This window comes from Miniopterus natalensis, chromosome 7 (assembly GCF_054644295.1).
Source record: "Miniopterus natalensis isolate mMinNat1 chromosome 7, mMinNat1.hap1, whole genome shotgun sequence".
In the NCBI taxonomy this organism is placed as follows: Eukaryota; Metazoa; Chordata; class Mammalia; order Chiroptera; family Miniopteridae; genus Miniopterus; species Miniopterus natalensis.
Window position 1 is genome coordinate 19,280,190 of NC_142087.1, and position 72,089 is coordinate 19,352,278.

Consider the following 72,089-nt stretch of genomic DNA (forward strand, 5'->3'; position numbering starts at 1 on the left):
CTTTCACAAACAAACCAAGAGTCCTTGCGTGGTTTATTGGTTTGGTTTTGGTAGAAATGAGGAAGCTTCTGAAATCCATGGGTTTTAGAAATGCCTGAACTCATCTTTTTCCCCCTGCTTAATCATTTATATTTATTTAATAAATCTGTACTGAACATCTCTAGTTTGCTAGGAACACTGGGGATACAAAGACAAAACCTTTCCTTATGGAATTTACAGGCCAGGGGGTAAGTTGGGTAAGAATCTGATTATTCTACGACCCAGATACGGTAAAAGTAGCAGAGGTAGGAAAGTTTGGTCAGGAGGATGGTAAGTCTTGATGCAGAAGTCAAAAACCAAGATTTAGGGATGAGGGAGGGCTAAAATACTGTGTCTACAGCCACAGGGGGGAGGTCCTTAAGACCCTGGAGAGCTAAAAGCAGAGCTGTGTGTGTGTGTGTGTGTGTGTGTGTGTGTTGGCGAGGTTGCTGGTAGATGACATTGGAGGTGCAGACAGAGACCATATCAGGACACACCTTGCATGTCTTCCTAAAATTTTGGATTTTGCACTGACGCAATGAGAATCCCATAATGGACTTGAGCTTGAGATGGATACAGATGGATATGTGAAGCAATGCTCTCTCATCATTGAGGGGGTTTAGCTGACCTGAAATTTGCCAAACTGGAGGCTTCAAGCCCAGGGAAAAAATAATAAAGACCTGAGGAAGTCACCCAGGGGGCTTCAAAGAGAGGGGACAGAGGGAAAAAATGAAGTGGTAGAAAAAATTGATAAACCTCAGTGATACACCGGTGTGTTTGCATGTGGCAGGGGCGGCAGAAACAAGGAAGGGAGGCATTCAATCGATTCTGTTTTTAAACCTTGACCACCTGGAGGATGGGAGTGTGACTCGTGGAAGCAACTGTTTGGCTGATGTTGACACTTTCTCCTGTGGTATCCAGGAAAACGCCCACAGCATCACAGTGCGAGGACCCCACTCCAAGCGCTTGAGCAAGTGGCTTTTTTTTTGTGTGAGTTCTTATCAAGGCCGAAAAATCTTCTAAGCGCACATGAAAGAAACAGCAGGGCCACAACTACTTTGAACTTACTGCACATGATTCCTTTCATATAAGACGTGCTTGACAAACACTAATTAAGTCTTCCAGCACCTCTTTGAAGTAATGCAGGAAATATGTACAGGTGGGTAAACTGAGGCCCCGGGAACTAGAAGGAGAGCCTAAGGACATACTAGGGCAGGTGCAGCATCTGAAAAGACCCCCATAGGAGGCCCCCCGTTTCTCTGATGAGGCCAGATGTGGGCAACTGTGTTTAGGCAAAGGTCTTCCAGCAAGTTCTCTAAACCAGGCAGGATGAGGCAGGCCGGTTATTTACTCCAGTGGCCACACTCTCTGACCTCAGACCTGGCAGCCTTGGATCTTATAGCACACCTTGCCTACTCATAATCCAGACCCACCGTCTTCCCGAAAACTACAGCTGTGTCATGTCCCTTCCGATACTGGCTTTGTCCTTGCAACTGGCTGGAGACCTTAAGAGTTAGAAGGTGAGGGTGCTTGATTTCATAGCCAAAAGAAGCGATCTGAGTTATCTTTGTACCTGAGTTTCCGCTTTTAGCTTTTTCGTGTTTTGCAGATTGGCCCCTTTAGCTTTGTGTGCAGGATGTTCGATAGGAGTGGGTACTTGGAGGAGCTGAGCTGCGACATGGGCTCGTTGGCAGCTTTGGCCAAGCCTATTGAGGACTCTGAAGCTAAAATGGCCCTTCTGCATTGTGCCAAGTGGGTTATGGTAGCTGGGCCTCTGCAGGTCCACATTGATCAGTCGTTGGACATGGCTAGAGCTGTAGCTGAGCCAACCTCTGAATTGGCTGGTGGCAGAAGGCTGTGCACATTAAAATCTCATCTTTAACACAGACCAAAGGTATGGTTGCCAGAGGGGGGAGTAAAAAGGCTGAAGGGGAGTTTAGTCAGTAATACTGTGATAAGTTGACAAACGAGTCCTAGAGTTTGTGGGGTGATCACATTGTAAGGCATGCAAATGTTAAATCACTATATAACTAATGTAACTAATATAATATTGTATACCAACTATACTTAAATAGAAAAAAATAAAATGAAAAAACAAACAAACAAAACAAGGAATAAAAACCTCATCTTCTTCTTGCTAAACTAGATATATCCAAAGAAATGGGCCTTGATTAATTGCCTCTGCTGCCTAACTACTGATCATTCACTCAGTTTGTTATTCTATCTACCTACCTACCTACTTACCTACTCACCTACCTGCCTGTTGCACCTATAGCACGTCTGATGCTGGAAATAATATTAGATTCTATAATGATAAAAGATTAAGTCCCTGTGCTCAGAAAGTTCCTAGTCTAGTGAGTGCAACACACAATAAATAGATGAACATAGAAACAAAATCAGCTCAGAAATAGCCAAATGCTTCAGGAAGTAAAAGACTCAGGTAGAGAGGAAATACGAAAAGGAAACTTGCATATACATTGTTGAAAAGAAAAAGATGGAAAGGACTTTCACGATCTCCGTTGGAATAGAAGGTGGTCTTCATGAGAATCCAACAAGATGTTCCGATCACCAGTAATTTAGGAGGTTCCAAAGTTAAGAGACAAGTTTGAAACTGATGGTAAGTGATTGAAACATTTTTATAGTTCAGTTGACCCCCTTCTCTGCAAAGGGAGTTAATAAAAAACAATTACTCGGGGAAAAGAACACATTTTAAAAAATGAAGACTTGGAGTGAGTGGGATTGTAAACCTGAGATTTCTGCATAAAGCATCAGTAACATCAAGTGTGGATATTTTTTCCCTTCTGCACTGACTCTCTATTTCTGATACACTCTTCTGAATTCATTGTTCTTTTCTAATTAGAATCCCCCCTTCCCCCCCCCGAAGCATTTCTCAAAGAAATCTTTTAGTCAGTAGCTTTACTGAATGTAATGGCCCTTTGGAAAACCCTGCTCCAGCTAAAATTTCTAAGGAATCCATTCAGAGATGAGAGTGATCTAGACATTTTATTCATTCGTTTGGTTAACCATTGGCTTTCCATTTTTATTTACTACATTTTCTTTTTTCTCTGTGATTTAGCTCTCTAAAACGTTTGGGCGGTTTGCATGAAAGGGGCTATATCATAAATGCTTTTAAGGTCTCTATGATTTATACACACAGCGCTCATGATTCATGTCTCAAATGGCCATGTTGGTAGATTTTTTTTATTAAATTCTTGATTTATGTGAAATAGATAAATACACGGATCATTCAGAACAAGGGTGTCTGTGTCTGGGGGTGGACAGGGGAAGGACGGGAGGGATTTGTATGCATGAATAACTCCCTATAGGTCCTAATGGGATTTGCACAAGGAAGACTCCTGTATTCCACCATACAATCTTTCTTCATCCTAACATGTGGTTAGGTATATGTTATTGATATCATAACTTTAATTTCCGAGCCATGTTAAATCGATACGTGTTTTAGATGTCCCCCTTAAGGCATGAAACTTAAAAGAATATGCCTTTTTTCTCCTTCCTCTCCCCATGTTGTATTTGGCAAATTACCTTGACATTCTCAAATGTTTTTATCTGCCTCTGATTTTAATCTGCTGGAGGGCTGCACATTGATGTTACTCTGTGTTATGTACAATCCCTTATGTTTAAGCAGCATTTACCATCATAATAGCAAAAACTGGAACCAAGAATGTTCCTTAACAATGGGAGCATTGCATAAAAGACGATACTTAAGTCGGGTTTCCTGTAATAGTAATAAAACATTTTCAAGCTCACTCTGAGCTGAAGAAAGGAACTTTCACCCTTCTCAAAGCTGGAGTCGTGTGAGAAACTGTGCATATGCATGTTTCAAATAACCAAACCAATAAGTCCTATTTCTCTCCTTATTATAATCAAGGGAACAACCATTCTAATAAAATTGTGTTCAACAGTTCCTCTATAAACTCCCTCCCTCATCCTAGCTCCACCTGGTATAATATAAAATGTAATATACTTTAGAGGCATTTTTAATAAAACCCTTTCAGATGACTCTATGTGGCAACACAATTCATTTATAGTTTCCTATTAGTTCACCTTTATAGAGGTTTTAGTCTTTTTGTATCTCATGGGGTAAAAAAGTCACTATTTGTTTCATAACCAACATGTATTTCTGTTTACTTAACCTCTCCATTTCTTAGTGTGTCACAGAGAAGAACAAGGTTGGGGCAGGAAAGAAAAAAGTTTCCTCATACTCCTATGATATTATGATTGATATTTTATATGGATCTTACCTTAGGATATCTTATCTCCTAAGATACGATATATTTTTATTTTAAGTCCCTATATTAATTTTATTATTTATGAAGGTAGAGAAAGTGGAGGGGGGAGCAAATTCATGATTTATTCTTTATTTATTGGTGTTTTTTTTTAGAGAGAGAGGAAGAGAGAGAAAGATACACTTTGGTTGGTTGTTCCACTTATTTATGCATTCATTGGTTGCTTCTTTTCTTTTATTTGTCTATCTTTGCTGTTGAAAGTATTGCAGATGTCCCCTTTTGCTCCCCCACTGACCCCCTCCTTCCCCCTCCCAGCCCCTCCCCAGGCCTCCACTGCACTATTGTCTGTCCACGGGTTATGCATATATGCATGGAAGTTCTTTGGTTAGCCTCTTCCCCCTCCCCCTCCCCCCATCCCTCTGAGATTTGTCAGTCTGTTGCATGCTTCAGTGTCTCTGGATCTAATTTGTTGGTCACTTTATTTTGTTCTTTAGACTCCACGTATAAGCAAGATCATGTGATACTTGTCTTTCTCTGCCTGGCTTATTTTGCTTAGCATAATACTCCCCAGGTCTCTCTGTGCTGTCTCAAAGGGTAAAAGATTCTTCTTTTTTACACCTGCGTAGTATTCCATGGTGTGAATGTCCCACAGCTTTTTTATCCACTCACCTACTGATGGGCACTTGGGCTGATTCCAGATCTTAACTATTGTAAATAATGCTGTTATGAGCATAGGGGTGCATATATTCTTTCTGATTGATATTTCATGATCTTAGGATATATTCCTATAAGGGGGATCACTGGGTCAAATGCAGTTCCACTGTTAATTTTTTGAGCGAACTACGTACTGTTTTCCACAGTGGATACACCTCTCTGCATTCCCATCAGCAGTGTACTAGGGTTCTCTTTGCTTCTTGTATGTGCCCTGCCCGGAGACTGAACCCACAACCTTGCCGTATCAGGACGACTCTCTAACCAACTGAGCTACTTGGCCAAGGCCCATGATTTATTCTTATTAAAATAACTACACAGTTGTTATGTTATCCTCAGGGTCATAGTAGTGTTTTTCATTCAAAATTACTTTTTATGCAGGTAGGATGATTCCAGACTGATGAGAATTTTGAATGGTTTTATGGCAGGAAAGAGTTGAGGGGAAGCATGATGTGGGCGTGGGAGAAGGGAGTATCCAAATTAAGAAAGATCACTTTCAGCAACTGACCAAAACCCAAATGCAACTATTTTGAGGTTCACGTCATTCTGTTCTTAGTCCAAGAGAGAAGAAAATGAGATCTCTAGGTAGGCTCATTGCTTCTTAGGCTTCTCACCGATTTCTCTGCTTTAGCCTGACCCTTAACACAGAGTGAGTGGAGGTGGATCTGCATGGAGGTGTCTGTCATTGGATCTGTTTGACTCATGACCATGCTTCAATTCTCATTCTTATATTCTGCTTCTTGGGCTTGTGGACTCCTGTACATGATAGCCAGCAGAGTGGGAAGTTGAGAAGAGACTCAGTGCACATTAAGTAATTTCCCAAGCTCTGGCCAGTGTGGCTCAGTTGCTTCAAGCATCATCTAGTACACCCAAGGGTGGCAGGTTTAATTCCTGGTCAGGGCACATACCCAGTTTGTGGGTTTAATCCCCAATTGGGGCGCATGTGGAGGCAGTCAACCAATGTTTCTCTCTCTCCCACTTTCTTTTTTTCCCTTCCTTTCCCTAAAAATCAATAAATTATATAAAAAATAATAATAATCTCCCCAAAGCTAAGGGCACACTAGATACCTCCACAAGACTGGCTATAATTTGTAGGGATCATTGCAAAATGCAATAGCAGGGACTTTTGTTAACAATGTAAAAGATTTAAAGATGGTGACAGTAGAACATTAAACCAAGCATGGGGACCTTATATGCCTGTGTAGGCTGCAACACCAATGAAGCTGGCCCTGCCTTCAGATACCTCTAGATATAAGAGTGAAAGTAAATCTAATAATAAAAATTTTGATTAAACATCTTTTTCAGGAGAATTTAGACAACAGATTTCCATTTCTACCCTACACAGTTGGGCTGCTGTCCCTCTCAGCAGAAGGCTGAAGCTGAGCATTCAGGATTATGGCCTTTGACAGCCCGTTGATTTGCTGCACGTAACTGAATCAGTAAATTATTTCTCTGAGCTCCAGGTTCCTCATTTCCAAAATAATTGTTGAAAGTAGGCTTCTAAGATACCTAAAAACTAAGTTTAATAGTCATAAAATCACTCAAAACCATGACAGAAATTTTCAAAAGTAGTTATTATAGGGTTTGAGGTAGCCTCTTGGAAAATGTTGGGCAAGAAAAGGTTCTTAGAAGAGCTGATTATTAACATTTTTTGTCTAATGATGATTATAATTTCCCTCCAAAGGTAGCACTATATTGAAACAGAGTGTGTCGGTTTGAAACCCTCTGAGATAAGGCAGATCTGAGATGAAGGCGAGCTCTGTCTTCTATTAGGTGTGTGACCTTGGGCAAGCAACTTACCTCACTGGGCCTCCTGTAAAATGTGGTTAAATCAGAGGGTGGTTTATGAGTTCAATAAGCTAATACCTGAATGGTACTTCTCCGGATGTCTGTCACATAGGAAGCATTCCATAAGCGTATTGGTTGTGGATGATGCCATCTATATTGGTGGTGGTGGTGGTGGTGGTGGTGAAAGCCATAGTTGTTAAAAAGGTGGGAGTTGAATTCAAACCAACCTGTGTTTTCTCACCACCACTATCTGTGAGAACTTGGGCAAGTACCTTAGCCTCCTATTACCAAAAACTCAGTGACTTCACATAACTATCATTAATTCTTGCTCATGTGATCAGGAGTCAGCTGGTCTAAGCTCAGTAACTGTGCTTCAAACTGAAGATCTAGATGACCTGGGTTCCTGGTAGTTGGGCTCAGGTCTGCTTTCTGAGTTTGTTATCCCCCTTGGATGAGCATATATTTTGTAGAAATGGTGGAAGTATAAGAGAAAAAGCTCCCTGTGCAAATCCATTTCCAGACTATGCTTACCTATGGCTATGAACATGCCTTTGGCCAAAGCCGGTCACCTGGCTGAGCCTAAAGATAATGATCCAGAAACACACTCCACTCCTCCAGCGGGATGCGCTTAGGCGACCAAGGCCGTGGATACAGAGAGGGGAAAGATCTGAGGCCAACGATTCAGTTTCCTTATATACAAGATGGGGTTGATAAAATGACCTCACTCATAGGCTTGTTTTGAGGATTAAATGAGATAATCCTTGTAAAGTATTTGACACTTAATTAGCACTTAATAAATGTTAGCCATGTTTGTCATGATGACTCCGATCGCTCTATGACCCAAATCTAATGAATGATTTTAGATGAGAAAGGCAGGTGTGGGCAGGGGTCCTTGGGAAAAGTTTAGGGGTGAACTTTTCAGCTAGACAGAGAAGGTGCAGGGAAAGAAGAGCTGAGGTGGGGGCAGCCGGGGGGCTGCTCCTGGTTGGGGAGGAATAAAAGCCAAAAGCCTCAAGGCAAAATCATGTGGATTTACAACGCCCGGGATGTTTAAAGTCTTAGGTGAACTAACCACCCTTCGTTCCCATTGCTTTTCTTTTAAAACCCTTGAGGTGAGCTGTTGTTCCCAATCCTGCTGTTGGTTTGGAAGGAGAACAGAGCGTGCGCGTGTAATAAGCCAGCTGCGAACCTGTGTTCGCTGCTTGCAGCTTCCTTGAGCATTTCCCTTCCCTGGGCAGTGCTGCTTCCCACGGGCCTGCTTCTATCCTGAATGGAAGGCTTGTCCGCGGGAATCCAGGATGCCAGAGGTCGTGAAGTGCTCCTCGAGGGCCCAGTCTTGCGTTGCGGCCTTTGAGTGTGGCTCTTGCTCACGTGCGAGGCTCCTAGGAGCGCTGAGTCTCCTTGAATTCTGCCGCTCTCCACGAGGGGGGATGACCCTGTGAGCAGTTCATATTGCAATCTCTTCTGTTCGAGCGTCCTGCATGTGCCAGGCCCAGTCCTCCCAGCCCCTCCGCCCCGCTGCTTGACTGCACCATGGTGTACTGATGACCTAACGGAGCAGAGGGCCTGCTGCTAGCGCAGCCTGGATTGTCCAGGCCTGTTAGCATCCCCCTGAATAGCCACAGCCTGAAGAAAGATGGGGGCCTTTCCCCCCCTCCGAGGTAACATATGTGCACTCTGAGGGTGTTCTTCTGAGGACAGATCTTTAGAAAAAGCATGCATAGGACAAAGTCAAGCACAGGCGGGAGCTTGGAACTCTTCCAGCTGGGACACGGTCCTCACTTCTCTCTTCTTTTCTCACCTCACTTTACCCTCCCAGCCATGGTTTGAACACCTCTCTTCAGTCGCCTTTGGCTCTTAAATCTAGCCTGGCAAATTGATTTTGAGAAATCACTATGCAAAAAGCCATTTTATCCAGTTATCCCAGTTGATATCGGTGCTCTCCAAAGTCGTGTGTCCTCACTCCCCGTAAGAGACACAAGGAGATGGTCCTGGCACCCAGGAGTTACTCTAGCAACCATTCAGTGGAGAGGATGACTGGGTGTGCTGCACGGGTCTCCGCTCCAGGACTGAGGCTCTCACTCCCCTAGCCTGCTAACGTCTCTCAGCTGTATAGCTCTCACTGTTGACCCTCAGCTGGAGAGAGGCCTCCCACCCAAGATTATGGCCCCTTTCTGGGGGAAGACCACATCCACGACTGGCGGATATCAGTGTATAACAGATAGGCCCTTTGCCTAAAAAAACGGGACGGCTCAGAAGGGCTGCTTCAGTTTCAGAGCTGCCCTTGGGGCTGGCTGAGGCTTTTGTTCCAATTTGCCCCTCTGTTCAGTCTTATTTCTCTCCCTCTCACATGCACTAATCCCGAGAACACCCTGTAGTCGCTTCTTTACACAGTCTCTGTCTCACAGGGGCTCCCCCGAAATCTGACCTTCGGCACCTGCTACGCCCCACACCGGCTTCTCGGCGCTCATGCTGGTAGGCCTCACAAGAGCCACAGGCCCGGCCCTTCGTTAGCCCCATATTCCTTCCTGGGCTCTTCCCCACGGAAAGCTGTCGTCATCTCCACCCCGGGGCCTCCCAGGTTTCTCTCTGCAGTGCACGCCTCTCTTCGAGATTTTCTCAAGAGCAGCCTGTTCCAAACTGCGGTGTGACTCCTTTCACAGCCCAGGTGTTCTCTACGTCACTGAGTGGCACCAGTCCAGGGGGGTGAGCCAGGAACCCAAAAACCATCCTTGACCCAATCATCGTCTCCTTCCATTCATCCCCACATCTAAGCCATCCCCAAGTCTAATTGGCTTAACTTGGAAAATAGCCTTCAAATTCGCTCACCTCCCTTCATCTCTAGTGTTGCCACCATCGTCTAAGGTACCACGACCTTTTGCCCGGACCCTCAGCTAGAGGTTGCCACGTGGGCATTGCCACACAGACCTTCTTTGGAGGTTTATAAACGTGTCATGCTCCTTTCAGTCATGGAGATATTACGATGTCTCTAGAATTAACGCTTCCTGGAACGCTCCCAGCTTCCCCCCGGCCACCCTGCCTGCTCAACACCTGGTCGGTCTCCCTGAGGTTTTGTCCAGACCCCAGCTCAAATCTCACTTCCTTAAGGATGCCTTTCCCGGTTCCCCAGACCATACCTGGACCCCATTCTGCGTTGCCTATCACCAGATACTTCTCCTTTCGAGAATTTGTTACCATTGTAATTAATTGTCTTTAATGTCTATGCTGCTAAAAAAAAAAAAAAAGTAACCTCTTTGGGGACAGACACCCGTGTGTTTCACCGTCATTCTGTTCTTGGTGCTTGACTCGGTGCAGGCAGATGGCAGGCGCTCAACCAGCGGGCGCCGATTCCTTAGCTAGTTAACGGGAAGCTAGGCGTGTGTGCTTGCTGCCTGGGGTTGGAAAACTGCACCATCACCCGATGCCGGGATCAGGAGATTGGTGGGGTCGTGAGCTTAGTAACTTGCCATTTGCACGTGACCTCAGTTCTCAAAGCAGTGGGTTTCTCTGTGAAGAAAACAGGTTACTGAGCCTCGGAGTTTTCAAAACAAACTCTTGATGTCAACCTTTATGCTTCTGTTATTGCAGCTGCAAACTTTCCAGCTCTTTGGTAATATTTTAAATGTGCTTCAGATTATTCGTTTACTATTTTGAGTGCTTCTTCCGGAATACATTTTTGGTCTTTCAGAAAAATTCAGTTAATATTCACTATTATTACTCCAGTCTTTATCATGGTGCAGAACCATGTTCTTCCAAGAGCTGTGAGGGACTCTCACTGGTGTCGTGAACGACACGGCTACAGGCTTCCAAAGAGTCCCCCGTCCTCCGGGAATAACCTTTGCAGTCAACAGCTATTTATCCGGCATGACGCTGATCTAACTGTATTATTTACAGGTGGCACCTTTTCTATTTCCTTTGTTATTGTTCCCAAGCATGGATCCAACCACTTCTGTGCAGGAAGGAAAATGAACACCTCTGGACTTGTATGAGACTTTTTGTCTTTGCCTATTAATTGCTTAACTGACCTTGTAACTAGCTTCCTCTCTTTGATCTGATACTTTCTTATTTCGCGCTTGCAGATGTTTTAAAGTGTTCCAATATTCCCCCCTGGGTAAACTGGATGCTTTGTGGGGGCTGCTGATGTAGTTTGCCGGCCACCGTGGCTTACTTTGATAACTTTTCCTAGCAAGTGGGGCATTTAGGGTGAAGACAAGAAGGACGACCACTAATCTATATTTAGGCATCCTTCGTTGGGTTGCCGTTTTAAAGAGTTAATTTTTTTCCCCAGAAAGGGATTGCTACAGAATTCCTGATTTTACAAGTTCACAATAAATATTTGTACTAATTAAGGCTGTTTAAACATAAATTATTTAAAGGAACTGTAGGCTTTTAAAGATTTAGAAAATCAATTAAAAACATTTAAAAGTCTGCTTTCTTCAGAATATTTGATTGAAGTCACATCAAAGTTGGAAAAGTTAACTATGTAGTACACATGAAAGAAATCATTGAAGCGTATTAATTTTATTAAATTTAATAATTAAAATTCTAAAAATATTATAAAATAATTGCATTCCTCTATGATCAATAACTATTTTGAGTAATCATTTTCTAAGGCCATAGAAGTTACGGTTCTCTTTAATTAATTTTACTAAATATTTAACTTTCGCTTTTAGAAACCACTTTTTAAATTTCCTAAAGCAAATTATCATTTATTATAATTCTATCAAAGGTCAGACTTTAACTGTGACAATTAAGCAACGACTGAGAAATTTAATAAAATGATTTTTTAAAAATTAAGAACAGCTATGCAGATGATCATAACTATCATAGTCATACATACTTTCAGTTAGAGGAAAAAACATGAAAATCAGACCAACTTATATGTTAAGCAAAGCTATAGTTTACACATGCATGTGAAGTGAAGAAGTTCCCGAATGGGAGCCCAGAGGTGGGCTAGAGTCTTAACCATAGCACCTGGAATGTTCTAGTGTGAAGGCTGGAGGAGGCCGGAACTACACGGTGTAGCCACTCCAGAGCCCTCTCTGGAGGTGGGTGTTAGGTATTAAAACCATGCACCCTAAGAGAATAATTACTAAATTCATGAAATTGATAGAGGGAACCATTTCCACATCCTATGCTGTTATAACTTTAACTGTTGTAAAGTTCTGAATGGCTGTGAAAAACCAGTCCTAATTTCTTTTTCTGAACCTGATCAGTGTGTCTCGGCACAGCTGGCCAGTTCTGGCATACCTGGCTTCCGCCGCACACCTGTCAGGAAGGCCTGCTCTTCAGCATGGGGACAGAGAACCCAGCTCTGGGCCTCAGGTGAAACCCCGGCCTTGTCCCTTACAACCTTGGGTATGTCGCTTAAGCTCTCTGAAGTTTAGCTTCCACCTGTGTAAACGATAAGGGTAATGGTTTATCCGCAATTCTTCAGATTCCCGTGTGGACGAAATGAGCTCATGCATTCAGGTGCACGGTGAGTGTTCAATTACTGGTTAGTTCTGTTATTTCCTCTCCGTGGGCTGTGAGTGAGTTTTCTTGATCAGGTCTCGAAGCTTTTATGTCTTCTCTTGCAGTGCTGTCCTGAGAAAAGGGTGCCGTGTTTGCTTCAATAAGTCTGCACCGGCTAGTGGGAGGGTGCTGGGAGCACCTGCATTTCTCAGAAGAAACATCATTAGAACCAGATTTGCGACTCCTGCCAACAGAAGCAAACCACTCTGACTTCATTAGCGCAGCCCTGCAAATAGCTTTTCAAGTGGTCAGGACAGTAAAAGCTCCATTCAGCTCGGGGCGAGGGACACTTTCTCCCCGCAGAGGCCACCTGCATTTTATAACTCAGAGAGGGTCTCGCTGTCAAGTCCTCACACAGCTGCTGGAGGCAGGCACGCATTCCCGGAATTTGGCATCACAAAGGGAAGCTGCCCCCAAATTTCCATTAGGCCTCCAGCTGGAATCAGGAAGCACAACACAATCAGAAGATGGGGTCGTGTCTTTCTTAAGTGACACTTTTTGTCAGAGGTGGTTGTAGATTCACACGCAGTTGTAAGAAGAAATGAAGAGAAATTCTATGTATTCTCCCAACAGTAGCATCTTGAAGACCTGACGTACAACGCCCAGAACACTGACACTGGTGCCGTCAAGATCCAGAGCCATCCCATGGCCACGAGGACTCCTTTTGCCCCGATCCTCTTTTGCCACCCCTCCGCCACCCCTGTCGCCAGCCTACCGCTGACCTGTTTTCCATCCCTGTGACCGTATCATTTCCAGATTGCTCTGCAAATGGAATCGTGCCGTGTGTACCCTATGCATTGCCTTTTCCCGGTGAGCGTGATGCCCTGGAGATTCATTCGAGATGGCGTGTGTGGCAGCTCTTTCCTTTCTGTGGCCGAGTGGCTTTCCCTGGCGTGCGTGCATCGCGGTTTGTCTAACCATTCGCTCACTGAAGGACACCTGGGTAGTTCCCAATTTTAGGCCAACAAATCAGCTGTGAATAGCTATAGTTTTTTATATGAACTTAATTTTTCATTTCTCCCCAGTAAATGTCCAAGAGTACGATTGTGGGGTTCCGCTGAAACTGAACACTTAGTTTTATAAGAAACTGCCACAGTGACTGCACCGTGTTATATTCTACCAACAATGTGTAAGGACCCAGTTGAAGCACGCGCTCTCCAGCATTTGGTGCTGTCACTATTTTTTATTATTTTAGTTATCCTGACAGATGCGTAGTGATGTCTCATTGTGTTTTTAATTTGCGTTTTCTCAGTGGCTAATGGCGTTGACCATCCTTTGCAACAGTTTTTTGCAGATGGTATAATTTAAGAGCTGGAGAGGACTGGGGGAGACCTATGTCAATGACTGAGCCCAAAATTGATTTATTTGGCTGAGAGTCAGGTCCCATTGAGGGAGAGAGGGAGAGAGAGGGAGAGACTGGGGTGGGGTAAGAGGGGAGAGCACAGCACTCAGACTCAGGTCTCCTGAATCCCTGCCCAGTGGTGGTTACACCATATCCCACCTCTGGTTCACATCAGGGATGATTCCCTCGCTCTGAATTGGGTGGTGCAGTTGAACAGAACTGGGTGGTGAGGCTGATAAAGAATGTACATAAGTAATTCAGTGGTTGCTCCCGTGTAGTATTTAGCATGTATCTGGCAGCTACCAGGAACTCAATAAATAATTAAATATTTTTACATGAATTAAAGGAATATATATCTTTATCTCTCGATATGTATATATCTATATCTCTATTATCATCTATCTATCTATCAATTATCTATCTATCTATCTATCTATCTATCTATCTATCTATCTATCATCATCTATCTATCATCTATCATCATCTATCATCTATCATCTATCCCAGGAGCTAATATGCTTCCTTTCTTTAAAGGAGGCACATTGGAAGTTTGTTTCACCCTTTCAGAGCAGAGAATAGATAAATAAAATAGTCTTTTTAAAAAATCATTTCAAATACTGTCAGAAAAGAAAAACCATGTCTTTTCAGTCCATGCCATAGGCCTTCTTATATCTTCCTAGAGTTAGCTATGGAAGGGGCGCTGTGGACGAGGGGGTCCGCCCCCCTGGTTTGCAGATGAGGAAAGAGAAGCTCACAGGAATGAAGCGCCCTCTTAGGTGATGCTCAGGAGGGAACGGGAGGAGCTGCGGCTGATGGTGTTTTCTGAGTCAGGAGCCCAGTGCCCCTGACGGAGCCCCTGCCAGGCTCACGTGCAGGACCAGGCACTGGAAGCCAAGGGCTCTGCTCGTGGTGAGGGCCTGTGGGGGTGGGAAGAGAGACGGAGTGAACAGCCAACACCTGGGTGAAGTCTGCATGCGCGGGGCTGGGCTCCTTATTCTAGCCCGAAGGATGTCACAACTTCTTTGACTTTACTGAGAGACCAACTCTTTCCATTTGGGCATAAAAAAGGTCAGCCCTCTAATAACCACTTCCAAAGCCAACCGCCACTCTGCCCCTGGCTGTGCAGGCCCAGATGGTAGGTGGAGTAACAGGAATTTAAAAATGTGTTTAAGACAGGAAGAAAGGGCTGTACAATATATGTATCTAATTCAGAAGGAGCATGTTTTCAAAGTTAAGAGGAGACTTGGCCAGTAAAAGACACAGTTGCCAGGTAGGATAGATACTAAGTCAAATGTACCTGAGGAGATGTAATCCTAAGGGAGACAGGATGTTTATAGCTTCAAGACTCTGGGGGCAGCTAACTTTTATAAGCCTTATAAATTGTGAGACCCACACGGGCCGTTCCTGCAGGGTGCAGACCACCCTTAGCACATGCTTGTATACCACAGGTTGGGAGGCAGCCAATAAAGGGCCCCGGTGGTGCTTGAGGTGCTGACCTGAGAGTAGTAGGGCCACTGTGCTAACTATGATGGCTCACACAATTTGTTCTACATTTTACTGGTTAATAGAATTTTATAGGCTCTCTCATTTCCCTTTCACACAGCCCCTCACTCCCCCCAGACAGAATATACTGGGAGAGGCAGGGCTCATACCCCATCTCTAGATTTGTCAATGCTCTTTCCAGTCCTCGATGGGGCCAGACTCTCGGGAATGATCTCCACTGGTACCTGCTGGCTTCACACAGGGCCCTGGGCGAGGCGGAGAAAATACGCTCCCACCCCTAGAATACAGGACCCTGCAGACACTGGTGTCAGGTGGCCATCGGGAGCAGAGCTCTGCGTTTTAAATCTAAATATTGGGGGGACTGAATAATGTTCCATTTTCCATCATTCAGCAAATGGTTATTGAGCGTTTGCTGTGTGCTCGGTGCAGCGCTGGGCCGAGGAGCCACACCTCCAGCTAACACAGAAGTGCACCGGGCACTCCTGGTGCTTGGCATCTGGGAGGGGAAGTAGGTATCAAACAGCCATGTGGTGTGTGTGCTAAAGGAGAAACCCAGAGTCCCACAAAGTGGAAAAACAGGGGTCCAGCCCCGAGCGGGGGACCCAGTGGGGGTGTGAGAGGAGAGAAAGCTTTTCAGGTGCAGAGAATAGCAAGGGGAGGTGTGAGTGATGCCACCTCAGAGAAAGGTGAAATGTGGCTGAAGCATCGCGAGGATGTGATGTTAGGAAACCTTTAAAACTTCCCTCTTGCCCGGCTGGCATGGCTCAGCGGTTGAGCACCGACCTAGGATCCAGGCGATTGGGGTTCGATTCCCGGTCAGGGCACATGCCCGGGCTGCGGGCTCGATCCCCAGTCGGGGGCGTGCAGGAGGCAGCCGATCAATGACTCTCATCATTGATGTTTCTCTCCCTCCCCCTCTCCCTTCCTCTCTCCGAAATCAATGAAGACATATTTAAAAACAAACAAAAAAACCCTCCCTCTCAGCTACATACACACATACACACACACACCTCCCCCTACACACACTCCCCTACACACAATGCACACAAACCATACATACACCACCTACCATACAAACATCATGCACGCACACACACTGCACATATACACCGCATGCCACACACATGCCTCACAAACAGCCCCCCACCTAAACCACACACACACTACACTACACCCCCCCCACACCACACATCACACACCACACACGCACCTCGGGTCCATTCAGACTCCCTGGAAATCCCAGGAACAGGATTCTTGCACAATTATTCCCCAAATAAGCCTTGACATTATCATCTGCCTGGTTCTTACCAGAGAGAGGTGCTCAGACTGATTCAGTGGGGGGCTCAGCGGCGGCTCCGGGCTTCAGTCCTCTCTAAGGCCCCAGGTGATTCTAACGCACAGTCCAGTTTGAAGCCCGTTGGCTGTGAGGCACCGTAACCCTTTCTTTGACCGATCACGCTGGCCTCCCCAGGGAGAGACGCAGGCCCCGGCACCCGGAGGGGGTGTGGGGAAGCGCTGCGGGGGCAGGGCCCCAGCCTGGGAAGGCTCCTGAAGCATGTTCAGGGAGCAGCAACCACCCACGTGCGGGGCACCTTCCAGAGGGCTGAGGAAATGTCCTTGTCCGGGGTCCTCGAAAGGTTTCATTTTGAACATCTGTGTCTGTTTCGAAAGAGTCACATTCGGGGGCCACTGCTGGCTTTCGCAGCGCCATTGCCTTCTCGAAAGCAACGTAGCAGAGCCGTTACTCCGCGTACTTCGTTCCCTGATAACAATTGTGTTTGTTACTTCATGGCCTAAAGCAAGACTAGCAGATGTAATAGCTGCTGAAAAAAAATTAACTGGTAGATGACTGATTTATAGCTTCATCATAACATAAATTACAACAGGAGGTGGAGGGAATGGCTTTTGGGGAGCACTGCTTTTCTGCAGACCTGCAAAGCCCTTGCTTCTGTTTCAGCTAGTGTTAAAACTGCAAAAGTAAGGTCTGTGAACTATGTAAACATCACTCCCCCCCCCCCCCCAATGAAAACTGTGAATTATTCAGATACAAGAGGAGGGAAAGAGCTGCTGCTGGCCTAGGGCCTCAAGTTCATGTCCGTGACAGGCTCTGAGCTTGTCAAAACTGCTCTTCAATCACCTTCCTAATAGTACGGTGTGCTTCAGTGACCGGACCGGTCACGTAATTAGAAGCATACTCCTCTGGCTGGGAAGGAATCTGCTGGTACACTCTAAATGAAAGAAAACCGACTGGTGTGCCAGGTTATATAATTTAATGAAGAAACTGTAGAAGGAGCCCTTTAAAAAGTGTGATGGTGCATTCATTTTTGCTAGAATATGAGGCGCTCAGGCAGAACCCACGTCTCTTTTAACTGGCAGCCAAAGCTCATCACTGCTGTGTAAATGAATCAGAGGCCGCCACAGCCCCATCTGGCTGTCAGGACACAGCCGGTCGTGACCTGAATGCGTGGGGTCTATTGCACTTGCCCCGTCACATCTTGGGTAAACCAGCCCTGATGTCCAGTTGGAGAGGTGAGCATTTCTGCTTTCATCATTGTTGCAAGTCTGATTTGTCTCTTTTAACCTCTGTCTATTTGTTCTTTTAAAAAAAACAACAGCAGAAAAAAATCCGGCCTTACGGTCCATCTGACCTCACTGCGTCCAAAACGGCATCTCAGCCTCTCTGTGCTTTCTCTCTGGCTGCTCCTCTATTTTTCTTGTCGTCTTTTTCTCTTTCATCTGGCTTCTCCACCCAAAAAGCCAAGGGAAGTGAGGTAACAATAACTTCGTTGCACTTCACCTGGCCCACCCAGAAAAAAGCTATTTCTAGGCAGATGCGGAAAACCCAAACCCCGTGGAACGCAACAGGCCCTTTAATCTAACCTCCTCTGTGAGCTGCACAGCCTAATGTTTAATTTGAAAAACAATCTGAAAATAGCATGAAAGGAAACGTGGAATTTGCATAGCTATATATATGTTTAAGATAGTCATAGTCCTTTCCTAAAACACTGTGTTTGAGAGCTGACCCTTTACTTGACATTGCCCAAATTTCGTGGACGCCTCTAAGATAAGGAGTGTAATTTTCACCCGAGGGAGTGTTGCTTTCCTGCACGGTCCCCTTGGTGTTAAGGGGACAGATGTCACCCCCCTCACTCTGGGAAACTGAAGGCTGATGCTCAGGGCTGCTTGACTGGGTAAAGCTAAGACCACAATGATGGTGAAAGTGGGATGATTTCTACTAATTGTTGGATTAGAACTTATTCTCTAATAACTTTTGAGAATCTTATTAAAACCTGTTTCTCTTTCCTTATAGTTCTACCTCTCTTTCTCTCTTTTTCTTTTCCATTTCCTTGGTGTGTTTTTTCTTCATTTAAAAAATATATTTCTTGTGTGTCTTCTCTCTTTTAAAAGTTTAAACTGCACCGGAACCTTATTTTTTGCAGCAGAGCCTTGGTTTGGTTTAGTCTGGCTTCTGACAGGTGGATTTCTTTCACCATCAGCTCCTTCCAGGCTGACTTCTATTTCGGAAGCTGTAAATTTCATAGCTGGGGAAGACTAATGAAAACCTCTATCATTTCAGGTTTCCTAGAGGTTCCATCATTTGCAAGGTGCCATTATTTATTTATTTATTTATTTACTTACTTACTTATTTAAATGTTTTCAATCACAGTTTACATTCACTGTTATTCTGCATTAGTTTCAGATGAACAGCAAAGTGGTTAGAAAATCATGTACTTTACAGAGCGCCCCCCTCCTGCTGCTTTAAGTCTCCAGCGGCCCCATACACAGTTTTCATGATATTCTTGACTCTATTTCCTCCGCTGAAATTTGCATCTCTGTGACTTTTCTGTAACTACCCATTTGTGCCGCTTAATCCCTTTACCTTTCCCACCCAGCCCCCCTAACCCCACTCCCCTCTGACTCTTAGCAATACTTTTTTATGATATATCTCCTCGGGCAAGGAAAGCAAAAGAAGAAAAAAATAAGCAGATGGGACTGTATCAAACTAAAAAGTTTTTGCACAGCAAAGGAAAGCATCAACAAGACAACCTGCAGAGTGGGGGAACATATTCATCAGTGATACATCTGTTAGGAGGTTAATAGCGAACATTTATAAAGAACTCGGACAACTTAACACCAGGAAAACAAACAAGCCAGTTGGAAAGTGGGCAGAGGACCTGAATAGACACTTGAAGATGCCCTTTAAAGCAATCTCACCGACAGGTGCTAGAAACCCAGGTGGAAGCCCAAGGCCCTCACTTAGAGGTGGCCGCTCTGCAGGTCAGGGAAGCAAAGCAGAAAGGGTTCAGAGCTTAAGGGGGGGAAAACATTTAAAGAAGATTTATAACCAGTCTGCAGATTTTTATGAAAGGGATTCTTATATTGGGACCCACCAAAGGATCCGTGAATAGAAGTCAGGGTGTTGATGAACTTAGGGGAAAAATTACTTCTTTATATTTCCTGAGCTTTCATTGAAATGTACCTTTTCCATTAATTATAGATATGGACCAAAGCCATGGTAATGTGAGCACTCTATCAAATATCGTACTGTGGTTACTGCAGCTATCTCAAAATGTCCTTTGTCTTCATTGCTACTCTGAAATTGTGGTAAATATTAGACCCGCCACTGGATCTACTGAAAGCTTTAATAAAGGAGCACATATTTAATTTTACGCTAACAGAGCAGTTGTCAACCAGTGTGCTGCAAGAATGTTTAAAACATGCAACACCTGGCTACTTAGTCAGGGGCACCTACCTCTCTTCCCTTAGATTGTCAAATAAAAAAATGACAACAGCCAACACAACAATAGCCATCTGGTGTGAATGCCCTGTCTTGAACCACAAATATATAGGCCTTATAATAGAGTTGCTTCTTACTGGTCATGTCACATAACAAGCTTGCATCTGATTAGTTAATTCTTGGTACCAGAAATCCATGTATACAAGTATAGGTACCTGATTTTTTTTAAAAAGTCACTTTGGAGCAAAAAGGGTAGGTAATTACTACTATTATTAATTTTGTAAACCAATAAAAATTATAACTATTTTTTGGTCAGATTGGCAAAAAATATATTTTTGTGTGTGCCGCAGAATTTTAGTAATTGGTTTATGGGTGCCATGAGATGGAAAAAGGTTGAAAATCGCTGCTTTAACACAATCAAGCTGTAACTATTTCAATATAATTGTTTTTCCTTACTAATCCTACGCATTTTATTAAATGCACTTAAACTCATTCTGAGAAGCAGTCGGTAGGCTTTACCAGATGATCAAATGAGTCCACTGAATAATAAAGGTTAACAACCTTGTTCTGGAGGTTAAATTATTCTTCCAACTGGATATTTAATTGGTCCTTGATTTTGGGGACAGGGAAGAGTGTAGGAGAGTCAGAGAGGGGAGTGTGGAGTTTGTCTCGGGCCTAGCAGAGTTTCTGCTTGCCTCTGTTGGACCTGTGTCCAGAGCTAAGCATCTAAATAGCCCTCACAAAACAGAAAGAGAGAAGATAAAGCCCACGCTAGGGAGCAGCATGCAGGGAAAATAGCAAACAAAGCTAAACAAAATGTAAAAAGCCCACTGAAAGTCCTATAGCATAAAGGGTTTCTTATCATTTCTTCCTGCTTTTTGTGTATATTTTTCTGATGCCAATCCCCAAATTCCTTTTTTAAAAGCAGTTTCGATTCTAGAAGATACTTATCCCCTTGTATGTTACTTGGCACAAGCACGGAAGGCCCAGCTGCTGTGCCATTGGCTGAGGCCTTTTTGGGAACTCTCGACCCTCCCACTGTCCTGCCCGCCCCTTTACTGGCGGTGCCGCGGTAACGAGAAGCTGGCTCGCTATGAGGGCTTGTAGGGTCTGTGGGGGAAGTTGGTTCCTCTACAAGACCTACATCAGAAAGGGGGAGGGATGCAAACGAACAGCAATTGCATGTGCTAAATAAATCGAGTCTAATGAGACACAGTGTTGCCCCAGTGTTCCTATCAAGATGTTCTCATCAGAGTAATTCTGAGGCGGCCTTGTCAGAAGAAAGCTATTTTTTGCTTCTGTGATACCTTCTGATTCTGCAAGGTGGTGGGAAGAAGAAAGGAAGGAAGGAAGAAACTGGGCAGCGAATGTGAACAGTGAAGGGTATGGAGACTGGGGGACAAGAACAGAGTTTTCAATCTAACCGAGCTGAGTTCAAATCCCAGCTTGTAACTTTCCTGGCTGTGTGATCTTGGGCGTGCTGCGTAACTTTTCTGAGCTTCATTCAGCTCTACATCTGTAGGACAGACACGATTACAGTAACAACTTCTAGAGTTACTGTGAGAATTAGGTGGCATGTGATGTGTGAGACCATGGCACTGTGCCTGGAGCCGTGGAGTAAGAACTTAATAGAGGGCACCGCAGGGGTGATGCTGACGCTAGGTGTCCGTGTCAGCAGGCAGGCCAGGCAGGCGGAGGGGCGGCTGCTGTCCTGCTCCATCTGCCCGGCCTGTCCCTCTAATCAACCAGCCGACCCTGTTCCACTGGGAAGGGGGTGTCTGCCGCACTGGGCCGCCAGCAGCCTGGCTTCCTCCCTTTACCCTTCACGATCTTGGTTGCTTTATTGAATAACTGGCTTGTCTCAGTGTTTCTAGCTAAAAAACGATTAGGGTCTTAATGGTAGTTAATATCTACCTGCCTCACAAGCCAGATTATCCAGTGTGTACGTGAAGTCATGGCATTTATTTCTCAAGTTCGAGACAGAGGCTCCACTGCCCCTGTGATGAGGGTGTGAGCGCTGAGGTAACTGTACACGTAGATGCCCATCTGTACCTGGGTTTTCTCCTATGGGGCACTACCTAGTTAATTTTTAAATGGGACAATCATCTAACGGATAAATAAGATAACTCACGTGAAAGTCTTTGTAAACAGCGGAGCATTATTAAAAGCCAAGGCTTTGCTATTATTGTTGTTGTTGCTCAAAATAACAATAATGTGGTCATTGGGAAATTGCCCCCCGGAATCCTTTTAGCCCACTAGAAGGGACGTCTCTTGGACTTGGCTGATCACGAAGGAACAGGAAGTCCCTGAGTGCTTTTGAATCTCACCTTTCTCTTCTGTGGGGTGGGAATATCCTGGGCTTGACCCATCGTCAGCATTTTAAATAGTCATTCTTGGAAAATGACGGTTAGTCAAGAATATGGCAGGTGAAAATTTGAGTAATCCTGCAACTACCCCTTGCCTCTTCCAATTACTGATGGTATAAACCTCATTTATAAAATAAAAACCTTCTAAAAATCATTTTAATTACTTACTAAGGGCCAGTTAAAAAGTTCAGAGAGCGGAGACCCCCGTCATGGTCTCCAGCCTTCTGACGGATAGGACTGGACTAACTGTTTGGACCTGGACTAACTTGAAAATGAAGCCTGTCTTGCCTCTAATGACCCATGTGTCTACTTAAATCAACAAATACATATATTTTACACAGGTTATTATTTTAAAGGTTTAGAGTAAGTTGTTCTTTAGTTGTTAAAAGTGTTCAGTAACCAAGAGCATAGCTCACCTGCTCTTGGATTGAGACATTCACTGTGGAGATAGAAACTTACTAGTTTGCCCTACAATTGATTGTGTACCATACGGACTGGGTTGGGTACTGGAAGGAAAACAAAGGGAACTGAGAGAGAATTCTGCCTTTAGGAATAAAATGATCAATTATTGTCCAAAAGGCTGTTAGTATCTCATCCCACCAGGGAGGAGCCACCTGGCTACTGAATATGTGGCTTTTACTTGCCTGTATCGGCCCTGGCATCCTGAGCGGTGGCAGGACATACGTGTCCATCCCCCCAGCATGATTCACCCGTGCCAGCCTCACGATGGTCTTTACTAATAGTACTGGACTAGTTTGCATGGGCGATTCAAAGTGATGTGGTGCCTGTTTAAAATAGTTCAGAGCGATAACTTACTGGCAGGGTAGCTCTTGAGAAATCACAACGGCAGAGCTCTTTACCAAAACGGTTGGCAGGATCCAGGCTTGGTTGGAAAATGGTGCTTTGAGGGAGCCTCACTGCTTGTGCGTGGCCAAGAACAGCTCCGAGATGCTGAATTATAATTTGCTGCTTTTAAATCCAGGATTTGGCTATACATTTAGGTTAGTTTATGCAAAACTGGCAGAGGTTGATTTCTAGCTTTCTTTAGTGTCCAGGTTTAATCATTTCCCTCTCGTTAGTGGGGAGAGAACTAAAGCCTTCTGTTCTGACCAAACAACCACAACCCAAATAGGCCAAGGTACTAGGAAAATACCAGGGCAAGTGAAATGAGGAGTGCCGTTCAGAGCCGCCACGCTGGGGCACGGGGCTGAAAACCAGCCCTGGGATATGCCTGAGAGGTTTCTTAGGAGGCCTGATGGCACTTCTTATAGGAAGCTGTGAAGTAGGGGCTGCTTACATTGGCAGAAAAAAATTCAAATACTCTATAGCTCTTTTATGCTCTTCTGTTATTGTTGCCTCTGTATACCATTTTGGGAACAGTGTCTTAATGTTTCCCTGGGGACCCATTCCTTCCTCGATTTCAGTCCCTGAGGTTTGGATGGGACTGACTCACTATCACCCCCAGCTCCAGCGATGGCCGCAGAGCCCATTAATGACCAATCAGGGCTACTAGTCAGATCAGTTGTGATCTACCTGCAATCAAGCAGAGTTTGTCCCAGGAATTTTGCTAGAGACTTTAGAAAAGGGGTGCTGTCCTTCTTCTAGGGCAGATATAGGTAGAATGCAGTCCTAAGACTTCTGGAGACCATCTTGGTCACCAGAGGGAGGATGCTTGTCTGAGAATGAAGCCAACATAGAGGAAAGCAGAGCTGAGAGAGAGTGAGTCGTCTACTCTTAATACACCCTTTGAGTCATATTAAGTGAGGATCTAAGTCCAGCTTTGCCTAAAGCCACAGGTGTAATTCATTGGTTTATTTTGGTTTTTGCACAGGCCAGTTTGAGTTAGGTTTCTATTACTTGCAGTGGAAAGTGATCTGAATACTATGCCATATTTTATGGAGCCTGTGTATCAGTCAGCTGTCTTCACAATAATGCTGCATAACAAAATACTAAAAAACCCAGAGCTATCCAACAATGGTTATTTCTTTCTTATGTGTTTTTGTGAGTTAACTGGGATGGGGTTAGTTTCTACTGGGTTCGAACGGTCTTGGTTTCAAGCTTCCTGTTGCTCTACCTATCCCTTGTCCTCTTTGGAGCAGTGGTTATTTGGGGCATATGGCTCTTTTCATGATGCCGTCAGGAATGCCAGACAGCAATCCCAACCACATAAGCACAGTTCAAGCCTTTGCTATGTCATTTTCACTAACATCACGTTGGCCAAAAGAACTTGGTCAAATCCAACATCAAAGGGGTGGGAAAGGCTCCTTCCATGGAAGTGGGGAGAAAGGAGTGAATGTTTGGTGAGCAATAACCTAATCTACCACAGCTTGAATTTAAACCAAAAGAAATAAAGATTACTTATTATAAAATCATTTTATTCTAAATCTACAGGCCAATAAAGATAGTAATACACAAACAATGTGAAATATTTTAAACTAGTTAATGGAACAAATGACAACTAATTTTTCAGCAATGAGAGCTGTGTATTCTTGATTCAAACTTCTGATTTGTTTCTAATATGATGTCAAAATTAGTTTTGAAATAAGTAGAACATCATATAGGAACCTCCTTTTCACAAAGAAATTATTTCAGTCATGTATAGTACATTGACATAGCCATTCAACGAGAATTTCATTTGATTTTTAAATTCTTACACCCTACAGTGTGCAAATACTGTGAACACTACACAGCACACAATTAAAGTAGAGTACCTGAATGCTTAGTAATAACGGCTGTCATTCTTTTATGTATCTCCGCTGTTTCAGGTGCTGTGCTAAATGAGGCCTAGGGATGTTAAAGAGTGCGGCCAAATTCCCAAATTTTGGTAAGGGCCCGAGAAAGGGAATCAGCCTGAGTCTGTTTAGTGTCAAAACTCAAACCATTATTTCACTACATTATAGGAAGTTTCGGTTAGACGAGGCTGAGTTGGGAGCTGGCTAAAGGCAGGCCTGCATTTTCAGCTCTGGAGCATGTTACTGCATCGATGAACAAAATCATTGCTGCAGCCCTGATTCAAAACGGGAGGTCGGATTAAGTGAAGGCGGTTTGGTCAGAGAGGACAACTGAGGGAGGCATTTGGTGCAATGATGAAGAGCATGGGATCCTGTGAGACTCACCTGGGGCCCATTTCCTGTCAGTTACAACTGGGAAGGCAAGTGCCCTGGCCCACGGATTCACTGTGTGGGGCTAATGCGACGCTAGGTGAAAAGATTTTTATTTGACCTGTGGCTAAGGGAGCACGCTTGTTATAAAGGTAAATTAAAAACAAACAAACAAAAAATCCCCCACAGTTTCTCAATTCTGATGATTCCATAGACCTGTCTCAATCAGAGGCTGAATCTGGTAATCTTTGGAAATCACTTTTTTTTTTAATTCACTCTGTCAATGTCTATCTTTTATTTATTTATAGTAAATTTATTGGGGTGACATTGGTTAATAACATTATATAAGTTTCAGCTGTGCAGGTCCATAACGATTCGTCTGTACATTGCGTTGTGTGCTCACTGCCGTGGTCCAGTCTCCTTCCATCACCGTATATTTGACCTTCTTTACCTTCTTCCTCCCCCGCTCCCCTCCCCTCTGGTCACCACCACACTGCTGTCTGTGTCTGTGAGTCTGTGCGTTGCTTTCTGTTTTATATCCCACGTATGAATGAAATCATATGGTTCTTGTCCTGTTCTTTCAGACTTATTTCTCTAGCATGGCACTCTCAAGGTTCATCCATGTCGTTGCAAATGGCTGTATGAAATCACTTTTGACCCTTAGCTTTTGAGGTTGTTCAGATTTTTGGCACTTTTCTAACCACATTAAAAACAAACAAACAATGTTTTAAAGGGAGGCATTGTCCTTGTTTTTTTCTGAGTTTCAACAGTTGGTATCCAGGCTGCCTCAATGATCATAAGGAAGCAGAAAACGTTCTTGAAAAAAGCAGAAACATTAAGTTTCAAGTTCCACACATCTAGATGCAAGTTTTCATAGTTAAAGTCTTTGGATGGAAAGCAGGATTTCTTTTACCTTTACTTTGAGTCCAGGTAACGTTGGACTGAAGGATGAATGTAAAGTAGCTGGAGGCAGTCACAGTCTACTCCCACTCAGGAACAGAGAGCGTGAAAAATAGCTTCTCAGAGTTGTCACGTCTCGGTTCTCCTGTGTAACAGTGTATGAGTGATAATGTGGCTGGTGGCCACGATAACATCTGTACTACAGTTAACACAAGAATATGACTCTGTTTATAAGGCACTTTTCAAACCAGGTAAGCACAACTTGAAAATAATTGCACGGAAGGGATGACTCCAGGCACGTGGAGGCATGATCCTTGATTCTAATTTGAGTGGGGAGACAATTAGATTTAAAGCATGTCTTCACTTTTCCTGGGCTGTGGAGGGGATGGAAATCTCGATATATTTTTGTAAATCTCTTTCTCCTATGTTTTTAGGGTGGGAGGGTTGCTTCGCCCACTGGGTGAGGGAAGTGAGCAAACACACAGGGTTGGGAAACAATAAAAAGCCCAGAAAACTGAGTCAGGCACCTCTCTCTGGCAAAGCCCGGAGTGAATAAATGGGTGTCCTGAGTGTCAGCAAGCAGGTGACCTGTCAGAACACGAAATAAGAGGAATTTTGAAGTTATGACTTTGCCCAGGGAATATGCTGCCTCCCACTTCTAAGGATTAGCTCTGAGGACCCAGAATGAGAACATTGCATTACTCCTGGGAAATCCGCTCAAAAAGGCAGGAGGTGGCTCAGAACCTCAACCCTTTCGAGTTTCAGAAACAGTGACATGACTCAACCATGCTGTTATTCTTGAGACTCAAGCAACTCATTAAACCCTTCTGCCTCTTCATTTTTTTTGGTTTGAAGAAATACAGGTATTGGGTGAAATGAGCAGTTTTAAAGTTGTGAGCCTTGGAGCTCTCGCAGTCCTTAAAGACCTCAGAAGATCTCAACAGCCCCCACAGATGTGGCAGACAAGTAGGGCAAGAGAGAAGGACTCTGCTCCCTTCACCCCCTTTTCTCAGAATTCTTGCACATGTTGGCCTTCGGTGTACGGACGAAGATGTCTGAGCCACCTCTGACTTGACCTTTTCGGAAGCCTGTTGTACTGCATGGCCTTGAAATCCCCTGTCGCCTGCCATCCCTGGTGATCCTGAACACCAGAACCAGGTTCAGAGTTTATTTATTCTCAGAAGAAACAGTCCAGTGTGGTGAGCATCACGTTAGTCTCTAGGGATAAAGGAACAAAGAGATATGATCCCTGCCCTCAAGGATTTTATGGTTGAATGAAGAGAAAGACAGTCAAACCCATCATTGTGCTACAACAAGGCTCTTGATTAAATGGGGGCCCATGCCAAGAAGGGAGAGAACAGCGGGTGGATTGCTCAAGTCCAGCTGAGAGACTGAGGGGAAACTTCAAAGAGGAGGAGGCCTCCGAGCTGGGGCTTGGCAGCTCAAGGAAGAGCTGTACAGCAGGTGTGTATGATTTAAAAGTATAATTCGGATTTGTCATTCCTCTGCTTGAACTAGTCCCAGGTGCTTCCCACTGTACCTAGAAAAAAACCCCAAAGCCTTTGGTATGGTTACAAGGCCATTGTGATGTGGCCTTTGTCTTCCTCAGACACCCATTTCCCCCCCCCCCCCGGTCATTATCCTTTGTCTCCATTCCTCAATACTCCATGCTCACTTTCGCCTGTGCCTTCCACCTTTGCTGTTCCCTCCGACTGAAATGCTTTTCCTTCTAAAACTTCCGTTAATGACTCTCCCTCATTGCTCTGGTTGGAGTCAGAATATATCAAGCGGTCACTTGTCAATATTTCCAGTTTTTCTCCTTCTAAATACAAGGGATTGATCATAACTCGCTGACCCCTTGAGGTTAGAGAACGCTAGGTTGCTTGCTTTCGGGACAGCAATGTAGGTGGAAGTGACCCTTGTGATTTGCTGGCAGGAGCATTTACTTTCTAGTGTGAAACTCTACAGTGCTTTCTTCTTTCACCATTGGGCGCTGGAAGTCTATGCTGATATGGAGGAACAATGCTGAGCTGTCATATAGCAGGCAAGTCACTGTAGAGTCCCCTAGGCCCATAGGAGATTCTGCCTAATGAGAAATAAATGTTTATTGATTTTAGCCATTGAAATTTTAGGGGTTATTTGTTATTGCAGTATAAGTTGGCCATTCTGACTGATACAGATCCTTCCTAACTACTGGTCTTAAGTTTCTACTCCCCCTTGACTACAAATTACATTCTATCTGTATTTGCTTTTTTCATTGCACTTATCTGAAATTATGCTGCTTGTACATTTATTTGTTATCTATCTCTATCCACAAAAATATAAACTTCATGAGAACAAGTGTTTTATGTGTCCTGTTCTATATCCGTGGGATGGTGTGGCTAGCCTCCAGAGAAAGGAAGCATACTTAGAAAGGTGTGTATGAGAAAGCTTGAATCAACCCCCATCCCCAAATTTGGAAAACAAGTATAAGGAATTTAAGTTATTTAGTCTTTCTCAATCTCAATTTTCTAAGTCCTAAACTCCAAAATGTAACAGTTATGGAAGAATATAGTTTACCCTAAAATCTTATTATTTATTGGTAAAGAAGTTAGATATAAATTTTGTGCTGAGTTTACAATGCAGAATTCCAGGATTATAGTCAACATTACTGCTTTTTGTCTTTTGTTTTAAAAGTAAGCTTTATTATGTTGAATGATTCTCCATGTTTATGTAGGTCCTGTAAGGGCAGTAAAATGCTTAATATTCTTGTTTTGTAGATTTGTGCTATCAACAAGCTTTCTCTGAGCCTTTTCTATGGGCATGGACACAGGCACACTGTAGTGGCTGGGGTCTTAGTCATCATGGAGATGTTAGCTCTTGGGAGGAATCAGGCAATCAACACCCAAACCCACGGATATGCAATTATAATGGGTAAATATATTGTGAAGTGTGGAGTGCCCTGCATGCTGGATTGGATAATTAACAGGGAAGGCATAAGGTGACATAAAGCTGGTACTTGAAGGACAGAAGGAATAGCTATACAAAGCGATGAGGCAGAGCATTTGAGGAAGAGGTATCTGGAATTGTAGAGTCTAAAATCAGCCAGGTAAGTGGATGGAAGTTAGAGCAAAAAGTAATAAGAGGAGGGAGGGAGGGGTCAGCAGGGGGTTGTAAAGTAGTTCAGTTAACATACTGCCTCTAGATGGACGTCCAGGTTGTTTCTAGTCAGTCATTATTATAAACAATGCTGCAGAAAACATTATACATATATCATGTATCTATTTTCTTTCTTTCTTTTTTTTTAAAAATATATCTTTTATTGATTTCAGAGAGAGGAAAGGAGGGGGAGAGAGAGAAACATCAATGATGAGACAGTCATTGATCGAGCCCACAACCTGGGCATGTGCCCTGACCGGGAATCGAACCCCGATCGCCTGGATCCTAGGTCGACGCTCAACCGCGGCTGGGAGATCATGTATCTATTTTCTACATATTCTGGTTTCTATAGACTAAATGACCAGAAGTGAAACTGATAAGCCAAAGAGTTTACCTTTTTTTGTGGGTTTGATACACAGGATCTTCCAGAACTTTTATCCAAATTTAACTTTAGCTTCCTCGAGTCCCTCCCACTACTCCTCCCTCCCTCCCTCCCTCCCTCCCTCCCTCCCTCCCTCCCTCCCTCCTTCCTTCCTTCCTTCCTTCCTTCCTTCCTTCCTTCCTTCCTTCCTTCCTTCCTTCCTTCCTTCCTTCCTTCCTTCCTTCCTTCCTTCCTTCCCTCCTATCTCTCTCCTCCGCCTCCTGTTTCTCTTCTTCATTGTCTTTTTTTTAGAGTAGACTCTTTTAGAGGAAATATTAACAATATGATTAAATTTAATGATAAATTTAACAGATAACTTAAATTGGAAGAAACGAGCTTTGATTTTTGCCATGACAATATTGGCACCTTTTACTTTCCTTTTTAAAAAATAACAGCCCCATATTTCACCTCTGTGAAACTTATCTACTGATGCCCTGTCCATTTCTCCTACTGTTTTTGGTCATGGTCTTCGTTTTTGTTTCTTCTGATTTATTTCCTGTTGACAGTGAAGTGTGGGTGCCTTTGAATACAAATATCTTGAGGACCTTGGAGGAGGTAGGTTCTTAGTGCCACACACGTTGACTTGGTTGTGCATTTTCAGCCGATCTCTGGACGTTAGTAGTTGTGTTGGCCACACACACATTTTTGGAGAAGCACTGGACAATCCTACCTGTGCACAAGTCATAGAAATGCATCTTACAGACCCTGCCAGAATATTTGCAAAGACCTCAGACACAAACATTTCAAAGAGATTGGGAGTAAAGAACAGGAGCCTTTTGTGTCACAATTGGTCTGCGGGCATGTTTGCAAAATTGACTGTTATCTAGCTAAGCTTCTTCTCAAACAAATAATTGGTTCTCCACAGCAAATGGGATAAACATTTTCACATTGGAAATGTTCGCAGGTGAAACAAACAATCCTTGGAAGGGAGCAGACAAACTTAGGGACTGTTTGCTGAATGTTTGGGAAGCATTTGCTATTGTAGGCAAATTCCATCTCTAACCTGGATTGTTGATTCTTGTGAGCAAATAAGGGAGGGGCAGAGGTTTTTATATTAAATCAAAGACACAGAAAGGGGAGATAGGTAGTCTACTGAGTGTTGCACACATTTAATGGATTTCTTCAAAGGTAATTCTGGGGTGAAATGTTTTTTGGTGTTTTTATTGTTTGTTTGTTTTTTAAATAAATGCAGGATGTTCAGGTGGTTGTGAAAACTCCTGATTTTTCCTATGATTATATAGTGGGATTTATCAATAAGAAGTGTTTTCATTTGACAAAAAAAATAGACTTAATTCTTAAGATAGGAGTGAAAAATCTTAAAGTACATTATGGCCTGTTCTTTGTTTAAAATTCAGCCCTGTGAGAAATCTATGGGTCATCACTGCCTAGGCTAAGTGCATTAATTAGAAACTGGGGCCCTCTCCTCAAGACACATTACTGCCATCTGCCGGAAAATTGCCAGAGTGAAAATACAAACCAATGATGACTGTGTTCTGGATGGCGCCCTCTATGGTTGTGCAGTCACACCCAATGGCCCGGGGGATATTACCGGGGCTAATCAAATCATCCGGTAGAGGCTGACATTTAAGAAATAGCCATGATGGTAACACCGTCTATTGATAATGAATTTTGAATCGGGAGGGTTAGATTTCTCCACTTATCCCTGCTATAGGTAACTTCATTCCATTTTGGGGGGGTGTTAATGATTTGAGGTAAACTGCTGACCCTTTTTCCATATGCAAATATTGACTTACATAAAAACTACTGTGGGAAAGAAAAGAATTATGGGGACTTGGGGAAGGGCCGTCTTTGTCAGCACCCCTGCAGAAGCCTTGGGTTGTGCTGGCCAAGATCCGTATTAATATTATATAAATGATCGTGTCGGCAGCAGGACAGGAAGCCTCCAGGAAGACAGACTCCACTAGCCATTTCTTTTGTCTTTTACCAAAAGCTGGAGTGTGGGTAAATGTGTAGATCTGAATGTGGAGCCTGGTTTAATTGGGCAGAACTTTCAGGAAGCCAAGTAACAAATGACAACTTAATTAAACGTAATTAAAACATTTCAGACTTCTTGAGGCCTCCTTCGCAGGGCTCTGATTGGGGGGGGGGGGTCACAGGGAAAAGAGAGGCAAGGTGCTTTCACATTCCTTTTTCCTACTTTCTGGTCCCAGCTCTTTTTCTCTCTTCACTCTTAGAAATGCAGCTGGATCCTATTTATAATCCATTTTCACATTTGTTTGAATTAAAATCCCAGATTGTTGTGCTTTCAAGGTTGAATGTTCACGGCAGCCAACATTTACCCAACCATTTCAGGAGTGACTGGGGAACTGGGCTCCAGGAGGGGAAACTACGCCACGCGTTGGAGCCACAGGGAGGAGAGAGAGAAAACAGACCCGAACCCAAAGCCTCTGACATCACTGTTGTTTGGAGAGAGATTGTTCTGCTCAGAACATGTGCTGCCTACTTAAGACTCTAATTATTCTAAATTACTTAAATTGGCCCTAATACCTGTGTTTTATTATTTGATATTAAGGAACAAACCGTTTTAAAAAAGAAATTCATAATGCAATCAAAATATTGGCAAGAAAGTCTCTCAGTAGAAAGCCTGGGCTTGGAAATACCTATGCTCACTACTCTGCCACCTGAATTCTAATCTGAGAGCTGCCGTGTGCTCTCCCCAAGTCTTTTCCAGTATCCTGTTTATGTCTAAATCCAATAGTCCGGCCATGCCAGCTTGTTACCACATGGAAAACTCCATTGCTCAGAGAGGCTTATGAATCCCTATATTCTTTATGCTTTAAGATCCACCATGACATCTCAAAGTAACTGCCAGGTAAACCTACCAGATGGTTTTGGGGGGGGGGGGGGGATAAGGAATAGGCTAATAATTTCCGTTAGCATAATATTGTTATTGTAAAGATTTAACGACCTCACTGATGTGGTGTCCTGTCCTGGTGGAAAGTTTATGAGCCAGAAATAAAATAATACTTATGGGTACTCGTAAGGCCATTTGGGAGAAGTGCTAAAGAGGGGTAAAGGGGATCTCAGGTCTCTTCAGCTCCACATAGAAATCTTACTTGAGCTGAGCCAAGTGATTTGGGAAGGGATGTGGTAGCTGCAAGGCTGACTGTAGAGGGAGAGAGTTTGTGTCCAGTCCCAGCTCTGCTGCTACATTTCAAGTTAGAGTCAGGACTCTAATCTGGTTTCAGACTGCCTAGGTGTCAGTGCTGGCTTAATTTTTCACTGGCTGGAGGGCCTTGGGCATGTTACTTAAGTTCTCTGTGCTCCAGGTTTTCTATCTGCAAAATGGATGTAACTATAGTACCTCAATCAATGCTTGTCATGAGGGATGAAGCAACCCTCACAAAAGTGCCTACAACAATGCCAGAGACGCAGTAAATAGCGAATATTAGCAATTATTCTTTTTATTATTAGGATTATAGGGTTTTAAGCAAGTCATCTGACTATGCTGGACCTCAGTTTCCTTAACAGTCAAATGAAAGAGATTGACCTAATTCTGGAGTTCTGTGATTCTATTAGCTGGAACCTTGGTATAATAAAAAAACACTATATTTTGAAATTCAAGTGTGCATTTTGTTCTTGGAAACCTACCACCAGATTTTGGGGTCCAGGTGTATTGTACAACAGGTGTTAACTACTAGAACGAAAGTTCAGAAGAAAGGTCATTGAGAGGAAGGGGCTCCTATGTAGGGTAGAAGGGATGGTGGGGTCTTTGCCTTGTACTAACCTGCTTGGGAGGCTGTTAGGTCTCTCTTTTCTGGGGATCATAGAGAGGAGAAAAGCTGATTCATTTTCGCAGGAGATTGAAAATAGATTGTTTAGGTTGGTCATCTTTATTAATTTTTTTTTAAACATTTTGTTATTTTCTAATTACAGGTTACATATAATATTATATTAGTTTCAGGTGTACTTAGTAATTAGACATTTATATAACTTATGAGTTAATCACCCAATAAGCTAGTACCCACCTGGCACCATACAGAGTTATTACAATATTATTGACTATATTCCCTATGCTGTACTTAACCTCTTCGTGACTATTTTTATAACTGGAGATTTATAGTCCTTAATCCGTTCACCTTTTTCACCCATCCCTCCAGCCTCCCGCCCATCTGGCACAGGCTGGTCATCTTTAGTCATCAGATACAAGAACACACGTCCTGTGACCTGGAAGCAGCAGCATGCACTTAGCTCCTTGTCTACAGCAAAGGGAGGACCTTTTGGAAACACACAGAAATGAATCAGATGACTGCTCCCCTGAGCTGGATGACTGACTTTTGAGCCCTGCCAGTTGTCTTTGTCTTGTAGTATAAGTAACATATGCCCCTTGTTTTCACAAGGATTATTTTGGTTTCTAGTTGTCTGACCACAATCAATCAATGTAGTTGATTATACTCTAGAGATACAATTGAACAATCCATTAGGCATTGACTCCTTTGCCTTCTACCCTCAGAGCTGTTGTCCTTTTTTCCATTAAAGAAGAGAAAGTGCCCTTTTGCCTCCCGTATGACTTCAATACTCAGGTTCTCTGCCCTGTTATCTATGGTTAACCCTGGTGGAGAGCTCAAATGCTCTTGTGCTTTGCAGTAGGGCGTCCATTTGAGGAAACCTTTGAACCTTTATGCTGGTGGGATGGATAGAGCCAAACTCCTTTTGCAACAGTCTGTTATTTTGGGGCAAAAACATAGTTGATATCACTGTTCTCTGTCAAAAATGACCTTCTCTTGCTCTGTGGCTTGAGTCTGCAGGGACATGGCATGTCCACAGGCAACACAGTAAACTTGCCTCCAGAACCCAAATTCCCAGGAAAGCAACACACTAATAAATGAAGGCAAGAGCCGTTACAGTTTCTTTTAAGCATACGGCCTGATTTCCTTAAGGGGTAATGTTGATTTTTTTTCTTATTTTATTTATAAGGCATGTGTAATTCATGTGGATAACTGACATATCTTTAAACCAGCTGACTTGGTTTAAATAGCTTTTCTGTCTTTAGCTACCAGTGCAGGACTCAAAAACCTCCTGTTCTGAGTCACCATCGGCATTTTAGTATTTGCAGTTGGTCCCTGTGGTTCCATTTGGGTTAAATACTCAGCCCTATGAAATTGGAGCAATTCATTTCCTAATCAAACAAGCTAAATACAAGAGACAAAATGAAGATAAATTCCTCAATGGACCAAGATAAGCTGGCTGGGTACCTGAAAAGATAATTAGTCAGTCTTAAGCCAGGTCTGGTTCTTCCAGGTTTTATCTTTGTAGTGCTTGGTGATGGACCCTCTGATTGTGAAGTTGAGAGATTTCTATGTTTTTCTCACACCTGGGACATTTCAGTAACAAAGTCAGTGGTAGCTATAAATGCCCCGCTAATAACATTTGTGTGTGTGTGTACATGCCCCTGGGTATGTTGGAAGGCGGGGCAAGATGTATGGAAATGATGGCCTTCAAGATAAGCAGGGCGGGGGTTCTCTTTGTTAGAAAACACTGATAACATGAAGGGATTCTTACTGAAATGCTTATTGGGAAGCAGACTCAACACTAATGGTCCCCAATATGCTTCACATGAAGAGATTGGTACACAGATTTTGGAGGATGGTAGTAGATGGATCCTTCTTTTTAAATGTGTAAGTGTAAACCGAAAACCAGGGTGAAGTTTCTATATTCATGTCTGTTCTCCCTGAGCGCCCTACTGCACTTATCTCCCTGGTGTTTAAATCCATTTTCCCTTCTCATCCCCAATAGTATTCTCATCCTGTCTGGTCATGACCAGCTGCATACTCCTCTTTGGTCCACAGACATCCCTGAAAGGCCGTCCAACTCCTTGCTAATCAAACTGTGTTTGTGGATCAGCAGCATGGACATCACCTCCTGGGTGCTTGTTAGAAATGCAAAATCTCGGGTCCCACCCCAGACCTCCTGAATCAGAATCTGTATTTTACAAGATCTCTGCATGATCTGATGCATATTAAAGTTTCATTCTCCTTGATGGTTGCAGTATTTGACATTTGATAGTCTTTAGACCCTTTGAGTCAAATTTTGGCATTTGAAGAAACAGTAGGCCATAATAACTAGCTGAGTATAGCAAAAATATACTGAATGTAGATTTGGGAAAGGTGATTTCTATTCCCCTCTCTGCCTCCAATCAGCTGGGTGGCCTTGGGGAAGTCACTTTATTTCTCTAGGGCTCAGGGTATTGATATTGATGACATCTAATGAATTCCAATCAACAATTACAGAATAAGGAAAATAGAAAATCACTATTCAGCAACTAGAATAATAACTATTGAAGACAAGAACCATTGATATATGCTAACATGATGAAAAAGAAGATATTTGCATACTCAAAGTATCTCCGCACAAGATATTAATTACAAAGGGAAAAGTAGTAACTTTACAATGCAGAAATCTAATGGACACCATGGTAACCAAATGATGAAGTTTAACATTCTGGTTATAAGACATCTCAGCATATGTACCTTCTGATACGACACAGTGAAAAGGGCACGATGTGACTTCTGTGATTGTCTCGCCAGAAATGCATAACATCGACCTAATCATGAGAGAACCTCTCATAAATACACACTGAGAGACATTCCACGAAATAACTACCCTTGAAAAGGTCACAGCCACTGAAGATGGAGGAACTGACATGACAAATAAACGCAACGTGGGACCCGGGATTGGATCCTGGACAGAAAAAGAACCTGAGTGGAAAAATTGGTGAAATTTGAATAAATCCTGTAGATTGGTTAACAGAAGTAATGATACTTTCCCTCATTTTGGTAATTATATATAATGAGGTAAGTCGTTAAGATTTGGGAAAGCTGCGTGAAGGGTATATAAGAACTATACTATTCTTGTAATTTTTAAAGCCTAAAATGATTTCAAAAAAATAAGTTGAAAACTACTCCTAAATTAATCAGACTCTCAGGAGTTGGATTCTTAGAATAGGCTTAAAAATATTCAAGAAAGAATTATTAAGGGGAAATGATAATATAAATCCAGAAAGAATGTGTTGTTGGTATTTTTTTAAAAATGGATAAATCGAAACTGCCTTTCAAATCACAAGAGAATATAACTGATATATCTAAATGAAAATGGATGGAGGTTGAGAGAGCAAGAGAACACACTAGAGTATTAAGTTCTCAAGTTGAAAAGGGGTTAAAAATAGGTGTGTGGCCACTTTGAAGGATTTATTTTGAAAGATAAAGTTCAGTTGGGCTGAAGAAATTGGTTTCTGTATTTTCCAAAATGCTGTCTTGTCATCTGTCTTATTGAAGTGGACATAAAGCTAAATAAAAATAAAGACCAGTGTTTGTTTGATAAAATTCCAAAACAGCTGCTGGAGCCCAGCAACCACAGGATATTTTCGAGATGTCAGAGTTGGGCCTTCATGCGTGGCGGTCGGCTGTGAACGTTCACCTTTAACTCTGGGGCTGTAATTAGACCACGAAGTTCACTTTTATTGTTTAAATTTCTTTCATTCCTCCATTGCTGCCCAACTGTGGGGGTGAAGCAGGTTTTTGCCACACTTTGCAAGTTCATCACTTTTAATTCTGTTCCTACCACGCTAGATTAAATTTAAGGGTCACGCGAGTCAGAAGCCACTGCCCTCTGCCCTCTTAATGGTTCTCACCATTAATACTTGACCCTAAAAGCTATGTACACAATAAACCATATTTATAGGTGCGGAGGGAAGGGAGAAGCAGACACAGAGTGGCCGAGGGACCGTTAGGAGGGGGGTACATGTGAGCGCAATACTCAAAGTGACGCCTTCGCTGGTCGGAATCATCAGGAGTTGCTGGTGCTTTACTTTCATCTCTCTCTAACTTGAGGCCTCTCTTTGTGGTTTTCTTTGCATAGGAAAGAAAGAAAATATAGGACACTGATGATCGTTCCCAGAAAGAACAAAATATTCAAACAGTTTATTTTCAAAGATTAAAAGTGGGAAGCATCTGAGGAAATTGTTTAGGAATTTCGCGAGCTGTCTGACCCGTCATGATTCCGTCCGACGGCAGAGAACAGAATGAGAAATCGTTGTGGATTAAAACGCCCAGCATTCGGTCACCATCAGCTTCGGAGGTGTTTTCTCCACTCCGTAGTTTCTAGGGTTATCTTCCTCTTTCTTAAAATCGGGAGCGAATCGAGTGACTTTGTGTTCTTCTTTCGCTTTTTTCTCTCTTTGCTTCCTAACATTTCCAGTTTTCCGGACGTTTTGTTATTTGCACGATCGATTGAGGGCGGTTCATTTTTTATTGGTGAGCATGGCATCTGGGCTGGGTGAGGGGATTCATTTTCTGGGAACAGAACTTTCCGGGCATCGGGCTGCCCATCCACTCTTAGATTTACAGAAAACTTGGCTTCCGCTGGCCCCTGTGTGTGCATGTGTGTGCACACATGTAGACATGAAATAAGGTATTATTAAGGGTTGCTTAAAAATACACATGCAAATATTGCAAAAGAAGACAAAGTTCATCATTAATTTATGCACCGGAGCATTCTACTTCCCAGCTATTAGAACTTTCGGGCAGTGACTAGACAAAATCTTTTCTTTGGCCCGAAATAATTATTTTGGCACTATACGAGCTATCCGAAAGAATGTATGGTGATTAAGGCAAAGAATGTCTCTTGGTCACAGATTGACGAAGAGTCCTGGGCTTATAAAATACTCTATTTCCTCCATTAATTGTGTCCGTGTGGAGTTGTAACCAAGTAGCTGAAACAAATAAAACTTAAGTAATATTGTTTCCTTTTAAAATATTTCACTTAATTTGTGGAAGAGATTTGAACTCATTAAACATGCACGGTGCCCCTTGCACCCCAGAGAGTCCCCCCGGCCGCTTTCCCAGCTCTGCCCTCCCGGCTGGGAAACATTCCAGCACTGCCCAGAGCGACAGCCTCCTGTCCTCCCGCGAGGCGAGGGAGGCTCCTGGAGCTACCCTCTAATTTGGGAGTGTAGGTGGAAAGGAAAGCAGAGCACAAAGTTAGCCTGGGGCCCTGCAAACCTCCCTTCTTCTACCTGGACCTGGAGCTCATGGTCGATGCGTTCTTCCTGCAGCACATGCGACCATTTCCATTTTTATATGCCTCCGAACTCTTGGGCGAAAATTCCTAACGCTTTGAGGAGGATTCTTTGTATGGAAGGGGGTGGTTTTACGAGAGGGTGTCTTTTCTCTACACACCGAGGCAGGCAGGCAGTGGGTTAGCAAGGAGAGCTGCGCAGCAGGGAGAGAAAGGACTGGAGGGAGCGAAGAGCGTGCGAGGCCTGTGATGGGAGGTTTGGGCCCGGCTCGGGCTGGGTCATGGCCTCTGCTGGCTCCCGGAGTGGAAGGCGGGACAGTTAACGGAGAGGGGACTTCTCCGAGGCCAGTGCTCTCAAATGGCTCACACACAAAGCAAAGCTTCCCTCTACTTCTCTCTTTTCCTTTCCCGTTTTGAGAGGAGCCACAGAAATGAATAACGGCTTGATCCCCTTACTGTGCGCACGAAATACACTGTGAGTTGAACCGGTTCTTAGACTAGTTTTAGTCAATAATTTTCCCCCATCGTTGTCTACATGGCCCAGCTGAAGTAGGTCAAGAGATGTGCAGTTACTTGGGGCCTTCGGGCAGCGTTATTTAGACAAAAGAAGCCAATACACCTACCGAGGAGTGGAATTACCTGTGGGTCTCATAAATCCCAGATGTAGGTTGTTGAAGAACATAGTTCCGAAGAATCAATATGCATGCTTTCGGGCCCTCACGGTATCAGCACAGTGACGGACTCCCGCATCTCGCCCTTCCTTGTGCGGGGTGTGTGAGATCGTTCCTCCCCTGTTCTTCCAGTCTCGGGATCAGCATGGAGATTCTGCCCCCAAACACCCTCTGCGAGAGTCAGGGCCTGGAGTCTAAGGAGTCAGGCTTTTCCTGTTGGGCTGAGTCAAATTTTATTTCTGTCTGTCACCACTAGAAAGTGTAAAGCTATGATGCACTCCTTCAAGTTTAGCTCTTCAAATTTAAGGCTACGTGGAACATAAGAAAGGCTATTAACTTTCAATGTGATTCATTTCTAAATTTTTTTTTTCAGTATTTCTGTGTCTATGTCTGTGTGTCTCTCTCTTCCTCCAATGTAATGTGCTGTGAGGAAAGAATGCAGCTATAAATGTATTCTACACAGTGCGTACTGAATGGGTCTATTTTTAGGGGATAATTTTCCCTCTTCATGGTACAATTATAATTTAAATGTGCAGAGAACAGGCAGGTAGCCCGCGTGCCATAAATGAAGATTGCATTTATCAGCGAAGAGCTGAACTTCTCAGCTGGAATTATCTCGGCCATCTAGATGACTGGCATGAGAAAATGGCAAAATTATGAATTAAGTGTTTCGATTATTTTAAAATGAATCCTTGAAAAAAAATAGTCACCATTAAGTCTTCTTAAATTTTTTACTGTGATAAAATATACATACTATTAAATTTACCATTTTAACCATTTTAAGTGTACAATTTAGTAGCATTAAAGCACATTCATAATGTGCAAGCATCACCACTATTCATTTTCAGAACTTTATTTCCAAATGGAAATCCTGTACCCAGTGAAAAACAACTCCTTATACCTCCCCCCCCCCCCGGCCCCCAGCAACCAACATGCTATTTTGTCTTTCTATGAATTTGCTCATTAGATATAATGTGAGTGAGATCATATAATAGTTGTCTTTTTATGTCTGGTTTATTTCACTTACCATAATATTTTCAAGGTTAATCCATGTTGTATTATGTATTGGAGCTTCATTTCTTTTTATGACTAAATAGTATTCAGTATACATGATTTAATCCATTCGTCTATTGATGGACGTTTGGGCTGCTTTTTTCCTTTCGGCTATTGTAGATAATACTGATAAGAACATCAATGTACATGTATCTGTTGGAGTCTGTATTTTGAATTCTTTTGGGTATATACCTAAAAGTGAAATTGCTGTATCATAAGATAACTCTGTTTAACCTTTTGAAGAATTACCACAACGGCTTCCACAGCAGCTACAGCCGTTTACATTTCAACCAGCGGCACGCAAGTGCTCCTGTGTTTTCACATCCTTGCCAACACCCTGTTTTCTGTTCATAGTTTTGTAAGAGCTACCCTAATGGGCATGAAACGGTATTTCCTTACAGTTTTGATTTGCGTTTCCCTGCTGACTAGAGATGTTGATCACCGTTTTAAGTGCTTATTGGCCATTTGGATGTCATCTCTGGAGAAATGTTATTCAGATCCTTTGCCTATTTTAGAATTGGGTGGTTTGTTTGCTTTTTGAGGTGTAATTCTTTATATGTATATTCTGACTATTGATTTTTTTTTTTTTAGTCAGAAGTTTTCATCCTACATCTAAAGGAATTTCCTTATAGAAATTATTTGCTAGGCTACTAAATTATTTTATATATGGATATATATACATGTATATAAATATTTTGTATATAAGAATACATACATAAAAATATACACATATATGTACATCTATACATACATATATACATAAACATATATAGTATAAGTACAAAGAATTAGTGCAGTTTTAAGCTTAAATAATTGCAAACTTAACTAGAAATATCATATGGATGTTTAATTATTTAAAATTTAGTATTTGTTTGCTTTTATGAATTTTATAAAATTAATTTAAAAATATTTTTTGTTTCATCTTTCCATCCTCAATTAGAAGGACTAACACAAAAGTACACAAACAAAAGAAATAAAATTGCCCTTTTATTGGGTTATTTTCTTGTCCATTTCCAATATGTTCCAAAGTGCAAAGAGCAGTAATTTGTATTAACATTAATTCCAGTGGAACCCTGTAGTTGATCTCAGTCTCTGGGAGTGGCCTGTCTGGGTTGGCTATGTGTGATTTTGGCTTGTTTAAAAATTAGGATGATAACAGATAATAATAGGCTATTGTGAGGATTCAGTGAATAAACTTAGTTAAGTGATCTATATAGTTCTTAGCTCCTAACGAGAACCCAGTTGGCATTGGAGAATGATCTGATTAGCTAAGGAAGTTCATAACCCTCGGGATAAGTTCCCAGGCTTGAAGGTGAAAGGCATAGCTTGGATTTTACCAGTGTATTTCTGGGTGATCACCAGACCTCTCAGAGGTCAGGAACAGGGTAAGCTATTTCCATGGTTTGAGACCCCTGGTACATTTAAACATGAAGCAATGCCAATTCAGGGTCACAGAAGTTATGGGATGTATAAATATTTGTGTTTAACAAATTAACACTTACCACACATGTACATGGGCACACTCACTCAATGGCTATATGACTTCCCTTAGTGATAACTTCAAAGTCTACATTTATAAGCTTTAATGAATGGGAGGCCTTGGCCAAGGGACCTCCTGAAATCTCCTCTTGCCTACTACCACCGTCCCATGGTAATCTCTGGTAATCGTACAAAAATAAAAGATCATGGGGGTTTAAGACTCAAAGAAACATGAATATTATTGAGTTCAGTGGATTTTACACTCTGATACCAAATTATAGAAAGCAGATGCAAGTGGAGCTTTAATGGTTCAAGTAAGCGGGGTTGTTGAGACTGCCTGGTGCATTGGCCTCATCTATGTGAGGCTTTGAAGGCCCAAGAATAATGTACAGCTTCATAAAACAAGTGTAGAAAGCACTGCTTTAGTCCGATCTTATTTTGTAGATGTCCCACTCCACCCCACACTCTGAGAAACAGAGACTGAAAAGTAGTGCAAAAGTGTAAAAATTGTGAATTAATGACAATATACAACATGTGGCCCTAGAGAATAAATTGAAATTAACACTGAAAACCTAACCGTGGAGACTGATCAGTTCTATTGCCTTATGGAAATGAATTGTAAAGCACATCTAAAGTGAAACATGTCTGAAATACACTACTTGTGTGTCTATATAACACAATTATTTTAAATAGTTTTAAACTGTTCTTTTCCATTGCCTTCTCTTATCCTCTTAGTCTTTTCTCTCTCTCTCCTTCTTCTTTTCTTCTGTCCCCTCTTTGTTTAAATATTCTTTCTTTAAATATTCTTTTAAATATGCCCCCACACAGGTTGGGTCAGACTTTATTACCTCTAGCTAAAGGTGGTTGTAAAAATAAAGGGCAAATGCACTTATCTTCCTGTTGTGTAACAGCATATGTAAAGAGCAGCCTAATATAAGAAATTCTGCAGATGGAGTTATCACACTGTGGAAAACAGCACAGGCTGTGCTCTCCTTAGGCATTTATTCATTTTTGTATGATGAATGGATGTGAGAAGTCATCATTAGTGAACATAATAGTCTCTGATGATGTATTTATGACATGGAACGATGTCATGTGATGAAGTGTTTACAACATGTAATGAGGTTGTGTAACAATCTTTTTACAGCCTGCAATTATATTGACTAATTCCTTATAAAAATACTCAACAATGTGCTCTCCCTGTGCACGTGCTTGATATCACAGCAGTTTAGTAACTGACACCTCTAAACTGTGAAATCGAGCAGCCTGGATGACTCAATGCTCTGCTTCTTATCCAAGGCAAATAAAAGATCCCGGGCATTAGGTTAGAACACTCCATGAATTGCCTCTTGTTGGAGGAGACCGAGATAACTAATATAACGCATGCATGGCAAATAGCCTTATGGGTTGGAGCCTTGAGAGGCAGCTTTACACCTGCAGTAACCTTTCTTAATATACATATCCCTTTTGTTATAGGCGAGGGCGAAGTATGCACACCTGCTCCCTGACACTGAGGGCAATGTTTGTGCATGACCCTCCACGTCAGTTCTTTAATTATCTAGAATCTATCCCTCGCCTTATTTCAGTAATTAGTGAAGAGTATGACTCAGATGAGGCCCCTCAAATGTTAAATATGAAACTAAGGCACCTTCCATATGTCGTCATGAATAATCTATATCGTATGTGACTGCAGAGATGAATTAGGCAGCTGGGGAGCAGGAGCTGTTAAGAGGCTAAGGGGCTGAGGTGCAGAACCTGAAATGAGGCCCTAAACCTCTTGCCAGGAAATGAGTTTCAAGATGCAAGTGAGGAAATGCTGACTCCATCCCGCAGATGTGTGAGAATGTGAAGGAAAACGAGGGAGTAGGTTGATGGATAGATAAAGAGAAATATGATGTAGAAATACCATCCCCTGAACGTTCACCAGAATATGAATGAGCAGCTGAAAGGGCCTCTAATCTAAGGAAAATGAATGGTTTCTTGGACTAGGAGAAATATTAACCTAGGCACATTAAACAGAAAGGCAAGCAGGGTTGTGGTATTTAGTTTATAAATGTTCAGAAAGGTATGTTATAGAGACTGATTTAAGTGTGGGTAGACTATACAAAATTAGTTGCAATTGCATCCTATCAGAAAGGGCTTGCTTCTTTCCATGCTGAATTCTGACAGGATTTTAGCATCACATAGAAGATAGCTAATCCCTGTAATCAGACTAAATAATGTGACATTGACAAGAAGTGCATATGACCAGGTGACAAAATCTTATCTTGCACTTACATAAATCTTTATAATTTCCACAACACTTTACATCACTCATTCACACTTCAGAACAGTCCAGGGCGTGGGCTGCAGGAAATGCGTTTGCTTTCTACTTTTCAAAGCTGGGAAGTAAGACCCTGAGGAGTTAAATGACCATTTCTTCAAGGTCTTGGAATGAATCAATGGGGAGGTCATGGGCTCTCTTTTCTCATCCAGAGCTGTTCCTGAGTAAAATCACCATTGCCTCAGGTATGGTGGAAGTGGCCTCTGGCCAACCTAACATACCAACTGGAGACACATGGATGCCACTTCATGGAGTGTGATGGCTCTTGTTTTTCTCGACCTGCTCTATGGCCAAAACATGTGGAAGTAAAGGAACAAAACTGAAAGAGAAGACTGTCTACCACGTCTTAGCATCGTCACTTGACATAAGGCCTCTTGCCTTCACCAGGAAAGAATTTATTTCAACAACGCCAGAGACGTAACTGGTTATTAAGAGAGTGATTATCCTACTCCCCTGTATCCTGCTGGTTTCCTCTGGTCCCAGGCTCCAAAGAACTTCAAAAAGAGGAGCATCTGGATTGGAACAGATAAATTGGATTTGAATTCTACTAACAAAGTTCTGTCAATAATACACTAGGACAATTTAGTTGAAATGCTCTGGCTATTATTTTGTCTGTTGTTGCCATGAAGGCTTTATTAAGTCATTTTACTTTGGTCAGTTCCAAGAAATGAGCACTCAGATTCACACAGAGGGGACCACAAAGTGATTGCTGGTGGCTCCGCAACCCAGTTGCCCTGATATATTTTAGTCTGAGTTTGTACCCCGCTCATTCCTGGATTATATACTTTATAATAGTTAGTGGAGGAATTTTGATGGCATCTTATGATAAGGTGGGACAGTGTCTTGGGTAGGGAGGGAAGGGAGGCTGGTGCTTAGAATACAGGCTCAGGTTTGCATGGCCGCTGCTCAGCTCACAAATACAGGATCAGCCACTGGCTTGCAGAGGGGATGCAGGAATTTTTTATTAGTTTCTTTTCTTCTGTTGACAAGCAGTGAGAAGCAGTGAGATTTGCTGCAGAGACCAATTATCCAGTGCTAAGACACCATAAGAGGAAGAGGAATAGAAAATTCAAATAGAAATAACTGTATCTGGGGCTATCAAGGCGATGAGGAAGGTACAGTGACAAAGCCACATTCTAGAAAATAATTTCCTTCCAGCAAGGTTTTTCCTGATTTTAAATGTCATCTCAAATGTATGTTTTATTTTTTATATGAATCTCAAAGGAAATTAATGGAACTTCTCTTTTGCCATTAATATCGGAGTTTAAGGAATTAAAAAACACATCTGACATTATCTTATTTTACACTCACATGTGTTATTATCTCCTTTTCATGGATGAGTAAACTGAGGTTCCAAAAAGCTGAATAATTTCCTTAAACATCTCTTTATGCTTTGGGACTTTGCTGCACCTCGTTGCATGCATGTAATGCATACTCACGTCTTATATTCTGCTTTAACTTGCTCGTGCTTACTTCCCATTATTCACCCTATGGAAGGGTGCGTCTTTTAGAAACAGGGAAAAGCAGCATCGTTTTAGTAGAAAGTTTGAGGGACTGAAGAGGTAATGTTAAATTCAGTTATCTTAACTAAATCTTGAATTGGTGACCCAAACTATTGTATAAAGATACTTTTTTCTTGAAAAGGGTTTCAAAACTTAAAAACATAATCTTTGACCTTCCACATCTAGGTATCTAGAACCATTTGGAGGGATTTCTTTTTTGCTTTTGTCTGCTTAGAGACAATAAAATTGACTTCCGTTGTGTTTTCTTTTATTCCATTAAAAAAACAGAGGAGAAAAGAAATTATTCGTATTTCAAAGATGCATAAGAACTTGGATTAAACCTCCAACACTGGTGAAGGAAAGGGATCTCCTCACCTCCGGTGGACTTTGTTTGTCAGCTTTATTTCCCAACCTCAGGGCATGGTCCTTGGATGTGACCTGTTGAAGATGGGGGCGTAGGAGAGGCAGGCCAGAGGGCAGAGAAATCACACACCAGCCATTCCCGGGACATGATGTGACATGAAGCTCTCTAAGCTCAAGGGTCTGACTTTTTACAGGTCACTGAGCCCAGAGCAATTGCCACAAAGAAAATAAGATTTGCATTAGGTACGACTTAAGTTTTTTTAATTAATAAAGGTAAAATACAAAAGAGGCCAGAATGCAGAGTTCTAAGTAACAGCAAGTGTGTAATTTATTTTTTTTAGTTTAAAATGTACAGGTACTATATTTTAAGTTTAATGTCTATTTGAATAAATACTTACAAGTGTTATCATACTTAGTGTCCAGCAGTCCACAAAAATAGCTAAAATGTCATCAAGATTCTTGTAAGACAAGTGAGGCAAACTTAACTTGGAATGACTCCTTGATTTCTTTATTACTTTTGAGGAACTAGATTCTAATCAGGCAAGTATAACCCTAATAGAAAGAAATACATACCACTGGAGCATGGAAAGGATAATTTTTGTGTGTGTTTTCCCAGGCTTTATTGCAATAATTAGATTTGCCATAATCAATAAAATGTGTGAGCCAAGTTTATTGAAGTGTCAATTTCCCATTGCATAATTTCCCCTGGGAACCTTAATTTTTAATTCAAAAAGAAAAGTGGAAGATATGTCATACAGATGCCAGCGAATACGTGAGGTTAAGGAAAGCACAAGACTCCTTGCAGACATCAAAGTGGGGCCTAGAGTAATTCCCTGTCCACTCCTTCACACATCCCTTGGCTCACCATTAGCTTTCCAGGGGAATAAGACCTTGAAATGGCCAAGATGTGGCTTTGCCTAGATTGCAGAAAGATGTATTGGACAGTACGATTCGATGATTTTCACTTCATCTCCAACAGTCAAGAGCACTTAGGGGTGGGGCATTATGGTTGGCTTACAGAGTTTGAACTATAAAAGGAAGTGAGCCCATGAGTTTGGCTATGGACATAATTTTCAACTATACATACCAGTATTAGGAATGAAATGTGAGTCCTTGTGGACTTAGAAAATAAGGCTGGAAACCCCACTAATGAAGATGAAGACATTTATTGGCAACATGTGGTTTTTTGTAATGGTTATATGATGCATCAGTCAGATCGATTGCAAAAATACCCCCAATTCTCCACCCTTCCCTGTATCTAAGTCCTTTGCAATATGTATCTGTAGCTCCACCCATCATGAGAGGTGTCTATTTCCACCACCCCTTGAGCATATATTGACTTCGTGACTTAATTTTGGCCCAAAGGATGCAGTGGGAGTGATTGTGTGCCAATTCCAAGCCTAAGCCTCACAAGACCTTGAGCACTTTCACCAAGTAAAGTATTACAGTGCAGAAGTTGCTGGGTTTAAGGGCCAGGGAGAATCTTAGAGATGTCAAAGTAGAGCCATGATGACATTCCCTCCAGGCTCACGGAGTCCTGTCTTTAAGAACCACATGTACCTTTCCCCACAAGCTCGCTTCCTGTTCTGAGGTCACTTAGTTGATATGTCATTAGAGCTGCAAGAGATCATAAAGGCGATCTAATCTAATCCAACACCGTCATTTTACAGATGAGGAAGTAGATGGAGAACATTTATAAAGTTGACTTAAGTTCACGTGGAAAGTGTTGTTGTTTTATTTTGGCTGTGCTGGTGCACGTGCGCATTGCACCTGTGTGCGTGCGTAAGAGGGGTGTGAAGTATGAGATGTCGCTAGATTACAAAAGACACAAAACCAAACCCTGCTCCTCTGAGAGCTGCTGAGCTAGTCTCTCTTGGGTTTTGTCGAACATCTGCTGGTATCTTATCTAGAATGCCAAGTCTTAGATATTCCAACTTCCTCCTCTGGCCAAAATGGAAATCAGAAGTAATTCCCAAGGATATCCTGGTTGCTAATGCCACAACCCCGTCACACTCCTGTGAAGGAGAGTCGGCCCTGAGGTTGCTCATTCACAGGCGATACCAGAGTCCAGTGGCTCCGATTCCATTCCCTTCCACTGTGATAAATGATTTTTTGTTTCTGCTCATTTCCTCTTCCGTGGGGAACAGGATCAACTGCTTGCTGGGGACAGCACTTCAGGTTAATCAAACTTTTCAGTTTCCTTTCAACATTCCCATCTCCAAGCTAGAAAGGACAAGCCGGTCATGTTACTTTCTTCTCTAAAGTCGTTTTCTTGGTAGCATCTCTCTAATGTTTGTCTGGGTGGGAATCTGCAAGAATTAGATAAGAATCTGACTTATACCAAGTACACTCAAAGGGCTGCTTCATAATTCCCATGTGCACATTCTGATACAATGACATGCATCTGCTTAGAAAAGTAGCTTTAATTTTGTACCTAGAGATAAGGTCATCAGTTTAAGACATCACTGAGGTTTGTGAAACCAGTTTATGAAATTTGTTGTTGTGGCTTAATCCAGAGGTATAAGGTTATCCATTCGTGTGGATGGTTTGCCTGTCCTTCAGACAGTCTCCACAAATACAGCTTCTTGCAGGCAAGATTTTCTATATTGAGCAGCAGTGATTTTCCACTTGTATTTTCTGTCAAGGACCTGGGTTGTACTTAAACTTTCTGGGTCCTGAACATAATGGGGAGCCTGATGGGGACGTGAGTGTGTACAGAGGCCTTTGAGCCTCCAGCAGGAAGGCTGGCAGAGCCCAGACTCTTCCTAGAGAAGTGCTTTTCAAATTCTGGGTGGGGAACCATGAGTAGTTCATAAAATTAATATAATGAGTCATAACCAGAGTGGAAAAATAAAACAAAATAGCTGAGAACAAAACAAAGGGATTCAACAAAGCAAAACTCCTCATAGACACAGAAAACAGTATGGGGATCACCAGAGGGAAAGGAGGAGATAAGTGGTGACAGAAGGGGACTTGACTGGGGGTGGTGAACACACAATACAGTACACAGATGATGTATCATAGAATTGTACGCCTGAAACCTATATACTTATATTAACCAGTGTCACCCCAATAGATTCAATAAAAGATTAAAGCAAATAAATGGACAGTAGGAGAAAATATAAGAGCAGCACTTATGGTTAGGGGAAGTTTGATTCTGTTTAACATATGTTCCAATTACACATATACATGTATATGTGTACCAAGTATCGGAGTAAAATGCAGGGTTTTGTTTTGTTTTGTTTTGCATTAGCTACCAGTCAAAATTTTGAAAATCAGTGCCTTAGAATATCCCTCTGAATGCACTCTTATGGAGAAACATATAAGGGAGGGTCATGCCCTATGAATGTCAAGAGGAAAAATGTCTTAATTTTCAACAATTATAGGCTGTATTTTACATTACATTTTTGAGATGAAAATCCATAATATTGTGTTATGATTTCTACACAAAAATCATCAATTATAATTTATACAAGAATCATAAAAAGAAATCCACTGTTAAACCAGTGTTTCTGCAGGCACATGGGTGTCTGGTTTAGTTTTTGGAAATATGGAATTTTGAGTATGAGAAAAAGTTTTGGAAATGTTGGTGCTCAGGATTGTTGAATTGCAATAGCTATCCATTATCTGGGCAGTCTTCTGACAAAAGTATCATGTCAAATTTATAGGAAGCAAGTCAGATTTAAGAATTCCCCAAACAAGACTTCTTTGAACTTTCTCCTACACATCAACATTTTGTTTATTGAGAGTAAAGGTTTGGGAACATACTTATTGATTCACCATCACATGCATATGGGCTTGCCATATTGAATGGCAGGATGTATTTTTTTAATCCAAAATTTGTAGAGAATAGTGCAGAGAATCTTCTCTTACCACAGTGAGGTGCTTCCTCATAAAAGTAAGGTGGGATCGCCCTGGCCAGTGGCTCAGTGGTGCGAGCATCGGCTCATGCACTGAAGGGTCCTGGGTTCAATTCCCAGTCAAGAGCACATACCTGGGTGGCGGGTTGGGGGCACATGCAGGAAGCAACCAATCGACGTCTCTCTCTCTCTTAAAATCAATTGAAAAAATATCCTCCAGTGTGGATTAACAAAAAAAATTAATAATTTGGAATCATTTATGCCTCCAGCTTTGAATTAATATACCAAAATATCCTGATATGCAATTCATTAAGATTTTCATTCTGTTCTATTGAAAAGAGATATTTTACAAATATATTCATGGTTGAGAACCAATATGATATCATGACCATAAGTAGGAGCTTGTGCATGAAAAGTTACTTTTTAAAATAAAGGAATAATATATTACCAAAATCAGTCATTATGCTCTAAGTTACAAGAAGTAAGATTCATTGGTTGTTCTGTAAGCTAGAATATTTCTCGTAGTTTATTCTTCCCCTTTCTAAAAGCTCAGTGCTTTCCTTTTGGAGAACATTCTGTATTAATATGTTTGAATGCATTTTGCATATATCAATATACATATCTAAAATCATACCTAAAATAATCTGTACATACTTTCAACTGGTTGAAAACAATAAAGATGTTGTGTACGCCTGATTTTTTAACAGTTAATAATTCCAGAACAGTTTACAGAGGATCAATAAATAGTATAGTCAAGATTTTCTTTGCATTATATGTATCAGGTGACATGAGAGAGATTTCTATGGAATGTGCACATAAATGATATTAAAGTGGTTTCATTAACATTGGCTGGTTAAGGAACTTTCCGTATGACACATGAGAGGGAACACTTTGGCTGAACTATTCAATGATGCAGAAACACAACCAGTTAAGAAGAGGAACATTAAAACCACCTGATCTGGGGTTTACATGATAGAGAAACCATGAGAGCAAAAGCATAATTGCACATCCCAAAATAGAGAAGATCGACTGGTTACCTAGTCACTGTTTAAAATAATCTAAGCTACTTAATAAAACGCATGATTCAGAACGTTAGCATTTAGGCAAAGAACACGCAAACACTTCTGTCCCCTGGCTGGGGAAAAGTTATGGTGCTCCACAACTCTGTGAAGTCAGAGGCCTGAAACAGCCAGCTATAATCCTTTCTGGTGGATTTGCAAATAAATTATATTTACCATATTAGAAGAAAGATTGCCTTTCTGATTAGAAGTGAAGGGAGTGTTGTGCAACAAGTATGAAGAGTTTACTCTGGAAGATAAATGCCAGTTGTTTTTAACGGTAGGTTTTGTGTGTGTGCCTGTGTCTGTGTGTGCATGTGTGTGTTTTAAGGGACCACATGCTTTTCTGGGTTTCCCCTAAAAACAAGTTTAATTTTCTTAAGTGTCTAAGTTAAATTGGGATGCCTGTAGTTGATGGAGCTATGGAGACATAATTGTGCCTGGGCCACGATGGGTAATTTTCAGGTTTAAGTCTCCTTTGAGTGTTTGGATGCATTGGTGATTATAATTGCTGCTCACAGCTGAAAGGTTGAAAAGTTCCGATGAACAATTCATTCATTGTCTTGTTCACATCTGGGTTAATGTTTCCTTCTTGGAGAACTCTGTACCACTCTGTTCTTTGCTTCTTGCCACAGATAGCAATGCCAATTTCCCTCTGTTTACTTGGAAGCTCTTGAGGCTGATGTATCGGTGCTAGCCACAAATTAATGGAATTCTTTCCAGCTGCAATGCTTTCAGATATTCAAACAATAAGCCAAAAACCCTGAACTGTTTTGGCTCCTTTTCTCTGAACTATGTGCCATTCTCAGAGATGATGTAAACACAATTACTAATGGAAATGACCATAGCATTTAAAATATTTCAAAGAAATAGATAAAACTTATGGAAAACCATGGGTCCAAAAATCGTTTTTGATATGCTTTTACTGATTTTTAGAGAGAGAGGAAGGAAGAGGGAAAGGGGAAGAGAGAGAGAGACATCGATGTGAGAGAGAAGCGTTGATCGGTCGCCTCCTGTACGCATCCCCACTGGGGACTGAACTCACAACCTGGGTGTGTGCCCTGACCGGGAATCAAATCGGTGGCCTTTCGGTGCATGGGATGATACTCAGCCAACTGAGCCACACCGGCCAGGGCCAAAAAGATTTTTGTAATCTGAAGCTAGAGGGCATATCATCTCAGAAGAGGGAGCCCTGGGGAAGGAAAAACAAAGTGTTCACACGAGACAGAAGGATACGGAGGCCAAGAGCTGAAGCTGGGAACCGCATTTCCTTCTTGGACTTTTTTCTGTCCTGTGTCGCTGGTTAGCGTCGCTTCAGCTCTGCTCTGAGGTTGGCCTTCGGAAAAGCACTGGCTGGAGGAGGTGCTTCGGCAGGGACCCGAGTCCGTCTTGTGGCTGAGTCTGCTGCCGGGTCACCTGGTTCCCCTGGGAACAGCACATCTGGTGAATTCAACCGTTTTGTTCCAATATAAAGGAGTGAGAAAATGCATGGACAAGTGAGAAAGTCTGGGTGCTACCGCCTGAAGTTGGGAGAACAGGTGAACGGACAGGCTGGCCGGGAGACTTCGGAATGGCAATGTTTCATTCTTGGGTCTCTAACAATTCCTGCTGACTTACTCCGGTTCTGCTGCCTAATTGGCTATCTCAGCATATTTGTTGTATTGAGTTGGTTGTAAAATTAATTTGGTTAATTATTGTTTTGAGGAAATTAATTAATTTGGCTAAATTAATTTCTTTGGCTAAATCAGAACCTCCCTATCTCTGGAGCAGTCGAGCTCGGCGATCCTAATTTTGGCCCCAGGCCTGCCCTTTAGAGGGAGCTGCTCTGCCCGAGGAGCTGTGCGGACCTGCGCTGGGCCCGGCTCCTGGATGCAGGCAGCTGCTTTGGGGCGAGGCTGGAGCACGGGCGTTTTTAATAGCTGATCAAATGATTCTAATGTCCAGCAGGGACCAGGGGCTACTGCTCTGAAGGGAAGGGAAACAGCTGAAACACAGCTGCAATGAAAAGCCACCTGAAGAAAGAGCTCTGGCGGCCGGCTCGAGCGTGTGTGTGCGTGGCCTTCACTTTAGCCTCTGTCTGTCCCTTCCCCGGGAGTCACCTTTCTGTCCAGTGCACCCTAAGATTTCCGTGCAAATGCACCTGGCAAACGAGCTTCCCTTCAGGAGCTGAAATTGGAACTTTATTAAGAAGCTGAAGGGTAGGGAGCTACACACATTTTAGAAAGGCAAGGAGAGAGTGTACGTGAGTTTCTCTAAATTCACCAGCTTCACCAGGTTACGCAGCTTACCGCCCGATGTGCCTGCTAGTGGGTGGCGACTAGGATGACAGTGGAACAGAAATATGTGATCCGTTGCTGCACCGAAGGAAGGATTAATGTTTTGCAAGGCGGAGATAAGATACGTATGTGAAATAATTAGGCAGACATCAAATAAAAATTGTCTAGAATTCACATAAACTTGTGCCAAAATGTACAGCACCATCTCAGGTTTGCCCATGATCCCATATTCTTTCCATCAATGTTATTGATCGAGGAGAGAGGCCAAATGTGCTTGACTCTATGAAAATCTAAAAGTCTAAGAAATTCAAGTTTATATATTACCAGAAGAAAATAATTACCTATAAAAGCTCTGGGAAAAGAAAGAAAAAAAAAAAGGGGGTGGGTCCGTGCAAAGCACAGATAGACAGGATAGTTGCTGGAAAATGTAACAATCTGAAATTAGACGATGGTCTGCAATCTGGTCCTGTCCAAAATACCTGCCTGGGAGAAACTCTCCTTCAAGCCCGAATTTGATGAAATCATATGGTTATAAATCAAATCCAGAAATAGAAATCAGTAAATAGACCACATCCTCCCAATGGTTTTGAAAAACTCAATCCTGCCTTTCCCAGGAAGGAATGTCTTGATTATGAGTGATCTGTCATTTTAAAATCTAAGGCATTATTCAAATCAACAGTTTTTTCAGTAGCTACCTGTGCTTTTAAATACCCAGTTAAACATTTAATTAAGCACCATGAGAAAGGGGGTGCTTTATTTCTACTTATTTTCTCAAGGGCATAAATCTAAGATTCTTTACTTCTACTGATTAAAACATGTTATCCTGTCATTCGTTGATACCTCTTCTATTAAGAAAAGGTATAGACGTAAACACTTGGATAGTGAGAATTTCATAAATGCATTCAAGTCTCCCTTGCTCTCTCACTCTCACTAACGCTTTTTGAATATTGATGGAAATGACAATTGTCCTCCTTTCTACACCCTTCACAGTTCATTGCCTCTACAAAGAACTCCCCTCTACTGGGGACACCTATCCTCTGCGCTTCCCCCTCCTGTCGAGCCCCCACACGTTTCCAGATTTAGATCTAATAGAATCTCCTCTGTAAAGTTTCCAGAAGCCCTACTTACCCTGGACAGAGTTAGGTTCTTTGTACTTGGTAAATAGCAAACTGTTATGAACTAACTATATTTTAACTATTTGTTTATGTGGCATTGACAACCTTCATTTTTTTTTGGTTTTAGTTGTAATCAAACTATGATTTCAAGTTTTATTTCTTCAGTACATTTTTAATTTAAGTTATTTTTATATAATTAGTTCCTTTTCACTGTAGACAAAATAGAAACTGAATGGAAACAAGAAGAAAAGTATCACCCCTAATCCTACTGACGCAGCTACTTACAATACGGGTGTATTTCCTCCTAGAAACCCATCTGATACTGTTGAATTTAGGCTATTTTCAGACACTTGCTCTTTTAAACAGTATTTGATTGATATCTTTGTGTATACACCTGGTATACCTATTCAATTATTTTCTTAAGGTAAATGTTGAGATGAAAAGTTGTAGCAAATGATATGATCTTCCTTTTGAACATTCTGATTTATAGGCCCAACTAACATCCAAGAAAGTTGTCACTTACCCTCTCTTTAGTGTATGAAAGTCCCCATATGCTACGAAGATGTCGTTTATGCTTCTGTTTTACCTGGAGGGCAGAGAACATGCTTTATTCAGTTTGCATGTCCAGTGCCTGTGGCACCGTTTGCCCCAGTTTGCACTCAAGGTTTGTCAGAAGAAGGATGGATGGATGGAAGGATGGGCGGAAGGAAAAAGTGTCTTTATTTTTACCATCAAAGCAACATACCTGGTCTCAGATTTTCAAATCAAGTGCTACTTAGAACGAACCTCTTAGATACCAGCATGTGGTGCTGGCTCTGTTCTTTACCTCTCCTGTGTCTTCACGTTGTGAGCGCCGCCTGCCACTTTGAGGACATAGGACACTCTTGTCCCTTTGACTAGCGACTCAGCCCTAGCTCTGTCCAATGTCATGTATGTAGAAGTGACAATGTGCTGTTTCTAGCCGAAGCTTTCAGGCTCACGAGTTTTCACTTGCCTTCTTATGTCTCTGTACCATTTGAATTTAAGAATTTGAGAAGCAAATTCCCCATCACAGATGTCCCTTTAGCCTGAGCTAGAGAAAGCACAGGGAAAAGGTCTGAGCAGGCTGGACTCTCACCCTGGGGCTGAGTCGCCTCAGCTGACCTCCCCCTGAAGCAGCACCTCCCCAGACACCACAGGCTGAGAGCATCTCTGCCCCACCGAGCCCAGCCTAGACTAGCAAAGGCCCAGGTGACCTTGTCGCTTTAAGCTGCTGAGATTTGGGTAGTTTGTTACACAGTATTGTAGTTTAGAGAAAGACAGACGGTTTATGGTACAATCAAGAACTACACATACTTAAGGAATTATCATTTCCATTGAAACAACTCCTTCATAATTTGAAAATATTCTCCTTCTTCTCTTCTTTACGTTGATTTTAGTGAGCCTATATTTCCTTTACTCAGTTTCAGTTCAGAGCTCTAGTAGTAGACCACATTTCCCAAAATCTCATCCAAATTCTGGCTCGTGCAAGCAATTGAATGATTTTGAATCCAGTGATTTTTATCCAGCTATGAAGTTCATGGTATAGTCTTACATTCAACAAATTATTCTTTGGATTTGAATCAACATAATTGTAAGTGTTCTTTAAAATATGCACACATGCATACATTAAAAGTAAAATATGCACACATTAAAAGTAAAATGCATGACCAGGTCTCTGTTTTAATGTTATCAAATTTAATTACATTTATCCCAGCAAAGTAATAAGCTCAAAGAGTGTAAATATATAACATTTAAACTATCAGGGATTTTTACAGTTAAATTTGCTTTAATTAAAATATATCTAATGTTATTGAGTGGGAGGGAGTTGTAAATATCAAGTAATAGATAATTTTTACATTTAAATATGTGGTTTAATGTGAAAATATCTTGGAGTTTTAATCTCAACAATGCCAGAAAAAATACATTATATGGGAGATCAGATGGCTGATAAACAAGAGGTTAAGCCAAGCCCAGATTAGCCTCTTAATTCTCCTGGTTCTTTCTACAAATAGGTTTTGGAAAATATACTTTTTATCTCATGCTTCAGTTTGTCCATTCAAAAAATAAAATGACTCCACAGCTGTATTATGAGGGCTAATTATAAATCTAAAAAGTAATGAAAGCTACTCTCAGAACTATTTAGTAACATGAAATATATTGTAATTGATTTTATTTTATTACTGACACTGTGGGATTTATAATTTGCTTTGTACTATTTCCAAAGCAATGGATAAAATGCATAATTGTGATAGATGGAAATGAAGTCTATTTTTATTGTTAAAATTTTGCCAGCAACTTGTGTTCAGACAATTGAGGTCTGCTTGGTTTGCTAGAATTCATTGAATATCCATACTGTGATACTCCATTAGGGATTTTTTTGAGTTTAAAATCCAAGGAAAATTTTGTGGGAATCAGTTTAATGTTTAGAAAGTGACTGGTAGGCCTGGATGTCCAGTAATCTCTCCTTTTTCTACCCTCTTTTGAGTAATTTTTTTGATAGTAATGTTTTGTTAATCTTTCTGTTTTGAATTCTGTATTAAAATTGATTTATCTTCAAAGTAAAAGAATAGACATAATTTTAAAAGTGAGGGGAGATATAAGAGGCAATTTGGAGTAGATGTTGAAAATGCAACTTAATCCTATTTGAGGAAATAAGAAACAATATTATCCCAATATGAGAACTATAGGTCAAATAGGGTATTTTGAGAAAAAAAATCAGGGTTCTAAAAGTTTGGGAGTGGTGGTGGGAAAGGCCATTTATTAGAAGAAAAAGAGTGACTGAAAAGATCAGAGATAAAGGGTGTGGTCCTGAATAGGAGATGGGAGTTTTTATTTCCAAATGGTGGAATAAATAAAGCACTGGAATAAATAAAGCATTTCCTAGCATTTTAATTCTCTTTAAGCTCTCAAAAAGAAAAAAAAGTGAAATCTCAACCTTTGAGCAAACTGGGAGACTTCTGGAACCCTAAATATGTAGTGGGAAGAGAAAATGGCAAATATGTGTGAGTAGTAGATACAAGTGTAAGAAGTAGGTGGAGAGGACTTTGAAAGGAAGAAAGTTAAACCAAAATGACTGGGCCAGGGCTGGGAGATGACGGTATGGAAGGACATGCCACTCTATCCAGAAAATGGCTAGGGAACTGGCAGGAGTGAGGAGGGTAGTGGTGAACTGTGGAGCTGAAAATAAATAGGTTTCTTTGGAAATCAGTTAAAGGACCAGGCAAGTCCTTAGTCCCCACTCCCACCATTTGCAATAAAGACAAAATCTTCTCAGCTCCCCATGCTTGCAAGAGCCTGGAGGTTTATTCCCTGGAGAAACTGAACCAGAAAAATCTCAGAGACAAGAAATAAGAGGCCCAGAGGAGGATGAGTTTAGGGTATTGAATTTGTCATACTAGGATTAAGTAAAGTCTCCAAGCCAAAAAGCGAGAAAAATGTTTAAAGAAAGAATGGAGTCTATCATGCTGAGTGAAATAAGCCTGTCAGAGAAAGACAATTATCACACCATCTCACTCATATGTGGAATCTAATGCACAAAATGAACTGATGAGCAAAATAGACCCAGAGACATGGAGGCATGGAGCAGACTGAGGGTCTCAGAGGGAAGGCAGGGGTGGGGGTTAGGAGGGTGGGAAGAGATTAACCAACGATTTGGCATAACCCATGGACACAGACAATAGTGCCGTGAAGGCCTGGGTTGGGGGCTGGGGGTGGGAGTGGGGTGGAGGGGGTCAGTGGGGGGAAAAAGGGGATATCTATAATACTTCCAACAATAAAGTTACTAATTAATTAATTTTAAAAAAGAAAGAATGGATAGGTGGACACTGAGTCTTTACATAGTTCTGTTAATAGAGACAGATGTAAGAGGTCTAGGTAGAAGTAGGCTATTTTGATTTCATAATAACATGTAAGACATTGTTGGGAGCCCTGTGTTTCTTTCAGAAGAGAGGTCTGCTCTGAGTTCTTTTTTTAGGGCAGCTCGGTACCACTTGAATCTTGTCCTGCACAGGGCTTATAAGCCGCATGTTCTGCAAGCCTGTGATGAACATCAGTTTTTGCCTTTTTTCATTGAGGTGAAATACACATACATAAAATGAACTGTTTTACAATGGATAATTTTGTGGCATTTATTTAATGCATTCACAGTGTTGTACAACCATCACTTTTGTCTTGTTCTAAAACATTGTCATGACCCCAAAAGGAAACTCCATACCCATTAAGCAGTCACTCTGATCCCTCCCTGCCCCCAGTACCTGGCAACCACCAATCTGTTTTCTATCTCTGTGGATTTATCTAAATTATGTACCTAAAATAATTGAAAACAGGTATTTAGACAAATACTTGTACAAGAATGAAGATCCAGTTTTGAATGGACTACTTTGAATGAGGTTAGGCTCTAGGCAATTTACCTTAGGAGGCGAGCCCTGTAAAGATAAAGGTGGACTGGCCGCAGTGCCTGTTGAATTTATTAAGACTGGCTTTCATTGTGTTCCATAGTTCAAACTTCTCTCTGTGCCAAAAGCAGAATCAGAGGATGACAATGTTTTCTGTAAATTAGCTGAATTTATGTGGAAGGTGAGTTCTGGGTTAGCCACATAGTAAATTTTAATAAGGGAACCACAGAATCTAAACTTCATTGTTTTCAGGTGTTTTGTTTTTTTAAAGCTGTTTTATAATCGGGGAAATTTTGCCCTTAAATGGGTATTATTTGTAAATAATCCTCTCTAATTGTAGGCTTAAAATGTCTGGGCAAAACCAAAAATGACTCGCTATCCAAGATTTAGTAACAGTTGAGGTATTTAAACAGGAGTAGCCTAAAGAATTGTCCTAGGGTTTGATCTTAGCCAACCGGCAATTACTCATCTCCCCAGCTAGACTTTCCCTGAGCAAGTGAAGGGCAACAGGAGTGCCTGAGTTGTACTTTGATGACTCAAGAGAAACAAAACCCTGATAATCTTTGTTTCAAATAGTATGTGCTGTCGATAGAAAAACAACACACAACCCTCTTTGGTGGTGAAAACAGTTTGCCCATCAGATCTTCTCCAAGTCCAAGTTCCACTGCCTGTGTCAAGCTTTTGAAAACTGCATATAAAACAAATGAAGCTTTACAAACTTAGTGGAATATTATGAAATACTAATTTTACAGGTGCATAAGAGCGGACTGCAGTTCCAAATACCAGAATGCCATTAAACATAATGCACTCCGTATGCAGGGCAGTTAATTTAATATTAAACCAATAAAACATTTACCAGTGCCAGTGAAGGTCCTGGTTGTTGACAGCAGGCTAGGTGTCCCACAGCCATGCCGTCTTTCTGTTTGCAGGCCAATTTTACACAGCTGCTTTCTTCTGGAAATCATGCCTCATTTGAAGCCTTTGCAAGTATGACAAATAGCCTCTCTAAGCCTTAGCGACGGTGGGGAAGCTTGAAAATATTTAGGAGCATTTATTAGCTGAAGTATGAAACAAGATTTAGTCCAACTACAGCCTTCGACTGTGTGGAGGGCTGGTTATTAGAGGAAACACTACCTGCTCTGGTGTGTATATCTTTTGCAGGGCACTGTATAAAATTATCACCCTGAGGGCAACACTAAGTTCAAATTGCGTAGAAATTCTAATGCCCATCCATAAAATGGACATAATTAGAATAAAATATTTACTTCTAAACTCAGCTGTTTGGTGACATTCTGGTCTATTTTTGGCTGCCATTCTAGGCATAGCAGATATAACATAGAGCTTTTCCCACAGGGAGCTTTGGATCTATAAGGGAATTCAGGATTTATAGGAAAAGGTACATAGCGATACAAGAATAGAAAAGCTAAGTGCTAACCATGTTGTTGTTCAAATAAAACTTCAGGTGTACAGAGCATACTGGGGCAAAAGTAGTCGGGGAAGTCTACCTAGAAGTTGGAGTTTGGGATGGTAACAGAGGAGGGTAGGGCATAGGAAACTGGAAGTGTGTAGGGGGTGGAGGGTGGACCTGTGCACACAAGGATGCTATACTCTGAGAAAAAGTGCACCAACATGGCTGAAGTGGAGAGTTCATGGGGTTGGGTAGTAGGAGGTGAATTTGCATAGATTGAACAGGTTTACAGACTTTTTTGCTCTTGGAAATGTTGGTCTGATGAGGGCTTTGGGAACATGAAGGTGACATAAGAAGGAAGGGCTTTTGGGAATTCCGTTATGGTAGCCTCTTGGGTTAATTGACACGGAGAGAACTGGAAAATGTACAGCATGATTAGAAGGTTAAGTAATGAGAGATCTGCACTGGGTTGGCAGTGATAAAAAGGAATGGAATGTTTAGGGAAACATTTTGAAGCAAGTATTTATAGGACCTGAGGACTTCCTGGGTGTAGAGAGAGACCTGTGGGCAGGTCCAGGCCAGTTCTGGGACTTTGAGCTGGTGTATCTTGAATAACAAAAGAAGAAACCCAAAGAAGAAACTGACTTAGGTGAGGAAAAGATGAGATCAATTTAAGACATGTTGAGTAAATCCATGTGGAGGTTCCTAGTAGGCCTCTGGGAAAGCAGGACTGAAACTTAAGAGAAAAATAGATTTGGGCATCACCCACAGGAAGAGAGGTGTTTGTTGATGCTATGAAACTTGAGATTTCTGAGGCAGACTGGAAAGAGAAAGCTGTAGAGACCTAGAGACAGAACTTCTTTTTGGTTTCTAGATGTTTAGTGGTATAAGAACAGAAGCCAGGGTTATAGACAAGGAGTGGGCCTGAAGCCAGTGGAACATCAAACCTTTTTTTCAAAGCATCTAATCAATAGCAATTACTGAACTGAGAATTGAGAAAAAGTCATTGAAATCCCTAAGTAAACACCCACGAGACACCATTGCTAGAGTGGTGGGGGAAGGAACCAGTTTCTGGAGGTTGCAGAATGAGTGGCTGCTTTGAACGTGAATGTCATGTACACAGACTTCACTTTGGAGGAGTGAAAGTCAGAGCAGAAAGGAACAAGACAGGCGCTTTGATGTAATAGCATCAAAGGTAATTGTTTTTGAAATGAGACATGAGCTTATTTCAGGTAAGGGAGGAAGAAATGAAAAAGAAGAATATATTAAGGACATCGAGTAGGGTGTGTATCATCTTAGAAGTTTAAGGATGTAATATAAATAAAGCAGAATCTGACTTCTACCAAGAGAAGATAGAAACAATTAAAAAATTATAGGAAGCAATAGATATATCAAAATTAACATGCTTATTTGGGAGAGGGAACTGAGTAGACAATATGAATGAAATATCCTCAGGTATATGGAAAGTATTAGCATCTATTAGCAGTGAAAGGTGAAATATTTAACCCCTGGTGAGGTTTAGTATAACCATATTTACAAATTTATTTGAACAAGGGAAGACAACCAGCTTCCTGTCACCATAATGGGATTGTTGTTGGCTGCCTGGAGCACACTGTTTTGTGAAGGGTTGTGAGGGTAGAACCAGACTCCGTATTCAGGGTTGCAGTTGATGAATCGACAGCGTCTGTCTTTAGGATGGGGCTGGGGAAGAGCAGCTCTAGTGCTAGTGAGCAGAAAGAACTCTTAGGCAACAATGGATGTGAAGAGTCCAATTGCTTAGAAGATTCCTGGAAACTTTTGTTTCTCAGAATGACACAGGGTTGAAAATGAGCAAGGGGGAAAGTTAAAGTGAGGAGAGCTAGGGTGTTGTTACTCAGAGTATGGACCAGCAGCATGGGCATCCCCTGGGATACTTGCTAGAAATGCAGATTCTCAGGCTTCACTTCAGACCCACTGATGCCAACTCTATTTGAACAATATCCCAATGGATTCATCTGCACACCCAATTTCGTAAAGGGCGTTGCTGGGGTGTACCCCTAAATGACCATCCATGGAGTTCAAAGTAGGTGGGCAAAGGAGTCAAAGGGACTACAAAGAGTTCTTGAATTCTGATTAATGGTTCTCAAAGTGTGGCCCCCAGACAAGCTGCATCCTCAGCACCCAGGAACTTGTTAGAAATGCAACTTCTCTGGCCCACTCAAGATCTACTGATTCAGTAACTCTGGGGTTAGGATCCAGGAACTTGTATTTTACAAGCCTTCTAGGTGAGTACAATATGCCCTAAAATTTGAGAACCATCATTGTAGGCAATCTGGTGAAGTTGTGCTTACATGGGTCAAAAATAGGTGTAAAAAGGAAAGAAAGTTAGTTTAAAAGTTTCAAATCTCTATCAATACTACCTACCGCCAAGAGTGTAACCAAATCAATCAAGAAAAAGACTGTGGCTCTTTGGTGTTGTAGACAAAGGAGGCAGTTGTCCAGATGAATTTTTGGCAATTAGTGGGCAAATACTTCACCTCACGAAGTTCATAGCATAAGAGAAGCTGGGTTGTGAGAAGATAAAAATAACAAAAAACACCATTTACGTTGACAATGAAACTGCAAAGTAAGCAAGGCAGGCCCAGTTTGGATGTATAAAAGGCTAATTGCATATAATAATGCTTTCATTATTAAAGTAGGATTCAACTTTTAGCAAACTGGCTACGTTTGTGTCTGTTATCATACATATCTAAAATTACCGTGATTAGATTGTTTTAGAGAAACTATTGCACTCCTAACCTCGATCTCATCTACTACTAGAGAGCTCTTCCACACTAATCCCAAGGTGTTTTAAATAGGGCTGCTGAGCATTGGTATCTTTGGGGTTGGTGCCCAAAAGGAAAGCCAACTGGTGTTCCCCATGGTGCTGCACTGTTCTACATAGTAGCTTTTAGCCATGTGTAGCTATTTAAATTTCAATTAATAAAATTAAGTAACATTAAGAATTTTTTCAGACAGACCAGTCGCATTCCTCACGTTCAATAGTTGCTTGTGGCTAGTGGCTGCCATATTGGGCAACAAGGTTTACAAGACATTTTCATTATTACAGAAAGTTCTACTGCACAGGTTGAGTTTTTGATTCAAGATTCATAATACAGGCTTTGTGAGAATCAGGTTCACTTACCAAGGAGATGCTTTTCAGCTGGGCTAAAGGCCCATCTCTGTGAAAAGGGGGGGACTGGGGGCTGAAACGCCAGCAATCCCCACCTGCTCTGAATACACGAATATTTGCTCTAGCTTCTACTGCAACAGTTAGGATGTGGAGACTTGAGGAGATTAAGAGATGACAGTATTTATTCATTTTCTTCTTTATTTTATTTTTGTGATGGCAAAGGAGGCAAAAAAAAAAGAAAATCACCCAAGACAAGATGATTTTGAGTAACATCCCAGTGCTCTCTTCATAATTTTACTTTCAGTTTTGTTTTTGCCAAGGCCTGTCATTGAGAAGGTGACTCTACATAGTTTTGTTTTGCCTGTCTATCATCCATCTATCTATCATCTATCTATATCTATCTATCTATCTATCTATCTATCTATCTATCTATCTATCTATCTATCTATCTATCTATCTATCATCTATCTATCTATCTATCATCTATCTATCTATCATCTATCATCTATCTATCTATCTATCTATCTATCATCTACCTATCATCTATCTATCTATCTATCTATCTATCTATCTATCTATCTATCATCTATCTATCTATCATCTATCTATCATCATCATCTATCTATCATCTATCTATCTATCTGTCTATCTGTCTATCTATCTATCTATCTATCTATCTATCTATCTATCTATCTATCTATCATCTATCATCTATCTATCTATCATCTATCTATCTATCTATCTATCTATCTATCTATCTATCTATCTATCTATCATCTATCTATCTATCTATCTATCTATCTATCTATCTATCTATCTATCATCTATCTATCTATCTATCATCTATCATCTATCTATCAATCATCTATCATCTATCTATCATTATCTATCTATCTATCTATCTATCTATCTATCTATCTATCTATCTATCTATCTATCTATCATCTATCTATCATCTATCTATCTATCTATATCTATCATCTGTCTATCTACGTTTTGTGCTGGAGCCCTAATAAGACAAATGAATTATAAACAGTGGCTCTGGGGAGCAGCCAGCAGAGTCCAGTGCCTGTCTGAGGTTGGCTTTTCAGGTTTGGTTTGAGGCCCTTGTAAACTTCCAGTTATTTTGAACCTGACTTTCCTGAAAGCAGGCTAGAAAGAGAACAGTATTCATTCAGTTTTGCTATATAAATGTTGTTGTTTTTTTGGGGGGTGGTGGTGGTGTTATTAGGTACCTTTTCCTTTGACAAAAAATTATTGATTTGAAGCTCAAACAGTGTCACTGCCTTAAGATGAGATGGTCAGACCTCAGGTAAAGAAACTTGAATTGACAGGAGGAACTCTGGAAACCTTCATGCCTCCTGGTAAGATGGAGATATAAACCTGGGGGCTTCAACCTGTAACTCTGATGTTTTGTTTTTATAATAAGAACTCGCTTGGTATCTATAAAATTTCTCAGCCCAAATATTGCCACATGTATCATACACAGGTATAAATCTGTGAAGAATCTCAAGTTAGGTGAGTAAGTGACTTCTGCTGTATATATTTAGATATATACCAGGGAAGTCTAAGATTATAAAAAGGATGTTGCCTTGGGAGACCTGTGAGCTGTTTGTGTAGTTTTAGTTTGGGGTTTATGCAGCATTTCTTATTTATTCTTCAGTGTTGCTCCCCTCGGCAAACATAAATACCTCTCTGTGTCTCCTGTTTCCTATCGTTCCCAGAATAATTTTTTTTCACCGTTGTCCTGGGAAGATAAATGTTCTAAGCCTTTCTGATGAGGCTTCCAACATCTTCCGTATGAATCTCTGTGAAAAGCTAAGAGGTCTTTTCCGGGCAATTAGCCACATATAATTTTCCAAATTATATGTTTAGCTCTGACGTGTGTCTCTCCAGAGTTGGTGTGCTATTTGTTTATTTGGTTCTGAACCCAGGGTAGAGAGGAGCCTCTCCTGCTGCAGGTGACCCCCTGTGAGTCACGTCGTGAGCGAATGTAGCCAGAGAGGAGCTGTCACACTTGTGGTTCCTGCCAAGGCACTTTCCAAACCTTCATGAAAAATAGAAACTAGCTTTCTTCTTTTCTTCTTAATGCTCATCACTATTCTTTTTAAAAAATATTAATATGAAATTGACACTGGAGGAAGATGTTTTATAGCATCCCCTCCAGTTTCATAGCTTTACTAACATCGCTTGGCTTCAAGTCAAAGCCAGCGCAGGCCACGCGTGGGCAGGGTCCTTCCAAAGCATGTTAGTGCTCAGCACCTCTAGTCCCCTGCTGGAGTTCACCTGGATAGACTTCATCCTCCCACCCAGCACATTCTGGTCAGAACCTGGGAAGCCATCAGACTTCTTTCTCTTGCCTCGAATTAAACATTTGCTCAGTTTTTATCCTCCAGTGTCTTCATCTTCCTGGTGACATCAAAGTGCATTGATCAGAGATTAATTAGGTGCTCTTATCCGTGCTGATATAGTAGCCAGCTCATCTATTACTCCTGCGCCATAAATCTTAGCTCAGCTCTTAGGACTCCAGGCAGGAGCGGGAGTTCCCCCGAGCAGGCCCAGGAGGGGGCGGGAGCGGTGACTCAGGGCGCTCGGCGCTCTTGCCAGGGAAATCTTACTGGCGGCTGCCTGCCTTACCCCGAGATGACCAAGGCCATCAGGAAGAGGGCACACCTCCTTGGGTGACTAGCCGAAGACGGGGAAGAGTAACATACAGAGAATTTGATTTTTAGGCAGTTAAAGATAATGCAGATAGTTTATGCAAAAATCACATTTGTCCCAGACTTGCCCTTTACTCAATTAAAAACATTCTGCCTTCTTAACACTCAGACTCAGAACCTCTCAGTCATTTTTAGTTCAACCATCTCTGTGCAAGGGAGAGACGTGAGGGAGGTTCTGTTCCCTGGACTATACATCTGACGATTCCCCTCACCATATACTTTTAAAGCCCAAATTCCTTGGTGCGACAGGTAAGCACATCTTTCTTCTCTCTGTACCTACTGTGTGCCTCGCACACATCCCCTTTCAGGAAGCGCTTCCTGGCCTTGCCCTTCCCAGGGCTGGCCCTGCTCACATTCGTCTCTCTTTGGGAAACACTTCCACCCCCTCTGCCTCCTGGGGTTCTACCCATCATTTAAGGTCCAATTGAAATTTCATTTCCTTCGTGCAGCTTTTTCCTGATCCCCTTGGCTGGAGATCACCCTCTGTCATCTGCTCAGCTCGTGTGCTTTGTTTGATTTTGTCTTTTGCTGCATTGTCAGCGAGCTAACTGTCTGCCTACTCCATTACCTATTAGGAAAAAAAATAAGTTTATTCTGTTTTTGTTTCTACATGGTGTATCTATTGCACATGGTGACTTAAACACTTTTTTTTTTTTTAAATATATCTTTATTGATTTCAGAGAGAGGAAAGGAGAGGGAGAGAGAGAGATAGAAACATCAATGATGAGAGAGTCATTGATCGGCTGCAGCCCGCAACCCGGGCATGTGCCCTGACCGGGAATCGAACCCTGATCGCCTGGATCCTAGGTCGATGCTTAACCACTGAGCCACGCCCGGCCGGGCAAACGCTTTTTTTTTTAATTCAAATGCAACTACTATTTGTTGAACAATGTTGTTGTTGCCTCATTTCGCTGGCTAGAACTTCCAGGCCTGTGTTGGGTAAGGGGGCGAGAAATGACATCTTTGCTTTGTTCCTGATTTTAGGAAGAAAACATTCAGTGTTTCACCATTAAATATCGTATTGACTATAGGTTGCTTTGTAGATGCTCTTTTTCAAGTTGAAATTATTCCTCTCTATTCCTAGCTTTCTAATAGTTTTTATGTTAAATGGGTGTTAGATTTTATAAAATGCATTTCTGTGTCAGATGACATGATCTCATATGATTTTCTTCTTCCACCTGTTCAGACTGTGGGCCACACTGACTTTCAAGTGAACATTGAAACAGCCTTACACACCGAGAATAAATTCCACTTGCTTAGGGCAAATACTTCTTACACATTGTTGGGTTTAATTTGTTAATATTTTGTGGATTTTTGCATCTATATTTATGAGGGATAATGGCATGTAGTTTTCTTGCTTTGTTTTTGTTTTTAATATAGTTTTTGTCCAGTTTTGATATCCACCTGGTTCATAATGGCTCATAAAACAACTTGGACAATGTTTATATTTTTATTTTCTGGAAGAGATTTTATAAAATTGATGTTAATTCTTTCAATAGTAGCATTCTTCAGTAAAATCAGCTGGGCCTGAAGATTTTCTTCAAGAGTTTTTTAAATGACAAATTCAGTTTCTTTAGTGGCTATGAAACTGAGGGCCCTTATGACTTTGATCAAATTTAATCTCCCTCAGAGACCCAGCCTTTCCCCCAAATAATCAGGAAGCCCTGAGGCAGGAGAAGACAGTAGCCGGGACCTGACTAATGGAACCACAGTCCTGACCTCTGGCAGGCTAAAGACAACATCTTGACCTACGTTATGTTTCAGCTCCAGAGCTGAATACTCTGAATGATTTCAGCTTTTTAAAAAAAGTTGTTGAGGACTAACTTATGGCCTGGGGTATGAGCTATCGTGGTGAATTTCTACCTGTGCTTGAAAAAGATGTATAGTCTGCTGTTGCTGGGCGGCCTGTTCTCTATGTTTCAATTAGTTAGTTGGCTACATCACTCATTTCTCCTATATCCTTGCTGATTTTCTTCTAGTAGTTCTACTACTTGCTAAAAGTGAGTTGTTGAAATTCCCAACTATAATGGTGAATCTATATCTTTTCCTGCTATATTGGCTTTTTGCTTCATGTATTTTGAAATGCCCCCATTGTTTGTGGATTTACGTTTAAGATTGCTTCTCCCCCATTTTTATTGAATGTATTGAGGCACTAGTTAACAAAATTATTCAGGTTTTGAACTGGGGTGCACAATTCTACAACGCATCATCTGTGTACTGTATTGTGTGTTCACCACCCCAAGTCAAGTCTCCATCCGTCACCATTTATCCCCCCATACTCTCCCCTACTTCCTTTCATCCCCACTGTCTACGGCAATCACCACATTGTTGTGTTTAAGAGTTTTTTCTCTTTTTTGCTCAGCCCCTGCCCCCTCCCCCCCACCCAAATAGCTGTCAGCCTGCTCTCTATCTATGAGTCTATCTATCTATTTTGCTTGTTAGTTCATTTTATTTATTAAATTCTACATATGAGTGAAATCATATGGTACTTGTCTTTCTGGGACTGGCTTACTTCACTTAGCATAACGTTCTCCTTGGATTGATTTTTAAATCATTATTCGATGTTCATTTTTGTCACTAGTAAATTCTATTGATTTGTCAGGTTGACTGATTTTATCTTCTTTCTTCTCCACTCTCCTACCGAACCAGTCCAACAAGTTTTTTAATTTCAGGTACTGTATTATTCAGCTCGGTAAGTTCCATTTGGTTTTTTAAAATCTGTTTTCTTTGCTGACATTTTCTATTTTTTCCATTTGCTTTAAGAGCATTATAAGTGCTTGTTGAAGCATTTTTATGATGGCTTGTCAGGTAATTCCAGCATGTGATTCATCTCAGTGTTGGCATCAGTTAATTGTCTTTTCTCAGTTACATTGTGATTTTCTTGTTTCTTGATATTACAGATGAAATTTTTGTTGTGATCTGGACATTTTGGCTATTATGTTTGGAGACTCTGGGCCCTATTTACATATTTTATTTTAGTAAGTAGTCACCCTGTTAGGTTTAGCGTATAGACCCGGACCTACTTTTGTGGGCTGTGGTTCCAATGACTATTTAATTTTCAGAGCTTCTATGATGCTGTTTTGGTCTTGGCTTACCTGGTGTTTCTGGGGCTCCCACTGGTCCTTGCTGGTGTCCCCTAAGGGGATGGAGGGGTCATCCCAGACCGGGACACCTGGTGCCTCTGGGTAGGGGAGGGAAGTTAAGCCTGAGGAACAGAGGTTTCCTGGTCAGGCACTTGTGAGATCTTCTTTGCTGGGATAGATGTCCAGTTAGCCCATTTTCTTTCTTTGGGGCAGGAGAGTCTCAGGCCCATGGGGCAAAGATGCTGCCCAGCAAAACCACATGTTATTGTTGAATTCCCTTTGCTAGTGCACCTGCCTTCCCAATGTCTCTGGGTGGATGAGGGGAGTCTCAGGGGACAAAGAGACTTCCCAAGCCCAGGTGCTTGTTGTGTTGGGATAAAACTGCAGGCATCTCTGTTCCTAGTGTCTCTCTGTAGGTAGTAGTAGGAGCTCTCCAGCACAGTGGAGAAGGAGCTTGCTTCCTGGGGCAGGACACTTGATTTAGCAATCGCTCATCTTATCAGTGGTGCTGGGCTCAACGTCATTTTATTGGAGGAGTTCCTATTCAGTCTGATGAAGGGCTAAGCCTACCTGGATGACCTTTTGTTGCTAGATTAAGGGTCAGGACACACTGGGTCTTGCTTATCTTCTTGTGTTGGGTGAGTGAGTGGGACAGGTGTACCTACCAGGCGCCTCGCTGCTGTGCAGTTATTCATTCACCTATCAAAGTTCTCCTTAAGTTGCTTCTTTCATTACCTTCAGAGTTTATATGTGTAGTTAGCAGGGAGGACCAACTAGCAACAAGTCTGTCCCACATTGTCCAGACAGGACAGTCTCAGTATTTGCTGTAACATTTTAAGTGGAATACAAAAGTACATCCCTACCAAACAATCTTCATGTCTCTTATTGTCTTATATAAGAAGTTTCTTTCTAAATATTATTAGGGGCTTTTTGTTAGATAGGATCACTTCTAAATGAAATTCAAGGCAAACAGCATTGAAGCTCTCCTGACTGTTCATCACATTTACACATCCAGTGCATAGCCAGGCTACAACCTTCTCCCCCAGTTTACACAGCAGTTGTTTCACATGTGAAAAGAGGGCAGCGGGAGAGTAACAGAATTCCCAGTAATGGTCTCCTTCCTTTTTCCTCTCCAAGCTGCAAATGCATAAGTGATGTTCCTCAAAGTCTACACAGACTGAAAGGCAAACTCCCAGGCCCACTGGCAAAGCCCTCAACCAGCAACAAACAGTGGTCCCATTTTGATCTCTTTTGTGTCCTAGCGTCTCTCATCTCCGTTTCCTGATCTTCCTAATCTCAGCACAGCAGTTTCTTATCAGGAAGAGCTCCGGAAAGTCAGCTTGCTTCACAGGAGAGGATGCTGACTCAGCTGTGAGTGTTAGGTGAGAACTGGCTCCAGCTGGCTCAGCCTCTCAGGTGAGGAAATGCCTCGGACTCAGCAATCTTTGCAGCACAGGACAAAGCTGAACTTTCCCTTCTTTCTAGAGTATATGGTCAAAGGCCTGATTTTTTTTTAAGTCCCAGAGCTGAAATAAAAGTTTTGACCATTGTTACCATGCGTTTGTGCTGCAGTCAGATGGGTTCTTTTCCCTTCTGGCCACCTTTAAATGACTAATGTTTAATGAGTGCTTATCACACGTAAACCAGTATTCTAACCACTGTCCTAGTATGCAGTGTAGGCCTGCTAATAATAACGGTGGTGGTGGTAGTAATAATAATGATATTGTACTAATAATACCCATATTCATTGAACACTTATGTTATTCTAATTGCTTTTTATGGGTTAACTCATCCTGTCTGCCCATCAATGCTATAAGGTGCTGACTACAATTATGTCTATTTTACAATTTAGGAAACTGAGGCTCAGCTATCAATTAAGTTGAGCAAGTTCACAGGTGGTAGACAGAGGGGTTGAGATTCAAACTTAGGTAGTGTGACATCAGAACAGATGTACTGGGTCATTAATCTGTAGCTACTTAATGCTTCTAGGATGGCTGAGAGTAAAATGAAGGAGTTTGTTCACACAATGACACAATAATACAGCAGCCACAACCACACCAACAATAATGAATAAGTTGTCTAAGTGCTTATTATTCAAAATGTATGGCATGCATTTGACTTGGGTGTTTTGTTTCATATAACCCTTATCACAGCCTATGTGGGAAGAAATATTCTTGCCCTTATTTTATGGTACTGCAGAGATGTCAGGAGACTTGTGAAATATCACACAATTAATAAGGGGTAGGACCAAGATGGAAGTGTAGCCGCTGTGTTTGTCTATGAGTTAGCCAACACACACACACACACACACACACACACACACACACACACACACACTTCTATTTGTGGAATTTTTGCCATAATTGATATATGTATTTTTAATCTTCTAGTTAGGAACCTATTTCTAAAAATGAGCATCACTATCCAAAATTAGAGCCATGAAAACAGAAGGCAGCTACCATGTGAGATAATCACAGACAGAGGTTGGTAAACTGCACTGAGCTTGCTTTCCCCACATGCAAGGTAATTTGTTTGGCTGACAACTCAGTGGAAGTTGGACACTTAAGTTAACCTGCCCCTGAATCTTGATCAAATCTTCAGAAACTTTAGGCAGCAATTTTGTTTTTAGGGTATATTTTTCCTTGTAAGTGGTTCACACTGCATTGCTCTTTCAGAAGGGATTACAAATAAAAAGGAAAATGGATATAAATGCACTATACAAACAGATACATCATACTTTCAAATCTTTCTATTCTAATTTCCAAAAAAGAACAGAAACTTCAAGATGA